The following is a 72089-nucleotide window of genomic DNA, read 5'->3' on the forward strand; positions in this document are numbered from 1 at the left end:
TGCTCTTTGAGACATCTGAGTATATCACTACAGACACAGAGACTCACCTCTGTCTGAGCAGGTAATATCCTTGCTGTCTCACAGCAAGGATATAAACCACTGCTCTGCGCAGTGGTTTTGCACAGAGCAGCCCGAATCCTCCACTTCTTGGGTCCCCTCCCTCCTGCCGAATGTGTCCCCAGAGCAAGCAGCTTACTGTGGGGCTACCCAAGCAGGCTTGCTCTCGAGCCGCTGCTCTGCATGTCCATTCACACACAGAGCCGCAGCTCAGCTCCGCCCCTCTATCACCTCATTGGCTCACTGGCTCTGATTAACAGCAGGCAATAGCTCCCTCTACTGCCTCAGCCAATAAGAGTCCCCGAAGACCCCAGTCTCTCATGCACATCACTGGATCGCGATGGGGCTCAGGTAAGGGGGGCTGGGGGGGGGGGCTGCTTCACAGAGAAGGTTTTTTACCTTCATGCACAAAATGCATGTAGGTAAAAAAACCTTGAGCCTTTAGAACCACTTTAACTATTATAAAATAGAAATACTTTCATAATCATTTCATCTGATCTGGTATTAGTAGCTTGGACAAGACATGTGGCTTAGACCTTCTCTCTCACCACTTCCTCTTTCCATGACTTTTTCCCAACACCCCCCAAGTCAGGAAGGGACGTACATAACTTTACATTACATTATGATACTAGCAGCTGACAGTAGAGGGTAGCAGATCTCTACACACTTATCCTGGTAAAATCTTTAGGTCCCATCAAAGGCAACTCAATGTGCATAATAACCATCGATTTAAGAAACAACTCTGTCCTTTCCCCATTACAATGGCTTGCTGACAAAAAACAAGTTAGTAGCAATACATGCCAGGTGAAGCAAGAACAGACAACATGTTGACTAAATTAGAGACTGCTCCTACCCAAGCATGGTACAATTGTGGCTGAGTGCTAAACCTAGGGTCCCACAAATTATTATAGAGCAAAACATGTGGAAGATATCTAACTCTTGCCCTCTTTGCACTTACCTCTGAGGTAATCCTGTGTTTTCAGGCAAAGAATTAGGACTATGAGTCATGGAAAAGGATGCCACTGGCTATGTAGACGGATTGGGTTCCTGACTAGGCATGCTCGCCAATTTAGCCACAAACTCTAGAGATTTAAGGTCTAATGGAGGCGAGGGTATTGTGCAAGAGACCTCAGGAACAGTACAGTACAATCACTCTCATTTGTATCAGGAAGATCAGATGAGAGGTCTGCCTGAGACTGGGGTGATTCACACTCTGAAGGGTTATTTGAGCCATCTTCGTCACTAACTTGAGAAATAGGCAGCAAATAATTTCTACGTCAAACTCTGATTCTGCCTTCTGGTCTCTTTATCTTATATACTGGGATCCTGGGCAATTTGTTCACTACTGTAAAGATCTTCTCCAGTCACCTGAGGGCCAGTTTATGCTTTGCAGATGTTCCCAACTTCAAAAGCAAGATTCACCTGATTTCAGATCTCTGTATCTCTCACAGAGATCAAATCATCTTTTGTTCCCTTCATTTATTTTAGCTGCATTTTGTTCAACTAAATAGTTAATTGGAGATTGGAGGGAATCTTTCAGAAGAACCACATATTGATAATGACTTTTATGACTAATACCGTCAGTGGAGACTCTTAGGTCAATGGAAAATCTAGGCTCCCTCCCAAACATCAGGAAATAGGAGGAGAATACTGTAATCTCATGCCTTGTGCTGTTATAAGCATGAACCGTGACTTCAAGCCTGCTCCTCTAGGTACACTTGTCATCAGCCTGTAGCGTACCTAGAATATGAAGCAAGGTCCCGTTAAATCTTTCAGGGAGAGCATTGCTTTCAGGGTGATAAGAGGTGGTTACACTTGTGTAATATTCAGCAGCTGAAGTAACTCTTTAATTAGTTTGCTATTAAAATCTCTGCCTCGATCCATGGTCTATGATGCAACCTGTGGGGTAGGCCATAATGGATGAAATACTTCTACCAAAGCACCCCTGTAACTTTAACTGATCTTTGATTTTTGGTAGAAAAAGCTTGGACAAATCTGGTAAAGTGGTCAGTCAGCACCAGTATATTTCCAGTTCCTCCTGAATCATTGTCAATGTAGTGAAAATCTATACAGACTAATTCCATAAGATCCCAAACTCTGTAAATGCCCCATTGAAGCAGCTCGAACTGTCAGGGTTTTCCACTGCAAACATATGAGGCAATGTCTACATAGACAAGTAACAGTATTTCTCATCCTGGGTCAATAGAAATGTTTTTGAACTAGGCCAAAAGTTTTCTCGGATCCTAGATGGTCATGGTGATCATGCAGACTTCTGAAGACCATCTTTACAGAACAATATGGGAGAACCAGTTGTCATCTCCCAGGGTGGTCATGATACAACACCACACAACAGAGCAGTCCTTTGTCTATCTTAAACTTCTCCCAATCTCTTAGGAACTGACCACACTTGGTAGGTAAAGTCTTCTTCAACATCTCTTGGTCATTGGCATTCATGGACCTATACAGAGGTCAAATTAAGAGGTCAGCCTTTTGATTCCTGATCATCCACTGTGGAGATATGGAACACTACTCAAAATACCCTAATGCTGCAGGGTAGGCAAACATGTCTGGCACAGCTTCTGGTTCACCTTCTATGCAGTCTATCAGCCACATTTCAGAAAAGGCCACTCAACCTTCAACTATTGCAGCCATAGCACACAGAGCCCCAAATATGCCCTGTGGCAATCAAATTGGCTGTGATTAGGACATATGTCAAAGGATTATTATCTGTTCTTCTTCAAACATATCTCCATATAGATAACAATGTAACTTATCAACAATGGCCCATTTAAGCACCAAGGACTCCAACTTGTGGAATGGGGGTAGTTGCACTCACTAGGAGTGAGGCTTCGGCTAATAAAGGCTATTGGTTGTTACCCAGCTGGATTCTCTTGGTGCAACACTCCACCCAATCCTTCAAAGCTTTCATCCACATGGAGTAAATGTGATTTCTAGGCATTAGCATATGCTAAAACATGTGGTTCTGTCAGCTTCTTCTTCAATTGAGTGGAAGCTTCTTCACATGCAGAAGTCCAGTGGTCCCAAAAGGAAGTTTTGGAAGACCTCTGTTGATGCTCTTGACTGCATACATCAGTATTCAACAGGTCATGAAGAGCTTTGGACACTTTTGAATACCTTTCTATAATTCTACAATAGTATCCACAAAAACAAAGGAAAGAACGTAACTCTGTAATATTCTGAGGCTGAGGCCAGTTCACCCTTGCTTCGAGTTTGGCTGGATCAGTGGCCACTCCTTCAGCAGAAATGATGTAACCCACATAGGTGAGTGATGGCCTGTAGAACTTGCACTTGTCTGCTGACAACTTCAGTCCCTCTTCCTTCGGGCATGTTTTTTATGCTCTTTTAGTGTAGCCCCAAACACAATAATGTCATTGAGGTACACACAGCATTTTCTGGGTACTAGATCTCTCAAAACTCTTTCCATTACCTTTTATATGTTGCAGGTGTGCCTCCTATACTTGTTGCAAACACGTAAATTGATAGAAGCCCAAAAGACATATGAAGGCTGTCTTCTCTTGATCTTCAGGTGCCATTGAAACTTGGTACTATCCAGATCATAGGTCCCGCAACCAACAATTTCCATTTAAAGCCATCAAAGCTTCTTCAATTCTTTCCAGTTCCTACTGATCAGGTATTGTGCTCCGATTCAAAGTTCTGTAATCTACACACAGGAGGTCTGGTGTAGTGACTGTCTTAGCTCATTCACATATTTTGGTGGTATCCTCAGCAGTCTCTCTCTAAAGGGAATAGTGTCAGTTAGTCTAAAAGAGTGTTGAGAGTGTATTTGTACAGCCTACATCCATATAATCTGTAGAGAACACCTCCAGCAAATCAGACAATTGCTGTGTGAGTTTCTTGGTAATAGACACTGCCAACTTCAGGTCACTCAATTTGAATTTGAGGGTAGAAACTGTATTTCTGATGTGGACGCTGCACGGTTCAGCATAGGGTTTAACATCCAGCACAGGGTAGCAGTTAGGTACAACTTGGTTATGACCAATCTTGACAGGATTGGGAGAACAATTTTTCACATTCACAACTGAAGATAACTCCACTCTCCAGCCCTTTCTCTCAGGAATCACCATCCACCCTTCCTGGTTCATCATCTATTCAGGAGTTTTCATGAGGACATAACTGCCATCTTCAAACAGCTTGGGAGCAATACTTGAAGCTTCTTTCAGCACTCTCTCGCCCCCTGGTGGAATTATTACTGGACACTCACCAATATGATACACCACTCCATGCTGATAGCTAACAGAGAGGACATCACAGAACTCTTGAAGTTCAGATGGGATATCAAATTGCGCAGAAGAAACTGTCCAGATTCCTTCAAGAAACTTCTGGAAGGCACTATGGAGTAGATTCACTAAAGCTGGAGAGTGAAAAATCTGGTGCAGCTGTACCTGTTAGCCAATCAGCTTATAACTTCAGCTTGTTCAATTAAGCTTTGACAAAAAAACCTGAAAGCTGATTGGTCTCTATGCAGAGCTGCGCCAGATTCTGCACTCTCCAGTTTCAGTAAATCAGCCCCTATGTGTTGCTATATGATTAGTGCACGGTATCACTGGAGCTGTGTGTGAATCACCTGTGCCAGGACAGACAAGAGCCATGATCTCAATAGGAAGAACACTCATGTTTTTTAAATCCAGAACAGTCATAATTACTTGCAAGCTTCCATCAATGGGATATGATTCAGTGTTCAGACCCCACAATTTGTTCTTCCAGTAGACTGAAGAGGTATGCTCTCAAGTACTTCTGGTAGAATGAACGGTAAAAAAGGGTAACCTGGGAACCTGTGTCAAACAGAGCTGGCATTGTATGCCCACTGACAGTGACTTTAACTATAGACTTAGAGCCAGAGGCGGCTCTAGACTTTGTGAGGCCTTAGGCAAAACTTAGACATGAGGCCCCACTGTATTATGAACTGTATTAGGAGGGTACAGTATAGGGGAGTGGATAGTACAGGGGGTAGGTGAGTGGGCATAATAAAGATATATTTTCCTCAAGCAGAGCTGCACAGGGAAGCTGCTCTCACAGATCCTACCTATTCTGGTAGGCTGTCACAAAGAGAGAAAGAAGGAAAGAAAGAAAGATGGAAAGAAAGAAAGATGGAAAGGAAAGAAAGAAAGAAAGATGGAAAGAAAGAGAAAGAAAGATGGAAGGAAAGAAAGAAAGGAAAGAAAGAAAGATGGAAAGGAAAGAAAGAGAAAGAAAGATGGAAGGAAAGAAAGAAAGAAAGATGGAAAAGAAAGAAAGAGAAAGAAAGAAGGAAAGAAGGAAAGAAAGAAAGAAAGAGAAAAAGAAAGATGGAAAGAAAGATGGAAAGGAAGATGGAAGGAAAGAAAGAGAAAGAAAGATGGAAGGAAAGAAAGAAAGATGGAAGGAAAGAAAGATGGAAAGGAAAGAAAGAGAAAGAAAGAAGGAAAGAAGGAAAGAAAGAAAGAAAGAAAGAGAAAAAGAAAGATGGAAAGAAAGATGGAAAGGAAGATGGAAGGAAAGAAAGAGAAAGAAAGATGGAAGGAAAGAAAGAAAGATGGAAGGAAAGAAAGAGAAAGAAAGAAAGAAAGAAAGAAAGAAAGAAAGAAAGAAAGAAAGAAAGAAAGAAAGAAAGAAAGAAAGAAAGAAAGATGGAAAAGAAAGACAGATGGAAGGAAAGAAAGAAAGATGGACAGGAAAGAAAGAGAAAGAAAGATGGAAGGAAAGAGAAAGAAAGAGACAAAAAGAATGGAAAGAAAGGAAGAAAGAAGGAAAGAAAAAGAAAAGAAAGAGAGGGGGGTGGAGAAAGAAGGAAGGAAGGAAAGAAAGAGAGAAAGAAGAGATGGAAGGAAAGAAAGAAAGGAGAAAGAAAGAGAGGGGGATGGAGGAAGAAGGAAGGAAAGAGAAAAAGAAAGAATGACAAAAAGAATGGAAAGGAAGAAAGAAAGAAAGAAAGAAAGAAAGAAAGAAAGAAAGAAAGAAAGAAAGAAAGAAAGAAAGAAAGAAAGAAAGTCGGAGAGGGGGATGGGGAAAGAATGAAGGAAAGAGAAAGAAAGAGACAAAAAGAATGGAAAGAAAGAGAGGGGGATGGAGGAAGAAGGGAAGGAAGAGCATCCCCTACATCAGTGTACTCACTGGGAGGCAGGAGGGAATGGATGGATGGATGGATCAGACTCCCCTTGTCCTTTTCCTGGGCTCCAGCTTAAATCTTCCCGCCCACACATCCCCTTCTCTGAGGCAGAACAGAGAACACTGCCGAGGAGAGTGGGCGGGGCAGACACAGGAGAAGAGGGCGGGAGGAGGAGGAGCAGAAGCTCTCTCTCCTCTTCTGTGTGGCTGTGCGGGCAGCAGGGGGAGGGGGGAGATCTGTCAGAACTCTACTGAGCGGCTCTCCCTCCCTGTCTGTGATCCGGAGATGTATGTGAGCTCCGATCACACATCTCACTCACAGCCTGTTATCTCTCCCTGTAGCAGGGCGAGGGGACTCAGGACAGAGATCTCTGCTGCTGAACGAGGCGGCTCTCTAATTAGGTAAATGAGCCAGCTGTGCGAGGCCCCTCTGACTGCGAGGCCTGAGGCCACCGCCTATTTCGCCTAATTAGAGAGCCGCCTCTGCTTAGAGCCTATGACGAGTCATCTTGTCATTGGCCAGAAACACCCACCTCTTCTTCTTTGTAGTATGGCCAGTGTGGCCACACCTAAAACACCTTAGAGGATCTCTCCCCTCTGTATAGTAACTGGGTAAACAACTGAAGATCTGGTTGGTGAGACTTAAAATGTTCACTTTGTGAGCATTCTGTCAGAATGGTGATCCTCTCTTGAAACACCTTTTACCTTCTTAGGAGTACAAACTGAATGTTAGCCTCCTGTTTCTTCACTAACTTTATTACCTCATGGAGAGAAGAAATTATGTCAGATAACATCATTTTGAAGAGCTGTGTAAGAAGCTAATGAGATAGTAAGCCTCTGACTAACTTACTGGTCCTCATAGAGTTCATTGCAGATGGAGGTACAGCAATATGATACACTAAAGGTGACACAAATAGTTGTAATCGAATAAAAAAGCAGAAACATCTTCCCCTTCTTTCTGACAAGACATAAGGTAGTCAGCAGCCATCTGCTTGTGATGATAGTATGTCTCAAAGTGATCAGACAGTACCTAAATATAGTCCATTGCACTTACTCCCTAATGAGTGTCTCGACTTTTAATAACATGCTTTTGCTTGCCTTCTTCTGAACAGGACCACTCCCTTAGACATTGTAGAGTATGCTCTTTTCAGACTTTAAAACTTTATTCTCCTTCTAGCACAGGGATATTACCAGAAAACACTTTTAACTTCCAGTAACATACTGCTTTTAAACCCTGTGATAACATTTCAGTTAGCGTGGCTACCACTTGCATTATCACTAGGGTGTTCATTGTCAATATCCATTCTGTGAGAATAGCTAACTGATATGGGTTATTTTTTAACATTAACTAGTAGAAAGGTATAGGGTAAGTCCGCCAATACATCTAGGAGCAGGTTACACCCTTTTTGAGCAGGTTGAGAGCACTTCTGAAGAATATTTTGCTCCTCCGTACTAGTGTTAAACATACTTTGGATCTCAGCAGTGTCTCCAATTGTAGCCCTCTTTTTGGAGGGGTGGTATGAGAAATGGCCTTCTCCAAACATGATATTGCGTTAAACCTGTAGGACAGTAGAGGGCAGCAAATCCCTACAGAAGCTTACAGTTAATCCCACCCCACCCCTGGACAGAGATTCTATGATTCTTTAAATCAGTGGTCTCCAAACTGTGGCCATGGGGCCCTTTGCTTGCTTTTATCCGGGCCTTGAGGCATTATTAATGCCACTGACATCTAACAATGGGGCACTATTCCTTCCAATGACTCCAACGATGGGGCATAATTCCTTTCACTGACAACACAAATGGGATACTATTCCTTCCACTGTCACCAACCTATTCTCCCTTTAATACCAAAGATCGGGCATTGTTTACTCTCACTGGGCACAGTCTGGCCCCCCTAAAGTCTGAAGGACAGCAAACTGGCCTTTTCTTTAGAAAGTTTGGAGACCTCTGCTTTAAAGGGTGGTTGCATGTGCAGGAATGATGAACAACCTCATGGCAAGCTGTTTTTACAAGGTGTATGGTGCTGTAATAAGATGTATTTAAACACAAGAACATACCTTTTTATATTTTTTGCTTACCAGTCCTTAGATGTAATGTGTTGGTTGTATTCTTTTTAAGCTTTTTCCCTTTATTTTCAACTAGTGATCCCTCCTGTAATGCACTTACTGATCTAGGGTGCCAACACTCACACATACTGTGCTGTATCTATAGAGAAGCAGCATTATCACCCTCAGACATAAAGTGAGTTGGCCTACAGCACACCCCTCTCCTCTATGATATGGAGGGAAGTTGTATGTAATCCTAACATAATTCCTGATAAAGTTTCTTTATACACCATTGCAGAGTGTTTAAGATAACACTGCATTTATATAATAATAAAGTGTGGCGCTAATAAATTGCTAGGCAAGTAATAGTGATCTCTGTGAAGGAGTATTTAAAACTTAAAGTGTATACCCATAGAGTGAATGTTACAACATCCCAAAGGATATATAAAAGTAAATAATAGCAGTGAATGCTTAGGTATGTGAAGGAGTAGATGCTTAGTAACAAGCAATGGGTTAATTAAGAAACAATTGTGCATAAGATACCATATTCAAAAAAATCTATATAATACAATAATAATACAAAGTGTCCCAGTATATTGAGTGTGTAGCTCAGTAGAAAGGTATTGTCCGTTTGTGCAAACGCTGAAAAGAAAGACGTCCAAAGCCCTAAGAAGGGTAAACATATATAGGTATTGGAAGTCTGTTATTGGAAAGATGCGGTACTTCAAGTGAACCCCACAGCCATCTGGGTGTAGGCCATCTTCATATGCAGTAATTTAAGGGCTGTTTTAAAAATCCTTAAATACAGGTGGATTCTTCACTTGTATAGATGTTTTCAACATAGAGAGAGAAAGACAAAAGGATGCCCTTACCAGATAAGGTGGACTCACAGGCCCTTGGCGGTGAGTCAAACGAGCTTGTACCGTCAAGCGGTATAGGGTGGCGATCTGTGAGAAGATTTTGTGTGGAATCCCGTCAGAAGTCCTCAAATGGTGTACCAATTTGGGATCAGGAACCTCCAAGGATCGGCTTCGGTCGCCGGTTGATCGTTTCCTCAATGGTCCATCCCATGAGCGAGTGAACAAGGAAAAGAAGAAAACTTCCACATAGTGTAAATCCTTATTTTTCAAAAAAGCGTAATAGCACTTTATTCAGGAATACACTCCGAAAAATTACAAGCGAGGGCAGTAAAAACTCGGTTAAAAATCCAAAATAATAAAAAGAGACATAAAAAATAGTATAAAAACAGCGCAGTGAGTAGTGGTGGGGTGTAAACATAGGAACCCGACGCGTTTCGCCCTCAAAGGCTTCTGCTGGGGTATGAATAAGCCCCCCACACAACTGCGCTTTCTATAATCTTTTTTAAATGGAGTGTAACAGCTGATTAGCGCTGTTACACGGGATGACTTCCGGGTTCGGCAGCGTCACAGGTGACCGACGGTCACATGATGCTTTTGTGGCCAATCGAATCTCAGAAGAGCTGGTCAGGGAGCCAAGCCTCACTTTCACTCTCCAATCAACAGGGCGTCACTCCTATTGGTCTCGGAGGTCACGTGTCAGTCACGTGATGTGCATCCTAGGGAGTGACGATATATATCCTTTGGGATGTTGTAACATTCACTCTATGGGTATACACTTTAAGTTTTAAATACTCCTTCACAGAGATCACTATTACTTGCCTAGCAATTTATTAGCGCCACACTTTATTATTATTTTTACACTTGCAACGGTCAGATTGTTGTGTTGGCTGCTTCATTTCAGTTTACTCCAGGAGTTGGCGCAATTTCTACACCTTCTTTTAACACTGCATTTATAGCAGGATCAATGGGTATTTTTTTGCACTTATGTAACATAGAGTGATATTTACCAGATACTATTTTTTGGAAAATCTTTATTTTTTCAATAAAAAAAAACATTTGTCATTAACATAATGTTAAACATAAGGCCGAGGTCAGCCCACAACATACTGGCATAACAATCTGCAGAAGGGTATTCAAGTGATAAAATCAAATGGACAATACCAGAAAGAATAGGGACTGATTTGGCACATATCCCAAAGGGGCTTTTGCAGTCCTGGTATATTTGGGTGTCATTCTTGTCCTAGTTTTTCAATATAACAAACAAACAGAACCTAGTAGACAGTAGTAGCAAGACACATAAGAGTAGGGAGAACAGTAAAGGTAGGAGGGAGATTTGTATGGGCAGAAGGTGGCGGAAGTTGGCTAAGAGCAACAGAAGGAGGGATAGGGAAAGAAGAGGGGGAGAGAGAAGGGGAAAGGGGAGGGTGTTCTTTAGTACACGCCCAGACCCCTGTGCAGAGGGGCTCTGGGGGTGTAATGAGTTCCCTTTCTGGTGTTCATCAAGGCATGAAGAGACTTATATTCTTGGGAATAGGTATACTGTAAACATTAGTACTACATATATCTAAAATTTTCATCCTGGTGTCTTAAGGATGCCATAAGACCTTTTATATGTTTGATTTAATTTATTTTACAGAACTAAAGACTGAGGGATGGGGGGGATTTATGTCTCCAGAGAATAAATATGTATTATTTTGCCTACATTGAGGACTTGGATCAGGAGGGACTTTTTGTATCTGTGCCTGGGGGACTCGAAAAGGTGGAGGAGGTAGACTGCAGGATTGTACGCAAGAGTAACACTCATTAGTTTTGTAAGGAGGGCACAGACCTCTTCCCAGAAGTCTTGTAGTTTGCAAAGGAGAAATGGCGTGAGAAATACATTATATCATTCCTTTGTTCAGATGTGAGTTCAAAGTCAACAATAATTTTTGTTCACATTTTGGGTTATTTTTGGGAAAAAAATATTAATAATATATAAAAAGTACACATATCAACATGAATATTGTCTGTTAGTAAAACCAAAGATTAATCACAGTACTGTTTATTAAAATAGATGGAGAGCAAAGAACAAATTTAATGATTGTCCCAATCTGACATTGAGTGAGGGTTAGACCATTTTATGGACCTTATTTAATACAGATAAAAAACAACATTTATGAATATCTAGAAAGTAGAATATATAAAGATGTGATGTTAGAGGTAGATGTATAACACATGAATTCTAGAGGAAATTTTTAAGAATATGAAAATTGAAAAGTATAAATAATGAACAAGAAATAAAGTTGGCAAAAAATAAAAAAGTAATAACAGGTTCTACAGAAGATTGGTTTGATGAGGAGTGTAAAAAGGAAATGGAGTTAGGAAAAAGGGCAAGGTTGAAAAAGAACAGAGAAAAAGCAGGAGCAGATATAGATGAATTTACTGAGCAATGAACAATGGTAAATTAAATATACAGGAGGACAAAAAGAGCAAAAAGTAAAAAAAAAAAAAAAAAAATCAGAGATAAGTGAAATAAGGAAAGAGTTTCAGCTGCGAATGATAATGCAAAGAGACAAAAAAGGAAACTTTATTTCAAATAAGAAGAAAATATTTAAAATGCTGTGCCAAATATTTTGAAGACCTATTAAACTAACCAATCTATTTAGAATCAGAGAATGGGAAAGAAGAAATTCTATTTTATGGTCCAGAAAAGAATTGGAAACAGTGTATTATGACAAATCAAATACAGTCATCAAATGAATTAAATAACTTTAAAGTATCAGTAGACAAAGGTACAAATTAATGTATGTATAGAGGTACCTTACAAAAATTAGATGTAACATTGCAGTATCCATTCTCCAATTTAAATAGCTTTCTAAGATTTTTTTTTTTTTTACAAAAATAGGTCAGCCAACAGGTCTACTTTTCTTCTCTTCTATACATGATTCTGAAAAACTATAGTGAATATAATACCGACTTACAACACTTAATTTTATTAATGATATACACAGCTATAACAGTGTTAGAAAAGTATTATTTTTTTAGGAATTTTGCATTACTAATAAGGTAATAAGATTACTGACGTTCACATAAATGTAAAAAGTATAGTAAGAGTGCAAGGATATAATCAAAAGAATTTTTAGTTAATAATGGACCAAGGCCGGGTATCCTGTCATGTAAGTCTGAAAAAAGAAAATTTGAGATTTAAAGAAGGTGGTACAATATATAACAGAACTTTACAATGCCTGAAGTTTGCAGATCATATACTGCCTGTTAAAATAATACAAGGATTCATTGAATTAGAAAAAAGAAGAACAGGGCTTGATGAAGGAAAACGGCAAAAGAAAACAGCAAATTATAAAAAATATTAAATACAATAATAATACATTTTAGTAAGTTAATGAGTTTCAAAATTTAGGACCCATTATTATTGAGAAAAACTAAGAAAGGGGTAAAATTAAGGTTAGGTATTAAATGTTATTTCGTAATGCACAGAATAATAAAACTAAATTAAACTTCCAAAACTATGAAAGTAAATCTTTATAAAGCTATATTAAAATCGCTATTAATATATGGATCAGGAACATTTTAACATAGGATGAGAAAATCATTTAAATATGAGAAAAAAGTATCAAAAAATTTGCAGAGCTTTGTAAAAGAATTGTCTATCGAGATTAAAAACAAAGGGAAAAATAGCAACTTTATCTGCTGAAACAGGCATTGTAGCATACACAAATAGTGATAAGCAAAAGGGACTGGGTTCAGTCTTTAACCCTTAAGGACCGGGCCTCCTTTTTAGATGTGTTGTTTACAAGTTAAAAACAGTTTTTTTTGCTAGAAAATTACTTAGCCCCCCAACATTATACATTTTTTTTCTAACACCCTAGAGATTAAACTGGCGGTCATTGCAATACTTTCTGTCACACCGTATTTGTACAGCGGTCTTACAAGCACACTTTAATTCAAAAAAGTGTATTTTTTTAATTAAAAAAAAAGACAACAGTAAAGTTAGCTCAATTTTTTTTTATATTGTGAAAGATAATTTTACGCCGAGTAAATTGATACCCAACATGTCACACTTCAAAATTGCGCCCGCTCGTGGAGTGGCGACAAACTTTTACCCTTAAAAATCTCCATAGACGGCGTTTAAAAAAATTCTACAGGTTGCATGTTTTGAGTTACAGAGGAGGCCTAGGACTAGAATTACTGCTCTTGCTTTACTGATCGCATTGATACAATGGTTTGAACACCGTTTTCATATGCGGGCGCTACTCACGTATGTGTTTGCTTCTGCACGTGAGACCGGCGGGACATGGCGTGTTTAAAATTTTTTTTTTTCTTATTTGTTTTACCTTTTATTTTTTTATTTTTACACTGTTAAAAAAAAAAAAAGTGTCACTTTTATTCCTATTACAAGGAAGGTAAAAATCCCTTGTAATAGAAAAAAAGCATGACAGGACCTCTTAAATATGAGATTTGGGGCCACAAAGACCTCAGATCTCATATTTACACTAAAATGCAATGCAAAAAAAAAAAAATTGTCATTTAAAAAAATGATTTTAAAAAATGGCCCTTTAAGAGCTATGGGCGGAAGTGACGTTTTGACATTGCTTCTGCCCTGCAATGTCATGGAGACAGGTGGGGGCCATCTTCCCCTCAGTCGTCTCCATGCACAGCCACCGAGAGGATCCGATCGCTTCCGCCGCTGCTGACGGCTCCGGTAAGAGGCAGAGGGCACCGGAGCGCAGTGGGAGGGGGGCCCTCTCCTGCCGCCGGGGTTATGGCAGCTAGCTGCTGCAATAACAACGATATCCGTCCTCAAAGTAAGGACGTATACTGGCGTTCGGCGGTCGGCAAGTGGATAGAATGCATCTTGATAATTAATTCAGCTATTTTTAAGGGGAATAGGCAAGGGATTTTCAAAGATGGGCATGGGGAACTTGGCAGTGTCATAGGAGAAAATGTAAAAAACATGTTTTAAATACAATACAGTGGGGTGATAGCACAATGGGAAAACACCAGTCCTTTCAGTTGTATGCTTGGATGATGCTTTAAGGGCTGGTTACACTGATGCAGTGCGGGAAACCCCATTCGGACAGGAATTTTCATTTTGTATGACTCAAATCGCTCCTCACCCACATCAAAAAAGTACATGCACCCTTTTTTGCTGCACCGGAAACAGATCACATGAGTGTTTACACCCATGCGATATGATTCAGCCAATTGCACTATATTTTGTGACCTGTTTTTGGGGTGTCATTAACTTAACATTGACTCCCACAGTGGTTCGCATGAATGGAGTGCGATTGTGATGCAGTGAAGGAAACGCACAGCAATTGCTGCAAATCCCGCACCGCATCAGTGTTAACTGAGACTTAAAGTAATATAAAACACAAATTCTTAAGCACTTTTAGCAGCTGATGTAATCACCTACTGATTATGCAGCTTCTTTGTCAGTTAATCATTGCCTATGTTCCATTTTAGGCTAGCTGCTTCTTGATCCTTCAGTGTCCTATGGAGCCAACCTGTTCTGCAAGGGCTAGAGTTATGTCTCCCTACACTGTGAGCATCAATAGAAGCAAACAGTCACATAGCCTAGGTAGGCAAAGTATTCCCCTGCTCCTCCCCCCTCCAAGCTTTCTTTCCTTTGAAAATCAGAAGTACAGGAAAGCAGCATTGAGAGAGCAAAAGCCAGCAGCATTGAAAGTTGTAAACTGCTTATGGTGGGGTAAGAATAAAGAGTTTGAAGTTTTAAAGTTCAACGTGTTAAGCTGAAAAGTCAAGGTGTTTAATGCTACTCTAAGTTGTATGTAGTGTTATGGAACAGTACATTCATGGACAGTGTCAGTGATACGTATTCTGGCACAATTGTATTTACAGTTAGCCTGGCCTAAATACAGCAGCATCATCCTATTCTGATACCTTACAAAGTCTTTTTTAATTAGTTTGGCTATGATTGAACAATGAAATTAGAAGCCATATCCATAGCAGATGTAAAAGCTATAGGAAAGTGTACTCTTAAAAAATAAATCTGAAGCCCTCAACCTCATTCTAATTGGCTAGTGGCAACATAGTTTCATAGTGTTGTTTGTGAGCTTCGGTTTTGCAGTACCACACTGCCTTGTCTTAAAAGTTTGTTGAGATGTCCAGCTGTGGACAAATAAGTTCTTGCACACAGACTTTGTTAAAACTTTATTAGAGCCTTGAGAGCTTAGCCTTTGTAGTTCTGCCCTGCATGGTTCTGCTTCCTGGTTGACCAGTGGAACCCAACCTACCCTCTTCATCTTTACTTATTCTTTTTTCTAGAGTGTCACTGGTTGACCAGTGGAACCCAACCTACCCTCTTCATCTTTACTTATTCTTTTTTCTAGATTCTCCTCCTGCTCTCCTCTAAGCCCACTGCCTCCCTTGGGTTTATCCAAGTGGTATTTATTGCCTTACTTTCCTGATACTGGATTACACTATTTGAAATGCAGTTGCTGGGTACTAATTCCCTGTACTCGATAAGCCAGAAGAATACTTTTTTTTTTTTAACAAAAAACATGTTCTCAAAACATAGCATTCTGTTGCATGTCACCCTTGATAAATATTGTCCCTCCCTGCATGGTGGCACGTGATAACTTCTGTTCACCATGTACATTTTCAGAATGTTCAGGATGTTTGTGTTAATCCTTTAATAATACAAATCGAGCAAGAAAAGTATATCAAAGTGCACAAAAAAAACGTAAAGGTGCTTCATAATGTTATAGGTGATAAACCTAGCTATAGGTTAGGAAATCATATGGCCAGGGGGAAGGGAAGGCAGCAGCAAAACATTAAGTATTAAATACTATGGTCATAGGCTGCCCACCCTTCCTCAAATCTTCTTTCAAGGTTGCATGTATCACCTAGATAGTCTGTAAAGTAGAGGCTCCGAGGAACTATTTTTATTTTATTTTCTTCACCTCACCAGTGGTGAATAACACAGGGGATAGTGAAGTAGCTCACAAGCCCTTTCTCTTTTTGTCCTAGACCAATACACCATCTTGTCCCTTAAAAAAATAACATGCAACACACTGAGAAGGTTGCAGCAAATAGTTGGGAGAAATTATAAGTGTAGCAAGGTCCCAGGCATTCTTGAGTCTAATGAGAACCTCCAGGACCAGAGATAGCTGACATCCTTCGGTATATGGTGGATTATGAGGCATGGTGTGTGTAATGCAAGTTGGAGTCATTGGGTGCCAGACACTTCTTAAATGCAAAGAGGTTTTTATTTCTCTTAACAGAACTTTGGGAGAGAGAGATAGGGCTATGACACCCTTAGCTAGTTGCAATGTTAATTGTCAGACTCCGAGACTTCAACAGGAGGACAGCCATGCAGGGAAAGGCCTCCAGCAAGACACCACATCTGCATGTGTAGGAATGCTGTCTCCTATGGCAACAGTCTTTAACAGTTTCTAACACAAGGTGTAACAGTTCCTTTACTTCCATTACAATCACGTTTAGTAGTTCTTCAGCCCACTGAGCTCCCAGTCTCTCTCACTGGACTAGATGATTCACTGCCACTGAATCCGTCAGCTCCTTCAATCTTCACTGTAGTATCTTCCTCAAGCACCACCCCTGCTTTTCTGCCGGATCCCTAGCTTGGCACTCAAGATACTTCTCAAGCTTCACCCTACTGGCCTGCTCGGTCCCTGGCTTGACAAACAAGGCTGCTGTGCAAGCGTCACCTCCGCTGGCTGAGTCCCTGGCTTAATGCCCACTGAATTTTCCTGATTCTGCACCGTCCCTGGTTGGTAAGAATTCTGCTCTGGTACTTGCTTCAGCTACTCACTGTGGTCCCTGGTAATAAGGTGGTTGGTCCTTTAGTGGCGACAGCTTCCCCTCTACCTCTGACCATGACAGGTTCTCTGGCTGGCAGAACCGTCACTTCTGCCCAGATAGGCCCAAACTCCGGCCTAGCAGCCCTGGAAATACAACACATGTCCACCCAGAAAGCTGTCCAGGTGGCTCAGAACACAGATCACCTGACTCCACCTAAATATATAGGTTCTCTCAGCAGGCAAAGGGATTTAAGAAAACCCCTGCCCATTGGCTGGGATACCCCATATACCCATAATCTGACCTTGCATTGCCCTTCTCGTATCTAATGCCACCAGGTACCTGGCCACCTAGAGGCAAAAGAGAGAAGTGCAGCAATTACAGACTTATGCCCCGTACACACGATCGGACATTGATCGGACATTCCGACAACAAAATCCTAGGATTTTTTCCGACGGATGTTGGCTCAAACTTGTTTTGCGTACACACGGTCGCACAAAGTTGTCGGAATTTCCGATCGCCAAGAACGCGGTGACGTCAACCAAGTACGACGAGACTAGAAAAGGCCATTTCAGAACCAAGCGCGGCACCCTTTGGGCTCCTTTTGCTAATCTCGTGTTAGTAAAAGTTTGGTGAGAGACGATTCGCGCTTTTTCAGACTCGTGGCTTTCAGATCGTTTTCTGCGGTTCAGTTTGTGCTTGTGGGTTTGTATCTGCTCTTAAGTGCATGCAGTCAGTTCGTATCTGAATTTTCTGTGCGATCTTGTCCGCTTGTTGCTGTTTTTCAGGTCGCTCTTCACAGGCCTTGCTGTTCTTCAGTGCGTTCTGTTACTTCGTTCTGAGCAGCCGACCGTTTTCTAGCCATGTTGCGTATACGTACTCCTCGTAGAGTTCGTACTGTGCGGGGGCTTGGTGTTGGGGTCCTGACCTTGACACAAGTCCAGTCCATGAACAGGGTGGGGAGGAGTTCATGGACCAAGAATTGGTTGCTTCAGCGTGACCAGTTCTCTCATATGCCTTTGCTCCGTGAGATCCGTGAGAATAATCCTGATGATTTCAGGAACTTTCTCAGGATGACGGATCCCGTATTTCACCGTTTGTTGGCTTCGCTGACCCCCTATATCAGCAGGCAAGATACCTGCATGAGGCAAGCCATCACTCCGGAGCAGAGGCTTGTCGCTACCTTGTGATACTTGACGACAGGGAGAAGCCTGCAGGACCTCAAGTTCTCGACAGGCATCTCCCCCAGGCTCTGGGTATCATTATCCCAGAGACCTGTTCTGCCATAATACAGGTCCTGCAGAAGGAGTATATGAAGGTAAGATTTGTATCCTTTAATATCACATTTTATTGTATTGAATGTTTGCTAATATATTGTATTTCTTTCCTCATTCCCTAATTACCATAATTGTAATATGCTGTGAATGTCCCCTTTCTCCTCATGCATGCTTGAATTTTATGTTTTTTTTGTTTTGTCCTTCATACATATTTGCCTTCACTTACCTCCCCAGCATGGTCTCCTGGCCCTATATTCACCTCATGTAGTCACTTAACAATGTATTTTATCAGCTTCATAGTAGTGCTTTACCCCAAACACCCCTAAAATTTTTGAAATGTGATTTGTGCTTTAAATTCAGGCAGAGTGCCAGAGGTTTTTTTTTGTAGTGTCCACAAATCATTTTTATTAACCCTCCCTCCCCCCAACTGCTAAGTCAGCTGATCCCAATTCTCTATCTATCCTCAATCATCTATCTGCTGACTTTGCCAAACCCATACACACTATACCCACCTCTTTTGTGGTCAGATGTATGGATGAATTCCCTAAATGTAGTGCAAGGGCCTGCCTGTATACTTTTAAATGGTACTGTTTAAAGTTTTTGGATACTATTATTATCTTGATAGGTAATAGCAGAATGTCCAGATGTGCTCAAATGTGTAGAGTGTGTATTTATATCTTTGTATTATGACACTTCTTACCTGTCCAGTGGGCTGCCAATAGTGTAACTAAGGAGGGGCTGTTCCAAGTAATACCCATTATTTAGGCATTCATCTCTCAATGAAGTGAAGAGGGTTACCTGTCCAAGATCCCCCCCCCTATAATGTTAGAAATGGCCCATGGGGGGGGGGATATGACAGATGTACCTTATACTTTGGTGTAGTAAAATTCCCCTTAATAAATGTTATCTGGATGTTGGCCAAGAATGTTTGTGTCTAATCTGCTTTCCATGTTTATGTGCAAAAATACTAAGTTTTTTTTGTTTTCCTCAACAGTTTCCTTCCACGCCACAGGAATGGCAGACCGTGGCCTCCCACTTTCCCCAGCGGTGGGACTTTCCTAACTGCGGAGGGGCAATTGATGGGAAACAAGTTCACATCGTCCCACCACCCAACCACCCCACCACCCAACTCGGGGTCGTACTATTATAATTACAAGGGGTTCAATAGTATTATAGTATAGATGTTGGCGGTGGTGTCGGCTAATTACGACTTCCTGTATGTGGACGTGGGGAAGAATGGCCAGATGTCCGATGGTGGAGTCATCGCCTAGACAGAGTTTTACTGGTGTCTCCAGAATGGCAGCTTGGACTTGCCACCTCCAGAAGAGAATGTGGAAGGACTCCCATTCGTCTTCGTTGCGGATGAAGCATTTGCGCTGGGGGACCATCTTATGCGGTCATTCCTGATGAGGACCCTCACCCCGGAACAGAGGGTTTTTAATTACCGGCTAGCCAGAGCCAGAAGAGTGGTGGAGAACACATTTGGAATAATGGCCAGCCAGTTCCGCCTATTTCTTACACCCATCCATATGGCGGAGTATAAACTTAATCATATAATCCTGGTGTGCTGTGTTCTACATAACTTTTTACGGCAACATTCGGCCAACTATGCTGGCTCAGTTGGGCCTGAGGCCAGAATTATAAATAAAACAACCCTGACGGCGCTTGAAAGTGGTCGTCCTGGCTTGCCCTCCCTGAGTGCCCGTGATGATAGGTTAAGATACCTTGAGTTCTTTGCGGGTAGGGGGGCCATCAATATGCCAGACAATTTGTGAAACCTTGATCAAATAAAAAAAAATTAAGCAAATCTTTGGTGACATTTACTGCTTGTGTTTGTTTTAGCTGTTCCTTACCGAATGCGGTGAGTCGTGAAAATGGCGTAATTGTGTAACCTTATACAAAGCACTGTTGGTTGTTATTTACTAAAGGCAAATACACTTTGCACTACAAGTGCACTTGAAAATGCACTGAAACTGCACTTGTAGTGCAAAGTGGATTTTCCCTTAGGAAATAACACCCATTGTCACAGAAAGCAGCAATTACATCACCACAAAAGTGTTGTAGCGTTGAGACAATAATCCACACATTCTTGATTAACAATCTTTTTAATACCTGCACAATCACATGTGCATTTAGAAAAGGTTTTTTAAAGAAACCAACATGTTTGTTGTATAACAATTTTTGGGGTGGCATTATCAAAAATAGAAATGTCCATTTAAGATAAAACAGGCATGTGTAAAACCAACAAGAAAGACACAAATCTTGAACTTACAAAGTTCACATATGGTAAAACTTGAAGGCAATATCAGACATTAGTATTTAGGAACTGTGTTTGATATTGCGTTCAGATGGGGTGAAGTCAGGAAAAGCCAAATTTTGAAGATGCACACCAATTTATGAATGTCAACATGTGTTAGCTGCCATCAGGGGGGATCAAGGGATGTGTTTTGGTGGAGCAACCCCTTCCTCTCAGCTAGTTTATTAAACTTCCGTGATGGCAGATAGCACATGTTGGCACACTGTGTGCATCCTCAAAATTTGGCTTTTCTAAAAATCGCTAAAACATTTTTAAGATTGTAGCGTACAAAAAAACAAAGGGATTTGGAGGGGTTTTAAACTCTCCCCAAAACATCAATCTCCCCAATCAGGATCTGTGCACTTTCAGAGGTGAAATGCCCTGGGTCCACAACATCACGATTACCTAAAAAGAGAGAAAACCAAAAAAGACAGGTATTATAAATATGCCGGCATCCATCTCTTACCTGAGTCTGTGGTCGCAGACACTCACCTGTTGTGGTGCCAATTTCCACCACGTCTTCTTCCTCCTCCTGCTCTGCTTGGGTTGGGGGTATTTCCCCTTCTTCCCGAGGTGGGGGGTCTGTGGTCTCCTCGGATGAGGGGTGTCCTCTGAGTCTTTTCTCCCCTATGTAAAACAAAAATGGTATAATTAGCACACAGATATTTGATGGCCGAAATATAAAGATGAAACATTGCTTGGAAGTGGGGTACAATTGTCTATTTTGGCAGAGTTCCAAGATGTAGCATTTTTATTGTCCGTTGTCAAGCTTCAAGACTTTACCTGTCTTGTACAAGCTTCACAGATGCAGACCCCCCTATAGTATACACTGGAGCACCTGTGTGGGCCCCCTAATAAAAAGGGTGTTCTGGTGTCCCACACTAGTGCTCCAGCGTCCAGATGTGAAAACAGCTGCTGAGTGTCCTCTCCTTACACAGAATCTAGTTTGCATTTCATTCTAGTCACAAACCCATCTACACAACCAAATATTTTTCATACAAGTAGGCCCTAAAAAATGTGGGCAAATGCGTATGGCCTAAACAATAGTGTTTTATAGGCCGAAAGAAAAATGTTTGATACGAACGAATAATGGGCCCATGAACATGAAACTAAAATTGACATTTTAAACTGTACAATTAAGAAAAGCACATGGAGCAGCACGAACGTAATAAAGACAAAAAGAATAGGAACACAGCACAACTACTTACTTTTTTGCAGCACTCTCCGGATCTTTCTGTACTGCTCGGGCTCTCTTAATTTCAGGTCCGACCACCGCTTCCTGAGCTGATCTTTCGATCGTCGTACCCCGAAATTCCGGTGCAGACTTTTGACCACTTTCGCCATGATCTTGGCCTGTCTGATATTGGGGTTGGGGTAAGGTCCATACTTTCCATCATAGTCGCCCTTCTTCAGGATGTCGATCATCTCCAACATCTCCCCAAAGGACATATTTGAGGCCTTAAATCAACTCCTTCTGGATCTCCTCCTCGTTGCTATAATTAGCACGCACCTGCTCTGACTCCGCCATGTGCTCTTCACCCACTGCGCCGAACGAAAAGAGGCGGGGAATAGACTAGAAAGAACGTCAGGGGCGGGCGGAGTTACACGCATGCGCAGTGTGTATAAAGCGTAACACGCGTGCGTAGTACGTACGATCTGTGAGCGGAGGAAGGAGTATCGGAGGCACCGATCGTGATAACGAAGGTAAGAGCCAAACTTGGGCCTATACTGCTTCTAGATTGAGGCCTATATTGTAACTAGATTAGGAGAGTTTTGGCTCACATTAGGGTTTGTCTTGTGTTGTGTCTTGCAGTGAAAATGTATATCTTGAATGATACCGACTTCATGGCAATATTCATTGACATGTTCAGGGAGCTGCCTTGTCTGTGGGAGATAAACCACCCACATTATAAGAACCAAACAAAGAGGAAGGCAGCGCTGGATTAATTGTTGGAAATTGTGAAGCAGGTGATCCCCACGGCAGACATCACCTATTTGAAGATCCTAATTGGTGGCCTGAGGAGCACATATGTAAGGGAGCGCAAGAAAGTCCAGGATTCACAGAGATCTGGAGCAGCAGATGACATCTATGTCCCCAGGATGTGGTACTATGACAGGCTGCATTTTCTGGCAGGTCAGACTGAACCCAGGTCATCACTCTCCAGTCTTCCTTCCACGCTTCCTTCCCCCCCAGCTGAGGCTTCTGACACCCAACCTGGGCCTTCCAGGCAGCAACATGTGGAGGAGCCCAGCTTGAGCCAGGTATAGCATTCTTCTAAATATTTCTGCTTGTCCAATCAATGATGTTAACTAGATGTTAGTTTGGAGTACTAATTTATTATTGTGATTGAAGATGCAAAACATTACAACCATGTCCCTTTTTCATACACAGGGAAGTCTCAGCCTCCTCAGCCGCCGGGCCGAGCAGGCTGCCTGATATGCAGGTCCCTCCCCTACACTCGCAAAGAGAAAGTGGCAGGAAGAGGAGTACCCTAGAGGAGGCTGCCATAGGCCTCTTTTGGAAGGCTACAGAGGCCCTGACAGCCCCCCACACTGTGGAGGAGGACTTTGCTGGCATAATTGCCTGTAAAATGCAGCGGATGGAGGAGGGCCAACAACTCATGTGTGAGTCATTAATGTTGGAAGCTCTCAATAAGGGGTTGAGTGCCCAAATAACATCTGCTACCCACATTTGTGACCTCACACATGGTCCTCCTCCTCCAGGTCCTACTACTCCTCCTCCTCCTCCTCCAGGTCCTACTAGTCCTCCTCCTCCTCCAGGTCCTACTCCTCCTCCTGCCACATCTCCAACAGCAGAGCCACAGCCAGGAAGGAAGCGTGGAAGGAAGACCAGAAAGTGATGACCCTGGGTCCAGTCTGGTCTGGCAAAAGATGCAGCCTCTTGTGGTACCACAGCCTGGGGACATAGATGTCATCTGCTGCTTTCCAGATCTCTGGGACTTCTGGACCAGGCTGCACTCCCTTACATATGGACTCCTCAGGCCACCAATTTTGATGTTCAAGAATTGATGTCTGCCCTGGGGGTCCAAGGCTTTGCTAATTTCTGCTGTTTCTCCAGCATTTCCTCCCGCTTTGTTTGTTTCTGAGCCCTTAATAAAGGATTTTTGGTTTCAATTATACTTGCCTATGTGTGTTTTCCTTCAAAAAGGACAGTTTGTTGGTGAGGATTCAGGTACATTTCAAATATACAATGTGAAATTAACAAGGGACACCAACACCAAGCAATCTCCTTGAGATTAAATAATATAAGATATCAATGGTGTTGTGGTAACTTGACTCACAAAACACACACAAAAATATTCTGGAGTAAAACTAAAAATAAAATAAAACAAAGATCAGCCTTGGAAAAAATACAAACCTAAAAAAATTAAAAAATTCTGCCTTTAAAAAAAAAAAAAAAAAACACAAAAATATTTGTCAGATGTGACAAATCAAAATATAAATAATAAAGAAATAAGTTTGTGAGAAGTCTGTGTGAATATGAGCAGCAAAACTACTTCATTCTTCTCACATTATAAAGAAGAAGAGATTAAACCATTTTTAACATTGCACTGTGACGAAAGTGTTGTATCCATTGCGAACGCTAAGTTTACCAGACCGAGCTGTTCCGTCTCGGAATTTCTTCTGAGCATGCGTGGCACTTTGTGCGTCGAAACAGGCCACACACTGTCGGAATTGACGCGATCGGATTTTGTTGTCGGAAAATTTTATAGCCTGCACTTTGTGTGTCGGAAAATCCGATGGAAAATGTCCGATGGAGCCCACACACGGTCGGAATGTCCGACAACACGCTCCGATCGAACATTTTCCAATCTGAAAATCTGACCGTGTGTACGGGGCATTAGTGTGAAATCAATTGATCACTAACAATGGGCCAAGGTAGCTATACTTGGCAGGTCAATTTAGGAGAAACCCTGCCTAAACACCAGGGTGCTACATAACGGCAGGAGAAAAGGCAGTCATCAGAAAAAAAAAGATAAGCATAGAATCCTATTGCCATAGGCTGCCTCAGATTTCCCTTCTGGGGATGAAACCAAATTAGAGAATTAGAGAGACAATTTAGATTATAACATCCATTGTCATAGACTGGAGGTTGTGGTCTGTTTGTGACTGATATACAGTATACAATCAAAATAAATGTATTACATTTTTTTAGACCTTTTATTTCAATGTTTATTATTTTCTTTTTTTTTGTAAGGTTGTTCCTGCCCTGATGATGTTTTGACATAGGCAGGGCTGGCAATGCAAGCTGGGCATTGCCTTTTAAAAAAGGAAGTTCTAGACTTTGTCCCTATGCAAAAATAAATATGGGTTCCTTGCAAGATAAGTCCATCAGCTCAGACACTGACCTTGCAAAGGTGATGACTACAAGGAATCCTACCTAGAAGAAAGGATTGTCTCTAGTAATTTTAAAAAAGTCATTTCTGAAGTGCAGATAGAATTAGACGAGGTCTTCCTAATCTAGGAGTGAATGACAGGTCACTGAAACAAGATAGAAAGGGAAGAAACATGACCTTTGAGAGTACCATATGCTGGTCCACATCCAGCCATTTTCCCACCCACTACTGCCTATTTTTACAGTTTTGTTTTACATTATTTACAAATTAAAGCAGTAGTAAACTGCAGTTGGTTAAAAAAAAAAAAAAAATACCTGTAAGGCAATCGCATAATGTGCTAGTATGCATCGCATACTAGCATATTGTAAAATACTTACCATGGAATGAAGACTTCCAGTGGCACGCTGTCACTATTGAAAGGGCTGACATCTTCCCCTGGTCTTTCTTCCAGGTTTGATCGTTCCGTCTATTTGAGTGGCCAGAGTATCGATGGTGTCACTCCCGCGCATGTGTGTGGGAGCCCTTGGTTCCAGACCTTCAAAGCACATGCTCCATTGACGTAACCGGCTGCATCCAGGGTGAATATTTCCTAAACGGTGCACTTTTAATAGATATTCATTTTACCTACAGGTAAGCCTTATTATAGGCTCACCTGTAGGTAAAAATCACCAAGCTGGCTTTACTACTTTATAATTTACAATATGTATTTATTTATTGACAGCCATGCTGTGCTGCTTGAGAAAATACCGCTGTCTTCCAGAGTGGACTGAGAAACAACAAGCCAGGTAAGAACTGTCTGACAGTGACAGGGTGCATAGGTGTTAATATTCTAGGAAGGCTCTCTGGGTCCAACAAAACACAGAAAGAAAAACAGAGAGCACAGGGTGGGGTCAATGGAGGAAAAGTGGCAAGAAATGTGCTTGTTTTATTGTATTGAAGATTACCATAGTAAAACAGCTTCAGCAAAGGTACATCTATGTAATTTTCTGTTTTATGTTTTTCTTAATTATTATTATTATTATTATTATTATTATTATTTAGGGTACTTATATAGTTTATATTTACACAGCGCTTTACATATACATTGTACATTCACATCAATAAACAAATTCTTTTCTGGAATCATTTATGGCTTGCTTCTGAATTTTTAGCTGCATGTAAACACAGTCCTCTGGTGCAGGGTTCACATCAGTTTTAAAAAGTAGTCCCTATTTTGCAAAAATTTGTAAAAGCACCAACATTGCTGTAATAAAAAAATGTGCATTTATTAATTATTATAATGAAGCCTGCAGAACATTGCACCTGCGATCAGTGTATAATGGTTACAGTGCACAAGCAATGTTTTCCCGCAGCCTCAGGTCCATTTGAAGATAACGACGTGCTGGTGGAAGTGTGGCTTGAACTACAGAGCAAGGAGTTGGAGAAAGGATTACCAGCATGCTCTGCACAGTCCTTATACTACAGTAACAGATAGAACATATACAGTGCCTTGCAAAAGTATTCACCCCCTTGGCTTTTTACCTTTTTTGTTACATTACAGCCTTTAGTTCAATGTTTTTTTTAAATCTGAATTACATGTGATGGATCAGAACACAAGAGTCTAAGTCGGTGAAGTAAAATTAGAAAAATATATACATAAAACAATTTTTTAGACATAAAAAAATGATAATTGGCATGTGCGTATTAGAGCTGTACAATTAATCATTACAAAAATTGTGATCTCGATTCACCCCCCCCCCTTCACGATCTCTCCTGCAGATTTTGCCAATTCTTTCATATAAACAAGTGGAGAGACTTTATCTGCTCACTCAGCTGTCAAAAGAAAACATCCAGGCAGTCTGCCAAGTCTTTAACTTGAATCATTGTAACTAAGCTTCCTTCTTAGATCAAAGGGATAGAACTTCTGTGTAAATAAATAATCTGGGCAGTCTGCCAAGTTTTCAACAACGTGTAAATGCAGGAAGTTTAACCACTTAAAGTCTAAATCTTTTTCTGACACTTCTTTCTTAAGTTAAAATCAATATTTTTTGCTAGAAAATTACTTGGAGGAGCTGCAGAGTTCCACAGCAAAAACTGGAGTATCTGTACATAGGACGACAATAAGCCATACACTCCATAGAGTTGGGCTTTGTGGCAGAGTGGCCAGAAGAAAGCCATTACTTTCAGCAAAAAACAAAATGGCACGTTTTGAGTTTGCAAAAAGGCACGTGGGAGACTCCCAAAATGTATGGAGGAAGGTGCTCTGGTCTGATGAGACTAAAATTTAACTTTTTGGCCATTAAAAAGAAAACGCTATGTCTGGACGCAAACCCAACACATCACATCACCCAAAGAACACCATCCCCACAGTGAAACATGGTGGTGGCAGCATCATGCTGTGGGGATGTTTTTCAGCAGGGACTGGGAAACTGGTCGGAGTTGAGGGAAAGATGGATGGTGCTAAATACAGGGATATTCTTGAGCAAAACCTTTACCATTCTGTGTGTGATTTGAGGCTATGACAGAGGTTCACCTTCCAGCAGGACAATGACCCCAAACACACTGCTAAAGCAACACTTGAGTGGTTTAAGGGGAAACATGTAAATGTGTTGGAATGGCCTAGTCAAAGCCCAGACCTCAATCCAATAGAAAATCTGTGGTCAGACTTAAAGATTGCTGTTCACAAGCACAAACCATCCAACTTGAGGGAGCTGGAGCAGTTTTGCAAGGAGGAATGGGCAAAATTCCCAGTGGTAAGCTCATAGAGACTTATCCAAAGCGACTTGGAGCTGTGATAGCCGCAAAAGGTGGTTCTACAAAGTATTGACTTTCGGGGGGTGAATAGTTATGCACATTGACTTTTCTGTTATTTTGTCCTATTTTTTTGTTTGCTTCACAATAAAAAAATATGTTTAAAGTTGTGGGCATGTTCTATAAATTAAATGATGCAAATCCTCAAACAATTCATGTTAATTCCAGGTTGTGATGCAACAAAACACAAAAAATGCCAAGGGGGGTGAATACTTTTGCAAGGCAATGTATACCTGAGTATACATGCACAATTCCACCAGGACTCCTATTAGGCACTTTGCTCATAATATCTGTTTGCACATTGAATGTACTATATGTATTATTATTAACCTTGTCTTTTATAAATTTTGTATTATTTCTATATGCTTATTATTATTATTATTATACAGGATTTATATAGCACCGACAGTTTACGCAGCGCTTTACAACATTAGGGCAGACAGTACAAGTACAATACAATTCAATACAGGAGGAATCAGAGGGCCCTGCTCGTTAGAGGAGGGAGGGTCAAGTTATACAAAAGGGTAATAGCTGTGGGGGGTGAGCTAATGGAGAAAATAGTGCAGTTGTTAGATGGAGGCAGGATAGGCTTCTCTGAAGAGGAAAGTTTTCAGGGATCGCCTAAAAATTGATAAATTTGGAGACAGTCTGACAGATTGGAGTAGGGAATTCCAGAGGATGGGCGAGGCTCGGGAGAAGTCCTGGAGGCGGATATGGGAGGAGGTGATGAGGGAGCTAGAGAGCAGGAGATCTTGGGAGGAACGGAGATGGCGTTTAGGTTGGTATTTTGAGACTAGGTTAGTGATGTAGCTGGGGGCAGAGTTGTGGATGGCTTTGTAACTTATTGTTAGTATTTTGAATTAAATTCGTTGGGCGAGTGGTAGCCAATAGAGGGATTGGCAGAGGGGGGTAGCAGACACTGAGCGGTTTGTAAGGTGGATGAGTCTGGCAGCAGCATTCATGATGGACTGAAGGGGGGATAGTCTATTTAAAGGTAAGCCAATGAGGAGTGAGTTGCAGTAGTCAAGGCGAGAGATAACCAGGGAGTGAATCAGGAGCTTTGTGGTTTCACTGGTTAGAAAGGGACGTCGTTTAGAGATGTTGCGGAGGTTGAGGCGGCAAGCTTTGGAAAGTGATTGGATGTGGGGCTGAAAGGAGAGTTCAGAATCTAGGATAACACCTAGCACCCTGACATGTGGGGACGGGTGGATGGTTTTGCCATTGCTCTTCACAGAGAAGTCAGGGGAAGAGGCACGTGGGGGAGGAAATATTATAAGCCCGGTTTTGGACAAGTTGAGTTTGAGGAAGTGGTGTGACATCCATACAGATATGTCGGTTAGTAAGTTAGTGATGCGTGAGGAGACTGATGGAGTGAGTTGAGGGGTGGAGAGATAGATTTGTGTGTCATCAGCATAGAAATGATATTGAAAGCCGTGAGAGGCTATTAGCTGACCCAGGGAAGAGGTGTACATTGAAAATAAAAGATGTCCAAGAACAGAACCTTGGGGGACCCCAACAGAGAAGGGAAGAGGAGTGGAGGAAGTAGAATTGTAAGTGACACTGAAGGTGCGTTGGGATAGGTAGGATGAGAGCCACTGAAGAGCACAGTCACGGAGACCGAGGGAGTAAAGTTTTTCGAGGAGGAGGGGGTGGTCAACTGTGTCAAAGGCAGCTGAAAGATCCAGAAGTAGGAGTACAGAATAGTGTCCGTTGGTTTTTGCAGTTAGTAGGTCATTTGTGAGTTTTAAAAGAGCAGTTTCTGTGGAGTGTTGAGGGCGAAATCCAGATTGAAGGGGATCAAGAAGGTTGCTTTTAATGAGGTGGTCACTCAGTTGGTTGTAAACCAGGCGTTCAAGGAGTTTAGAGGAAAAGGGGAGCAAGGAGATAGGGCGTAGGTTGTTAAGATTGGTAGGGTCCAAGGACAGCTTTTTTGAGTATGGGAGTGACCAGTGCATGTTTTAGAGCTTTGGAGAAGACGCCAGAGGTGAGGGAGAGATTGAAGATGTGGGTTAGAGAGTGTAGGATGGGGTCAGAGGGTGACCGTAGCATTTAAGAGGGAATAGGGTCCAGGGGACAGGTGGTTAGGTGGGCGATAGAAAGGAGTTTAGCAACTTCGTCTGGAGTAGCAGATTTGAATAGGGGGAGTGTCCGTTGTACCTGTTGACATGGGGTCTTAGCTGGGGGAGATACCTGTAGAGTGGAGATTTCATCACGGATTGTATCAATCTTGTTTTTGAAGTGATTAGCGATTTCCTGGGCAGTGAGTAAGTCAGTGGGGGGAGGCGGTGGAGGACAAAGTAGAGAGTAGAAGGTAGAGAAGAGTTTACGGGGATTGGATAAGAAGGTGTTAATAAGAGTTGTAAAATAGGTTTGCTTGGCAGTGTGGAGGAAAGAATAGTATTTTTGGAGGGCAGATTTGTATTGGTTGAAGTCTTTGAGAGACTTAGTCTTGTGCCACAGACGCTCAAGAGCGCGACTACGTTTTTTGAGAATTTTAGTGTCATCTGTTTGCCAGGGTTGTAGGGGTTGAGGCCTGATTCTGAGTGTAGTGAGGGGAGCGAGCTTGTCCAGGGTGGAGGACAAAGATTTATTGTAGATGGACAGGGCTTGGTTGGGGCAGGACAGGGGAGAGATTTTGTCATAGAGGTGGTCGGTAGCAGAATAGAGGAGAGAGGAGTTGAAGTTGCGAAAGTTTCTATGGGTGATGGTTAGGCGATTGGAGGGAAAGGTGGTGGAAGACAGGGGGAGAGAGAAACTAATAAGGTGGTGGTCGGAGAGAGGAAAAGGATTGTTTGAGAAGTTGCATGGAGTGCATAGGTAAGAGAATACAAGGTCAAGGGTGTTGCCATCAGAGTGAATAGAAGCCTGTACCCATTGCTTCAGGTCAAATGAAGAGGTTAGACTAAGAAGTTTAGAAGTAGCAGGAGTGTATGTATTAGCAGGGATGTTGAAATTATGGTTAATGTTAAATGCTCGTTGCAGTAGTTCATCTGCATCCAATTACTTTGATTAGATTATTGGTGAATTTCCCAGGAAGGGAATCCTCTCTGTGCACAGAGGTCCTGTCCTGGGTGAAGGCACTGCCAACTTTATCAATTCCACTCTTCATTTAGTGAATGTTCTGGTTCTCTCGTTTACCTACAAGTTTTGAGCAATAGCCTGTTTGTGGAGGGCCATTTCTCATAACCCCTCCCAAAAGAGGGCTACACTTTACATGCCCCTTGTGAAGAAGAGACGACATAGCAGAATTAGGCTATCATTGTATTGAAAGAATGATTCCAATCATGGGTATTTTTACATACTGTAGTTACATTGGTCCAACTTGCATACACCACACCTGATGGATCCCTCTAGAATATGGAAATCACTTTAGTAGGCACTGGTACTCCAGTGATCTCCAATGGCTTCTGGGTTCCAGGCTGAGCAGCCACCCTTCTGGTTTGTGAATACAGGATGTCGCCCCCTCAGCACAGGTACCATTCAGAGTTTGCTTTGCATTTTCTCAATGGATCCTCAAACAATCCATGTTAATTCCAGGTTGTGATAACGCAAATAATATCACAGACGTTAATAATATAAGTATCAATATTATGAATCCACTCCCAATGAAACACAACACAAACTGTAGGTGTTAAAAAGAATACCTCACAAGAATTATTCATGTGGTCATTGGTGGATTTTAAAGGCACAACATGAGACACATAATTTTAATTGAAATATACATTTTATTTAACACATGTTAAAAATTAGTGTATTAAAAGGCCTAAAAAATAGCCAAAAACATGGGGGACATCCCTGCAAGTTTCTCCCTCAAAGAAAAAACAGGACATAAATGACCATAAAGATCAGATAGTGATATCAATTATCCATATCATCCAAGTGGTCATGTCCAGTTTTGCTTAATCTGTAGCTTCTTCATGACCATGTGTTTTCAGGGAACAACACTATTATCATCAAACAAATAGACAAAAGCTAAATTATTAGTTATTTTTGTTAACATGATCTTTAGTAAGTACGGAATGACTGCACAGCTTGCATTAATGGCAGTAGTCGGTGAAATTCCAAAAAAACAGTCTGGGGGGGTGGACAAAGGGGACCGAGATTTAACCAGCCCAAAGGGAGAGGAGAAAGCAAAAAGATATAGTAAATCAAAAGTAGCTTACACAAATACTTCACCAGTGTCCTAACCAACACACAATCTGCATTGCAGAATAAGAATCAGGATGAACAAGGAAGGAAAAACATCCTCCTTCCGCCTCCGTGGAACGCATGCCATACAGCGGCGAATTCGGGTGTTTTTTTACTGATGCCTGTCTTTGCCAAATATCCTGTAAGTGGCACCTGATAATTTATGTTAAGCGGTAATTCACTGAGTTTTTTCTCTATTTTCTCATCTATGGAGTGTGGCATATCCTTTCTGTCGTAAAGCACCCTCTTGGAAGAGTTTGTTGAGGAACCATCCTACATATCCCCAGATCAATAGATCACTGGCTTTTTGACCCCAGACTGCGAAGCTGAGGGTCTATTGTTTCTGGTGAGTGGGGTCACCGAAGAGGGAGTCACCTCACATTTTGCAAAGTTTTGGAGCACCATTGCACTTTTTTTATAGAAGCACCAAGCACTTTACAGATTTGTGCATATTATATTATATATAATTTTGTTGTATTTTGATTTTGTATGTCACAAACACATTGATATATATGGCACTAATCACCAGGCTGTGTAATGTATAATATAGGCTTCCAACGCTGTCTTATACTTTCTATCACTTTTAAGGTTGCAGCCCCTTTGCACAGCGGCTGCAGTCTTATTTTCATTTTCATTTTTGTTTTTATTTAGTACTTCAGCACGAGTTTTGAATAGATTTATAAGAATCACCTATTATCCACTATAGCTAGACAGCTTTTATTATGCGCAAACAATAAATCAATTATCCATTCAAAAATGTAAAAAATTGAAATATACATAAACGGATATGGTGTATACGTCACAGCAGGGAAAATGGATATAATTGCATATCCCAATACTCAAATCTAAAGTTAAGGGAAACAATTCAATCTGCATTGAGCTAATTATCATGGAATTGTGATCAACATTTCATAACCTACAAAAATGGTTTATAACTAAGTGCCTCATTTAAACCAGGAGCCAATGTGAAAATGGGCTTCCTGTTGTAAAATGTTTTTATCAAAATCCCCCCCCCCCCGGGGTTCTCCATGATATGTTCTAATGGGGTAAACCCAATGAGCTCAGCATTATTTTTGTGGTGCAGACCCATGTAAACTGTAGGTGCCAGAGGGTTTTTCTACCTGCTGAAGTGGAATTACTTCCAACTATTGCCTCAGATTTTCTTATTTATTTTTTATTTTTTGACTATCCAGAGTTAAACATGAACAGCTTAGCTACTGACAAGGAATTTTTGCATACAACAATGATAGCGATTTACAAATATCTTAATGGTGACTGCAGCATAGGGAGGAAACGATTCAGTCTCAGGTCACTCAAGAAGACACGTGGCCACTCAATGAAGATGGACAAGAAGTGGTTTAACCTTAACCCCTTTGGAGCTGGCCTCCCCTGTCCATTTAAGGGGTTTGCGATGCAAGGAGGCGGGGTTTATGATCATGTGACCGCTATGATTGGCTGTCAAGGCGGTCACATGATCACTAAGCTCCGCATAGCAAGCAGCGATTAGGAGCTTTCCGTTAGCTGCTGATAACTGTTTCGGGAGCGCACACAGCGCACACTCTCGGCTCAGCTGTATTTGCACTAATGCACGCATATATGCGGCACCAAGGCCTGCACTCTGAGAGGTCGCATATTTGTGTGTGGCCAGCACTAAGAGGTTAAACTGTGCAAGGGTTTTTTTTACTGTTAGAGCAGTAAGGATGTGGAACTCCCTTCCACAATAGGTGGTTTTAGTGGGTAACTTCGCCAGTTTAAAAAAAAATCTTAGATGGGCATCTTATTGAACACAATATACAGGGATATGGGAAGTTGTAGAAACATAAATACATAAACACCCACACAGGTTGAACTAAATGGACTGGTGTCTTTATTCAACTTTACCAACTACTGTATGTAACTACTGTATGTAACAATACTCTAGAGACATAAAAAATGCAGGGAAGTACATTTTTAAGGGTCATGTATGGAGATTTTTAAGTACCAGTCCATGAGCGTGCGCAATTTTAAAGAGTGACATGTTAGGTGTCTATTTACTCAGCGTAACATCTTTCATATTTTACAAAAAATTGGGGTATATATTGTGTTTTTTTTTTTTTTATTATTCATTCACATGTATTTATTCCAAAAAAATTGAGTGTGACATAAAATACTGTGTGACATAAAAAACTCCATTGAAGTCTATGGGAGTCAAACATGAAAAAGCAAAAATGCCCATTTTGAAAGCTTATATGCAAGTAATTGGCCATAAAAGGGGTATGGGGGCCCAGGTACTGCCCTGGGGGAAATGTATCAATGCAATTTTTTTTAGAAGCAGTGATTTTAATGATGCATACAGTGAAGCAATAATTCCTTTACCACTTCAGCCCCGGAAGATTTGGCTGCTCAATGACCAGGCCATTTTTTGCGATACGGCACTGCGTCCCTTTAACTGACAATTGCATGATCATGCGATGCTGTACCCAAACAAAATTGACGACCTTTTTTCCCACAAATAGAGCTTTCTTTTGGTGGTATTTGATCACCTCTGCAGTTTTTATTTTTTGTGCTATAAACAAAAGAAGAGCGACAATTTTGAAGAAAACACAATATCTTTTACTTTTTGCTATAATAAATACCCCACATTTTTTTTTAAAAAAAGCACATTTTTCTCTCAGTTTAGGCCGATATGTATTCCTCCACATGTTTTTGGTAAAAAAAAAAAAAAAAAAGTTATAGAGTCTACAAAGTGGGGGATAGATTTATGGCCATTTTATTATTATTAATTTTTTTTTACTAGTAATGGCGGCGATCTGCGATTTTTATTGGGATTGCGATATTGCGACTGACAAATCGGACACTTTTGACACATTTTTGGGACCATTGACAATTATACAACGATCAGTGCTAAAAAAAATGCACTGATTACTGTATAAATGTCACTGGCAAGGAAGGGGTTAACACTAGGGGGCGATGAAGGGGTTAACTGTGTTCCCTAGTGTGTGTTCTAACTGTAGGGGGAGGGGATTGACTATAGGAGATGACAGATCATGGTTTCTAGCTATTAGGAACTCACAATCTGCATCTCCTCTCCTCACAGAACAGTGATTGGTGTGTTTACACACATACGTCCCTGTTCTGCCTCTCGTGCCCAGTGTAACCTGCTGAACGTACTGCAAATTCGGGTGTTCCCGAGCGGGGTGAACAGGCAGTGTTTGGCACAAACTCATGCTCAGGATGAGCTGTTTTCCCAGCACTAATGCTCAATATTAAAGCATAACTAAACCCAAAAACTAAAATGTTATATATTTCAGCTTACAAGACTTGTTTTAAAGCTTTTCATTCACTTAGTGAGTCTACCAGTTAACACACTTTCAGTCCTAAGATGACAATACTTAAGCCAGCCATAGACAGTTTGAATCTCAAAATGGCTTTCCTCACCTGCAGTCAAGGCGTTCCTGTAAAAGAAAACTGTGAATACTCACCTTTTCATGTTGCCTGAAATACCAAAGGCTACTCTGATCCTGAGAGACCGTCCCAGAAGTCTGCTGGGAAACAGACACTTCTATTAGGAGAGACCTAAGGCATACCTCCCAACTTTCTGAGATGGGAACAAGGGACACCTATTAGCAAAAGTATGTAGGCTTGGCACCCCCCCCCCCCTGCCATGCCCCCTTAAAGGAGAATTATTCAAAAAAGGATTAGTTAAACCCACACGTGCTTTTTTTACCACTACTATTCCTTTATACTGGTTTTTAAAATTTACAAATGCAGTTATTTAGAAAATAGATGAAAGGTTTAGCACTTGGAAACATTTGCATTTAAATACAACTATATAGATGAGACCAACATGAGGGAAAATGAGAAGGAATGAGGGACAGAGGGACTTCGTCCCAAATCAGGGACAGTCCCTCGAAAACAGGAACAGTTGGGAGTTATGCTCTTAGGTCCCCCACAGCTCTCACTGTTTCTTCAAAGTCTTCTTTTCCAGGTAATCCTTGACTGCAAATGTTTAATTTAGTGACCGGGGCACTTTAAATTCTACAAGTGCTCACAAGGAAATTAATATTATATATTAGAATGGTGGGGAAAGATATAATTGATTGTGAGTGAGTTTATACAGCGGGTAAAATAAGGAATGAACACGAACATTTTTCTAGGTAAATATATTTCTAAAGGTGCTATTGACACCACATGTTGGTAACAACCCATGCAATCCATACATACAAAGAAACCAAAACAAATAAGTTCAGAAAATAAGTTATGTGTAATAAAATGGAATGACACAGGGAAAAGGTATTGAACACATTAAGAAAGGGAGTTGCAAAAAGGCATGGAAAGCCAAGACACCAGCTGAAATCTATCAGTAATTAGAAAGCAATCACGTCCCTTGTCAGTGCAAATAAATACCAGTTGGTTCAGTCTCAACTGATGACCTATAAAAAGGTGTTTCATTACCAAGGTGTCACAAGAAACATCTCATGATGGGTAAAAGCAAAGGGCTCTCTCAAGACCTTTGCAACCTTTTAGTTTCAAAATGTACTGATGGCATTGGTTACAGAAGATAATAGTGTAGAGTAAGGTTAGACAGTCTAAATCCAATATGTGAAAATCAATAAAATATCAAAAAAAAATTAACAGCATATGTGCAAATATCAATTCTTCATAAAGGTCCAATATAAAGTGCAAGTGCTAATAGTGACTATAGTGAGGTCATATACAGTATGGGTTAAAATAAAGTCTATACTCACAGCGTGCTGTATCTCAACCACCTTCTTCTGCTTAGACGGTATTCATATGTAACATAAACAAACAATAGTGAGCTTCCACCTCTGTGTATTGTTGGTTACAAAAGGATTTCTAAACTTCTGAATGTTCCAGTGAGCACTGTTGGGGCCATAGTTCAGAAGTGGAAAGAACATCATTTCACCATAAACTGGCCAAAACCAGGTGCTCCTCGCAAGATTTCTGACAGAGGAGTGAAAAAGAATTATCAGACAAATTTGGGGTCTCTGACCTCAGGTTGCTGAGCTACAACCCTCGAAGCTTAATTTTTTTATTTATTTTTTTTAATGTTCATGGCAGGTGAGACTCTGCCTCACCTGCCTCCCTGACTGCACGTCCCTGGTGTGCAATAGTCAAAGCAAGTGTAGCACTACCTTCACTCTCGACACCTCTGTTTCACCGGCACCGGGTCTAGGGTTCCGTTGAGTTTACCTCTGGACGATATAAGCACCAAACACTTGAGTAGGTTTTCCAATGCTTTAATAAAATGAACAAGGGAAGTAGCAGGAAAGAGGTAGTAGGAAAGCTGCATGGAAGCTCAAATACCTTTCTGGGGTATTTCTTCAGAACATTCTTGGTAATTGAACACTTGCAATTGAATAGTCCCTCTTTTTGTAGGATTTAATCTTTGCCCGCCTGGATAGACATCTCTCACTTGCCTAGCAGCCAGTACGTAGCAGGAACAAAAGTCTCTGCCACAGACTTATCTGGAATGAAACCCGTACGATCCTCTGCCACAGGATGTATTGGTTTGTGATGAATGTCAGATACAGTACTTGAACCTTTAAGCCAACCCAGCAGTACTATACTGTAAGATTATTTCAGAATGCGTCCTCCAACCGAGTCACCGGTTGTCCAGCTTCTTCACTCAGGATAGACAGCTCAGGACCATTCCTCCGCTGCAGTGGTAGGCCCCAGACAGGCTTCTGGGCCCACCTACACGCCACAGCGGCGCAGGCCTCTGGAACGGAGGACCGCGAGGTGGTATTCCTAGTGCATACCTTTCGGCCAGGAGGGCCAGCAGGTGGCTAAAAACGAACCCTAAAACATGGCGTCTGTCCCATAAATACCCTCTCCCAGAATGCAACTCGGAGGACCACCTCCACCGAGTTATCTCCGGGAAAGAGGAGCACTCATTCGCTTCAACACGTTGCTTTTCCAACACCTGCCGATGGTGACAACGACACCCACCGACACAATGTGGAACTGCATGCAACGTCAGCCAAGCTGGAACAGAGGCGAATCTAACTTCCTATAACAAGCGACCCACTAAATCTACCTATCAGCGGTAGATAAAAATCTACCAGTGCTACACAAGAAATACATGTACCTAGGGAGTGAGTAGATAGCTTGGTGGTTTCATTTATTAAAAAGGGCATATTTGAGAGATGTTCCAGAGGTGAAGTTTACAAAATTTGGATAATGATTGGATTTTGGCCTGAGAGTCCAGGATTACGAGTTCAGTTTTAGAAAGATTTCTTTTTGAGGAAGTGGTGTGGCATCCATGTTGATATTTCAGCTTTCTAGTATAGAGATAGATTTTGTTGTCATCAGAATAGAGATGGTATTGAAAGTCATGGGAGGTTATCAAGATGTTAAAATGTAACAGGGCTTACCCACCACTACTCTATTCAAAATGAAAAAACAAAAAACCTTTGGCTTTAGTTATACTTAAAAGTGTTACTAAACCCACAACAGTAAAATCAGTCTGTATCTGCAGCATAGCATGCTTGTTATACTCACTGTGAAACTTAAGGGGTTAATCCTCTGCATTGTGTAAAAAGGCTGTTTTATCCTGTATGCATAGATCCTTCCCTCCCTGCACTGTCTATCTGGGGAAGGCCATCTAACATAGGCAGAGTAGCCAACCTGCACACGCTCAGGTGTGTCTTTTATGCTGGAGAGCACATTTACTTGTTGATCAGAGCTAGCTAGGTCACATGATATTGACATCACACATATGGGCATGTATTCAGGCTGCAGTGGAAATCTCCTCCTTCCTGAAGTCTCAGCACTGGAAAAACTCTGCAGTTTATCATGTAACCGTTGTATACAGATCATCCAAAAAGGTATATAGTGGCAGTATTTTAAAGTAAAAAGATGATATATAAGCTGACCAGTCATGGCAGTTTTACTGCAGCAGAATGGCATGGCTGGGCGAAACAACGTTACCATATGTCGCTTCGCCTTTTGGTCACTAGGGGCGTGTGTGCACGCCGCTGGAGGTATGCACGGACCTAATGCGAGCGCCTGGTGGGCGCGATGACTGCTGGGCTCCTGCTATCGCTTGTGACAGAGCGAGAACCGGGATCTGTGTGTGTAAACACACAGATCCCGGTTCTCTCAGGGGAGTAGAGACAGATTGTGTGTTCATACTATGTATGAACACCGATCTCTCTCTCTCTCTCCTCCTAGACAGTCCCATCCCCCCTTCAGTTAGAACACACCTAGGGAACACAGTTAACCCCTTGATCGCCCCCTAGTGTTAACCCCTTCCCTGCCAGTGACATTTATACAGTAAGCAGTGCATTTTTATAGCACTGATCGCTGTATAATTGTCAATGGTCCCAAAAATGTGTTAAAAGTGTCCGATGTGTCCGCCGCCGCAGTCCCAATAAAAAATCCCAGATCGCCGCCATTACTAGTAAAAAAAATTTTAATAATAAAAATGCCATAAATCTATCCCCTATTTTGTGGACGCTATAACTTTTGCGCAAACCAATCAATATACGCTTATTGCGATTTTTTTACCAAAAATATGTAGAAGAATACATATCGGCTTAAACTAAGGAAAACATTTTTTTTTTTTTTTGATTAAAAAATGTGGGATATTTATTATAGCAAAAAGTTAAAGATATTGTGTTTTTTTCAAAATTGTCGCTACTCTTTTGTTTATAGCGCAAAAAATAAAAACCACAGAGGCAATCAAATACCACCAAAATAAAGTTCTATTTATGGGGGGGGGGGGGGACATAAATTTTGTTTGGGTACAACGTCGCACAACCGTGCAATTGTCAGTTAAAGCGACGCAGTGCCATATTGCCATATTGAGCAGCCAAATCTTGCCTGGGCTGAAGTGGTAAAGCTTGAAATGTAAACACTAGATTGACTAGACCAAATTTTTCAGGTTTTTCAATACAAACAATTCATATACTGTATAGATTTTAAGTGGTCACAAGTGGAATACATTTCTTGGTGTAAAAGGCTTTTGCTTTTACTGCAATCCTGAGTGTCCTGTTTGGAGGAGAGCTGACAGAGTACTGTAAGGTGACAGGTCAGCGCTGTCATGCACCTCATTTGTCTGTCAGACAACATTAAGAGAGACACAAGAAAAAGATCTGGTCGCAAAGCGCTCATTAAATGTCCTGCGTGTGCCAGGCAGGCATGACTGCTGTAGATGCAGACTGATTGAAAGAGAAATAAGGGCAGAAAACAGCTTGATGAAAAAGAGAGAGAGGTCAGCAGGGGAGAGACAGACAGGCAGAGGGAGTGACAGCAGACTGCATAGAAAATGGCAAAAGAACAAAGACAGCAAGAAGGGGCTTAAGACATATTCAGATTTAGTCATTATTTGGTCTTGATTCCTGGCTTACCTTGTGAAGATTTGAAAGAGAATGCCTAGGTAGAAGCAAAAGAAATATCAGTGAATAACAAATGAATTAAACATTTCGTCCAATACTTCTTCACATGTCCTATATTTAGAAAACTCAAGAAAGTCTTGAGAAAATATGGATCTAGGACAATCACTGAATAACAAATGGCATTATTACTAAAACTAGCAATAATATGTTTATGAAATCTTAACATTTTGGTAAAGTTGATATTTTTTGGAAAATGGGAAAACACTTTTGTGGGGGAAAAAATAGCAAACAATGAAAAAATAATATAATGCATATGATTGCGACACTAATCATCTTGTTATTGAATGTTATTAAAAATGACCTTTCTTTCCAATGTCATTTTCTGAGAATACATTGCAATATGGCTACCTGGAGTGTGTACTGACCATTCCCCAGAAAAATAATTTCCTGCTTGTGTGATTGGCTCACCAATTTTCCCAGAAGTCTGTCTAATATACAATTCAGATTTCAGGCATCCCTTGAAACAAAAATGTCATTTTTTGAGAGATACTTTCAATAGGAACCCGTCTAAGATCCCTTTCACACTTTTGCAACTTCAAAGTCGCGCGATTTTACTGAGATTTCGCAGCCACGATTTTGCCGCGATTTTACCACGATTTTGCGCGATTTTGCTGAGATTTGGGATCAGTACTACTTTGTACGACTTTACAGGGTTGGGGTTTAAAAAAGCTGCTTGTGCTTACAAAGTCATACTGAAATTGTGTCTATATTATTCAGGCATGATTTGCATGCTACTTGAGGGTTTAACATTGAGGTCTATGGACATCAACTCGCATGGAAGTTGGACCAAAGTAGTGCAGGGACTACTTTGAAGTCGGCACGACTTAAAGTTGTGCCAATATGAATGGTAGTCATTCAAAATCATGGAGAATGACTTGTCATGCGATTTTGCAGTACAAAATCGTGGGACAAGTCATATAAGTGTGAAAGGGGCCTAAAGCAGATTTCCTCATTAGTGGCCTGTAGCTTCACACCTGACAGTTAATTATGAAACCACACCCATTAGACCTACTTGGAACAGAGGCACAGAGAAACATACAGGGATTTATTCAGAATAACAAAAGGTAGGAATCTGCAACAAAGGTTGTTATTATCCTTGCAATGTACATCGATCACCCAGAGGGGAATGTTTTTTTCTCAACAAAAGCGGAGTTACGCTTTAACTAAATCTGTGGCCATGCTATGGACATCCACATTATTATTTATATTTAAAATGTGCATTTATGAGCCTAAAAACAAGCTTTCACAAACCTCACAGACAGTTACAGATGCTGTCAAACAATTCATCCTCAAAATTCACAGTAGATGACTTCAGTATTTCGGCTTTGATCTTAGAGGATCGACTGCTCAACATATGGTTACAGAGGTCAATTAGAACTTGTTTTAGAGCTCATTTAATGCTTGTTATGCATATGTAAATACTTGAATGTCTATAGCTGCCCAAGAATAACTTTTAATGGTAGATCCTTGTCAAAACTGAAACTAATGTAAACCTTCATATCTTTAACCGCTTCTGGACTGCCCCACGTACATTCATTGCGGCAGGGCGGCCCGGGTGCGCAAAATCACCTGCCTGTATGGCGTGCCGCTCCCGCTGTGATTGGACACAGCAGGAGCCAATGTCCACGGCCACCACAACCCGCCGATCGTTCACAGGAGTGACGGATCAGTCGTCTGCCTGTGTAATCAAGGCAAACGGCGGATCTGTCAGAAAGGGAAAGAGAGATTTTGTGATTCAGCTGAATCACGGATCTCTCTTTTCCTTCAGTGTGACACTGCCCCACACAGTTAGTAAGCACCTCCCTAGGGAACATTTAACCCTTTGATTGCCCCTGGTGTTAACCCCTACCCTGCCAGTGTAATTTATACAGTAATCAGTTAATTTTTATAACACTGATCACTGTATTGGTGTCACTGGTGCCCAAAAAGTGTTACTAAGTGTCAGATTTGTCTGCCACAATGTTGCAGTCCTGCTAAAAATCGCAGATCACCACCATTACTAGTAAAAACAATAAAAAAAAATAAAAGTCCCTAAATCTATCCCCTATTTTGTAGACGTTATAACCTTTGCGCAAACCAATCAATATACGCTTATTGGGATTTTTTTTTTTTACAAAAAATATGTAGCAGAATACATATTGGCCTAAATTTATGAAGAAATTTGATCTTTACATGTTTTTATTAGGAATCTTTTATAGCAGAAAGTAAAAAATATTGTTTTTTATTTAAAATTGTCACTCCTTTTTTGTTTATAGCACAAAAAAGAAAAGGCGCAGAAGCGATCAAATACCACCAAAAGAAAGCTCTATTTGTGGGAAAAAAAAGAACATCAATTTCATTTGGGTACAGCGTCGCACAACCGCGCAATTGTCAGTTAAGGCGACGCAGTGCCGTTTTGCAAAAAAAGGCTTGGTCGGGAAGTGGGTAAATCCTTCCAGAACTGAAGTGGTTAAAAATGGCTTACTGTATATATTTGCTACCTGAGCCATTTGGTATTTTTAAAAAAAATCCATTTGCATTATAGCTGTTAAAAATGCTTCTGCCATAAATGTAAATACCCTCATAAAGGGAAGATGAAATTGTAGCATTTCTTATAACAAAACTGAACAGGTGATAACAATGAAGGCAAACTGTGCCATTAAAAATTCAGTCAGAAAAATTCTTGCATGGCATACATTAGCACTAGCAGAACACAAAATGTTTTCTAAAATTCTTGTAATACAGTATAAGATACATTTCAATGTAGGTAATTTTTTTCTGAAATACTAGAGACTCACATTTGGATTTGGAATTAATATACATTTCCTATCAGAGCTTAGCATTTCTGTTAGGCATCCAGGCTTTTCTATAGAACATCAGAGGAAATCTACATAACATAAAAGAATAGAGGACACCACAGCAAAGTTCATATGAAAAATTAGCTACCGACTCACTTAAATTACGATCAGGTGGTGTTCTCAGAACCTATAGACAATAATATACAAGCTAGGGCGATGTTAGCTCAAGAAAGGTTCACATCAAAAAGAGGTTCCAAACGAGAACTATCGTGGTAATGATGTGAGCTCACATTGCCCTAGCTTGTATATTATTTCACAGATTAAACCTCCCTTTTAGCTGGTGTCCTGTTTTTCTAAGGACTTGCTTCATGAGCCCATGAATATGCAGGTAAAGCATTCCTGACCCTGCCTCTTGAATTCAAACCAGAGTTTTTATACAACTAAAGCCTCGTACACATGGTACGATTGTTGGCCAACCGAGCGCCTACATTTTTTGTCTTAAGGGCATGTGCCAGGATCTTGTCTTGCATACTAATGGTACACAAATTGTCTGTCAGGGATGCCATACACAGACATCCAATACAGGTGATCAGATCGTTGGGCTGCACCAAGGAATTAGGAACAAACGAGTAAATGAAAAAAGTAAGTTTATGACACACATCCAAACCAAACAGCAAACCATAAACAAGTAATAAGTGCAAGACATAGCAAAATCCCAAAACACCTAACTAACTATCTAACTAATAATTATATGTTCATAAGCACAGGAAACAAACATAAATAACCCAGGCAGGGACAAAAGCAAAAGGGGAACAGAAGCCAGGTATGAGGAAACATACCGTAATGGGAGCAAGGAGCAAGTACAGGGAACAGGTCTCAAGGACAGGGTACATGGAATGGAATCCAGGACAAAAGCAGGAGCAAGCAGGTTCAGGCAGGGACAAGGGTAGCAGATGGAATTCTGAAGCATTTGAGCCTTGGTTAAGGGCAGGCTTATATAGTCCAGCAGACTCCAACAGCTGTGCTTGATAGCTGGTTGGTAGTAGCTGGTAGGCAGGGTGACACCCGCTGGTAGCCACTAGCACTACACCTTTTGGTGCTGAGTGTAACAGTGCCACCAGCAGGTGAAACCCGTAATGACACCGTTCCTGACATTTTTGGTCGACAATACGAACGTAGAGATGTACTAGACGTATTATGAGATTATAAAGAGGAAGTTCATTTCTCAAGAGCCACCCTTTGGGCTCCTTCTGCTAATTTTGTGTTAGTAGAAGTTGAATGTTGATTCGCGCATTTCAATTCGTTTCTGAATGGCTGTTCGTCAACCAGCCATGTTGCATAATCGGAGGAGAGATCTTGTGATTATTGGGCTAGAAGTTATTGCTTTGACCCAAGTCCAGTCCAGTCCAGGAACAGGAGGAGTTCTTAGACCAAAATTTGGTTGCTTAATCGTGACTAATTATGTCATATACCATTGCTGCCGGGAGCTCCAGGAGAAAAATCTGGATGATTTTCAGAATTATCTCCGGATGATGGACCCCTGCTTTCACCAACTCTTGGCATTGGTGTGCCCCTATATTAAGAAGCAGGACACATATATAAGGCTTTCCATTGTTCCAGAGCAAAGTCTCATAGCCACCTTGCGGTACTTGGCGACGGGGAGAAGTCTCCACGACCTCAAGTTTACGACTGGGATCTCCCCCAGGCTCTGGGAGTCATTATTCCAGAGACCTGCTCAGTTATCATTCAAGTCCTGCAGAAGGAGTATATTAGGGTAAGTTTTTACCTTTAAGATCACATTCTATGTATTTATGTTTGCTAATGTATTTTATTAATTTGTTGATTACATAATTATCAATATGTAATATGCTGTGAATGTCCTATTTGTCCTCATGCATGCTGTAAGCTTTTCCTGCTCCTTTTTTGGCCTACATGCATATTTTCCTTCACTAACCTCCCCAGCATGCTGTCCTGGGCCCATACACACCTAGCCTGGTAACTTAGCAATGTTTTTTGTCAGCTACATTTTGGGGCTTACCCTAAACAACCCCTAAAATGTGTACAAATGTTATTGTTGTCCTCAAATTCAGGCAGAGTGCAAGAAGCCATTTTTTTGAGCCCAAACTCATTTGGAACAATACCCCCCCCCCCAAAAAAAAATGTGAAGTCAACAGATCCAAATACTCTATCTGCTGACTTTGCAAAACCCATACACACTACCCTCTTTTGTGTGCGAATTTCTGTAGAAATTCACCAAACCATGTAGTGCAAGGGCCTGCCTGATTACCTACAAATTCAAATGTCTTAAGTTTTTGTCTCCTATTATATTTATTGGTTAAATAAAAATGTTAACTATAAGGGCTTTTGCAGCATAGTCATGCTAGCTATAGTGTCTGCCAACGATGAGTTCTTGTATTTGGATGTTGGGAAGAACGGGCGCAACTCTGACGGAGGAGTGATTATGCGGCTCCAGAATGACACCTTAAACTTGCCACCTGCTGAGGAGAATGTTGAGGGCTTCAATTTTGTTTTGGCAGCTGAGGCCTTTGCTCTGGGGGAACATCTGATGAAGCCATTTCCTATGAGGAACCTCACCCCAGAGCAGAGAATCTTCAATTACAGACTCTCTCGTGCCAGAAGGGTGGTCAAAAATGCATTTGGCATCCTATTGAATCGTTTAAGGCTGTTTTTGACTCCAATCAACCTGGCACTCTACGAGATAAACCATGTGGTTCTGTGCTGCTGTATTCTACATAAGTTTTTAAGGAGGAATGCTACCAGCTACTTAGCCTCACTGCCAAGTGACGTGGACCCTGCAGTGGCAGGCCCAGCTGAAAAGGCTGCAGCTCGTCTGTCTGTGGGCGTGTTGACGGCTATTGAAAATGCCTGTGCTGGATTGCCCTCACAAATTGCCAGAGATTTACATCAGAAATACCTAGAATATTTTGTGGGTAGAGGGGCAGTGGCTTGACAGCATATTGTAGCTCATCATTTCTAATATTTTTTGGAAATCATAAACTCCTATTGTTGTCTATGTTTCTTATATGTCTAATATGTTCCCAAATGGGCTTTATTTTGACCACTTGCTACAATAGTGCAAATGTACCTTAATTGCTACATGAGGTGACAATATCTTCTTCAGCTAACTATTATGGTGTGCTGGGGGTCTGCTACACACACATACACACAATGTTTTTGTTCTTAATGGATCTAATGCATGACGTTCAAAAGCATTATGCCTTTACAACTCCTTTCATTTTTAGGAGGCCTAAGAGTTGTCCACATTTAAGAGCACATTGTCACTGTAACTACAACAATTTACAAAGTACACTGGTATTGAGCAATGAAATAATAAGCCACACATTGTTTAGTAAAAAAGATTTTACTCAAAGCACATTCACATGTGCATTTTAAGGTTTTAAAACAAACCAACATCTTGGTGTATAACATATATGTTTTGCATTTTTTTCTCCTTTTTGTGGCTAAACAGGCATGTTCTAAAACATTGGATACACATCCCAAACTCAGTAACTTACAAAGTTTGAGTTTAGTAAAGTAAAGACCAAACAAGACATTGGTATCCCAAGACTGTGTGGATGTTGCCTTCCTCAGATGGGGTGATCTCACCTCTCTAAAATCCAAAATTTGAAGCCACGTACACGTAGATGCCTACCAATTAAATGTCTCCCATGCCTAAAATGTGTGTAGTTACAAACATCTATTTTTCTAAACCCCCAAAACACACATGTGATATCTCCCATCACGGGGTATCAATGGACGCGTTTCGGGGTGTCCAACCCCTTCCCTGAGCTACTTTAGTCATGGGATCTTGGGATACTTTTAGGCATGGGATCATGGGGGAAATAAGAATGTTAAGGCCCAATTTGGGGGCACCTTAAAATTTTTGGTTTTAGATTCTAAAAAAACACATAAACATTACAATTCACATTAGTTAGGGCAGTGTTTCTCAACTCTCCTCCCCAAGATGCAAACCCGGGTCATGTTTTCGAGCTTCCTTGAATTTGGCACAGGTAATGTTGTCATTTTCACTGTTAAGCCCCATACACACTATTAGATTTTCTGCATATTTTTGCCTTCAGATTTACCAAAACCATGTAGTGCAAGGGCCTGCCTGATTGCATACAAATTTAAACTCTTAAGGTTTGACCTCATATTATATGGTTTTGGTAAATCTGAAGACATAAATCTGCAGAAAATCTAATAGTGTGTATGGGGTCTTAGTAATTCGCACAGTCGTTTATAGACTGAGGAAAATCTAGAAAACAGGACCTGGTGGTGCACCTAGAGGAGTGGAGTGTAGAAACATTGAGTTCAGTACCTAAACTTTCACATTTAAAAGTCATAAAAACATGGTAATTAGTAATGGCAAACAGGAGCCAACATGTAGAACAATAAACTGCAGACCAGGCAAGAGGAAATTAGAATTAGAAATTAGAATCTCTTTTTCTTCGCTGTAAAGCAGTGGCAGCCTCCTTGATTTGCTCCAGTTCCTTCAAACTATGCAACTTATCTGCACTCATTCTGCCAATAGTACATCGTGGAAGATCATGACCTAGTAAGAAGAGTAAAAAGTATTAAGAGAACGATGGTCAAGTGGCTGAGGCCCTACATAGTGAGTTATGGTCAAGTTAGTAGTCAAATTCAGGAAATACTTACCTACCCAGTCTATTGTTTGCAATCTGCTTGCCCCCCAGACACCTACACTACTAGGAATGTACACACTGCAACTACTCTGTAATCTTGGCCCTGGTGCCTGGGTCTCCCAAACTCAGGTACCTAGCAATACTGCCAGCTCCTTTCACTTCTTCCTTCTCCATGCTAATGTCAAGGCACTACATACTTTGCTAATGTGTAGAGTGGGTGTTTAGTTTGGATATCTAAACACTCGACATGTGTACACATTTGAAGCAAGATTCTAAGAATACTTACTTGCGCAAACAAGAGGCTCCCAAATACTTTCTTCCTCTTCTGATTCGCTTTGGCCCTCACTGTGACTTTCATCAGGGGATTTGACGTCCACAATGGCAATGTCTGTGCTGGGTCCAGGAGTCAGATCCCATGGCTCCAAAGAAACATCCTGGGTGAGCTGACCACACTAACTTTCTTCTAAAAACAAACAATACACCATTCATTAAGCCACCCAAAGTCACATCTGTTTCTAGCATTCCTTTTGCTACATTAGTTGACTAACCTTGCACTTGGTCTGATGGCAATGTTTGCTCCTGACTAGTGAACTCCACCATGCTGCACTCTGGGTTTTTTTCTGTGAAAAATGCATAGAAAAAGGAAGGTGGTGGCATTTTCCAGAGGGCAAACACCTGACAAGTGCCAACATTGAAAAAGTCCTGCAGTTGCCCCCAACCCCTCTTGTCTCCTATGGGATACGGTATATATGATGTTCATCCCAGCAGGCATGACTCTGTGTGACTGGGAGCCCCGGGGCCTCTCCTCTACCCATGTCTTCACTGGCAAGGCTGCATTAATGGGCACTGATGAGCCAGGCAGCAAAAAGAAAGTGTTCTTTACCCCCTTAAGTTCTGCCCTAAGCCCATGGCCTTTGTCCCACCTAGAAACACCCCTGTAGGTGGCTAAATGAGTGTGTTTGAAGTTGGCACTTATGTGTTTGGGGGGAAGATAGCCTTGTTGCCTCCCCTATTGGGGTCTGAGCGAGGGCAGCCTCCCTTCATCCCTTGTGGTGGCTTGGCTGCAGCCTCCTTTTTTGGTGCCTCCCTGTTGAAAGAAGAAAAAACAAGTTCCAAAAAAAGGAATGGCCAAAAAGATGACCAAATTATTATTATTATTATTATTATTATTCAGGATTTATATAGCGCCAACAGTTTACGCAGAGCTTTACAATATAAAAAGGAGACAAATAAGAATGTTCATATATGCTTTATATTTACCTTCATCTTTGGAATCCCAAGTCATACAAAGATATTAGAAAAGCTTATATAGAATTCTCTAGAGCTAATTTACACATATACATATAGTTTAGTTATATGTATATATGTGATATATGTCATATCGTTCCACCAAAAATTTGCAGTGCAAAACGGCGATGGCCTTCAAAATGATGTCCTTTCGGCTGTTGGGCATTTCATAATTGCACAGCTTGCAGTCATAATCATGTTTCTTTAGGATGCGCACCATCTCCACCATCTCACCCTTGCTCATGGGGGTTGCTTTGTGCCTCCTATGAGCTCCACCATCGTGGGGCTAGCTGTAATCCTCCGAATCTGCCATGTTGTCCCTCCCGAATGTTCTGCCATGTGTGTCGCATGCAGAAGAGAGATCGTCAAGCCCCAGCGTCATTACACACTGAGAGCGGAGTTTGACACATGCGCAATGTGAATAAAGCCAGAATGCACGGTCGATGAAACGGCCGTAGGAACGATCTGGGAGTGAGTGGAGGACGAATGATCGCCAATGCACGAAAGGAGGCATAAAATGAAGGTACAATTGGAAATTGGGGCATAGGTGGGTAGTGGCCTATACTGCTTAGATTGAGGCCTATATTGAGACCAGCTTATGGGTTAAGCCAGACATTATGGTTTGTCTTGTGTTCTGTCTTGCAGGCATCATATCACCGACAGATAAATTTACTTCCCCAGAATTTCTCCCCCAATTCATTGACCTGTACCGGGAGCTCTCCTGTCTCTGGAAGGTCAAGAGTAGAGACTACTCCAATAAAATATTGATGAAGGCAGCCCCAGGCCTGCCATCCAAGGTATTTTTTAGTTGTGGGGAGTCCAAAATAGAAATGGTGCTGGAGGCATGGTCCAACCAAGTCGTGGTGTGGATTACAGATGCGCTAAGTTTTTGAAGTAACCATTTGTCTGTAAGAAAAAGGTCAATTCTAGAGTAGGTTTTATGGAGAGGAGAGAGGTACGTGTAGTCTCTCTCTGATCCATGGTGGCAGCGCCATACATCAAATAATTCTTGTGGTCAGTGAATCAGAAAGCTGATAGCTGGGGAGAGGTTCAACTGTATAGTGATATGGGCCCAATGGAATTCAGAATTGTGGTTCTGATCAGGTGTTTTGCTTCCCTTGGGTGCGGCATGATGTGTGAGGTCCACGTTGCTCCAACGGTGGGTTGGAATCTTGCAGTGGGTCAGGAATGATTTCCCAAGTATGCAGTAATTGCATGCCGCTTCTAAGGGTGTTGATCACGTGTGGCGTACCATTTCTTATAACAAGCAGTGTTGCTGGGTAGCGCCATTTAAATAGCATTATGGTTATGGACCTTTAGTGACTGGATTGAGTTATCTCCTTAATTGCAGGGTGTATTTAGAAAGGTCTGGAAATAGCAGGATACCCTTGTATGGTGGCGGTAGCTGTGAGCTAAAGCCTGGGTCTCAATTTGTGTAGGCGGCAGCCTGGGTCTCAATTTGTGTAGGCGGCAGCCTGGGTCTGTTTATAGCGCAAAAAATAAAAAACGCAGAGGTGATCAAATAGCACCAAAAGAAAGCTCTATTTGTGGGAAAAAAAGGACTTCAATTTTATTTGGGAGCCACGTTGCACGACCGTGCAATTGTCAGTTAAAACAACGCAGTGCCAAATCGCAAAAAGTGCTCTGGTCTTTGGCCAGCCAAATGGTCCGGGGCTTAAGTGGTTAAGTACATCTTTTTTTTTTTTTTTTTTTTGAAAAGTTTTGTTTATTGCTTTTATAACATAACAATTACAATTAAACACAAGACCCAATGGGCCACACACAAAAAAAAAGAAAAGAACTATTAACATCCTTCAGCATTGACTCTCTCCTCCTCCTTCCAGACCTTCACTCAATGATCGGATCGGAACAATGATAGTAAGGCCCCCTTCCCCTAATAGCAATTAACAATACATTTCAATATGTCAGTTGGTTATATACATGTTGAATCTCACAACATGTGCATTTCATTATATGCCACTTAATCTGCCACCGTAGTTTTGCTATTCATCCAACTGCCCCACACTTTGTCAAATTTCTATGGTATGCCCCTGCTAATATATGTAGCCTTGTAAAAAGGTGCAGCTCTATTTACCACACCCTTCCATGTTGATACAGATGGAGGATTGGGCTTTTTCCATGATAACACTATTGTTTTCCTAGCGTAATAGATTAGTATTGTCAGTAAGGTACGTGTTACTCTCTTTGGGGCTAGATTGTCTACCAAACCCAAAAGACACACCTCTATCGTAGGCTGTATATTAATGGTGGTTACTTCAGCTATACATTCTGTGACTCCCTTCCAAAAAGCTTGGATGCTCGAGCAATTCCAAAAGATATGCATGAAATCAGCAGTGAGGGAACTGCACCACCAGCAACTGGGCGACTGGGTAGGGAAGATCTTAGCCAATCTAGCTGGAGTAAGATAAATAAGATGTAGGAATTTAAATTGGATGAGTTGGTCCCTGGCGGAGACCAATCTAGCAAAATTAATGTCCTATATATCGTCCCAGTCATCAAGTACATCCTTTTTGATGCGCTTATATTTTCCTGATTTAAACAGAAGCTTCAGTTGGGTTTTAACCCTTTCGCTGCCAGAGCCATTTTTGCAACTATTTATTTTTTGCACACACGTTTCAAAAATATTTTAAGTCTGAAGATTACATAAAACTCCCAAACAGGATAAACTTTCTGAAAGCAGGCACCCTAGAGAATAAAATAGTGGTAGTTCCAATTTTTTATGTCACTTGATATTACTGCAAAGGTCTAGGAAATGCATAATTTCAGTAAAAAACACACTAAAGTGAATTTTAGGGCGCAATAAACTTAAATATAAAAGACGAGGTTGCACCAAGTAAAATGATACTCAAAACTTAAATTTGTGTGTGCTCGTGAAATGATGACAAACTTCAGTACCCTATATTTTCTATAGGCGACACTTCAAAAGCCCCCTATAGGTCATTAGTTTAATGTAACGGAGGAGGTCTTGTGCTAGAATCGTTGGTCTTACTCGGACGTGCGCAGCAATATGTAACATGCGTATTGCAGCATTTTTACGCATAGGCTCCCCTGACATGTGCGTTTACATTCGTACGTGCATATATGTGAGGGGGGGATTTTATGTGCTTGAGTGTGACTTTATTTTTTTGCAAAAAAAAAAATATTTTTTGCTTTACTTTTTTTTTTATTACATAGAGGACATAAGGTCCCCAATGTGATGATTTTTAGGTGACAGGTTCTCTTTAATGAGACATGCAGGGTCTCCTCTGGGCTCCACTGAATGTATTGCAATGCAGATCACATTGCAATACATGCCTTCACGGCTAGCCGGGGACACTGAGAGACTGACCCAGAAGTGACGTCATACACGTCGATTTCCGGATCACAGCAAGAAGAGAAGAAGGGCGGGCGTGTGTCCGCTCTTCTCCCTTCCCTCCACCCGCTGGGCACCCACTATGATCGCCCCGGGCCCGACATGCAGATTGCATATAGGCAAGCAGAGCCCGGAATACATGGCGAGGGGGCACCGGAATCGGGGGTGTGTGGAGGCAATCAGGCGTTGGGAGCGTTTTCCTAGCAGGAAAAAAACACTAAACGCTCCTAAGCGCTTATAAACACTACTAAAATGCTACTAACAGCTTTTTTCAAACAGTTTTTTTTTTTTAATGTACTGTAAAAATGCTAACAAAACACTAATGCTCCTGAAAGCTTCTAAAGCGCTACTAGAAGCCAGCCCAAAACACAATTATCAGCGTTTTTCATCAGTTTTTTTTTCTTTTTTATATAGGCTCAAAAAATGCTAGTGTGCATGGAGCCTAAATGTCTCCTGAAAAATAACAGTTCACTTCCTGGTATGTGAAGGTGCCTAGGTACTCCTGTACCTTCAGTCGTATAGCTGTATTATCTGAGGCCAATATGGCAGCAAACTTATGATATAGCCCCGCCCCTATATCCACCCACAGTATCTGTTTAAATCTATAAAAGTCTGACTGAGAGCAACCTCCCCCATTCTCCTTTTTGTCCTCAAGATCTGCACCCGCAAGACCGTGATGTTGCGATAAGTCCCTACCTACCTACTGTGTCAGTGTCCGTCTGGGTTCAGCCTCTCGCAGGTGCAGTCCCACATCTTAGGTTGCTAAATGCATCAACAAGGTGGGGAGCCCCTTCTGGTGGTCTTTTGGGGCTGAGGCATTCTCTAGCTAGGGATGTCAGAACATCATGTGGTGCACCTGAGTTGGTTTTTGCTTGCTGGAGTCCATAATGCAAGTATTTCTCTGCAGACCTGAGCTGGTGTTTGGTTGCTGGAGTCCATGATGCATGTGTTTCTCTCCACACTTGTGCTGAATCCTGGTGCTGGTGTTAGTGCTGCATTTTCTTTTCTCCCACAGGTATGTGCTATCCCTTTTTGTTTTTCCTCCCTTGCCTCTACCATCATTAGGCTTTGTCATTTTTCCTTCATGGGAGCAAAACTTTTTTTTTTCTTTTGTCTGCACTTGTTTCCTTTCATCTGGGGCTTTTTTCTGTGACCAGTGTGCGTGCACAATCCGGTCCAGGTTTTATGCCTGTTGCTGGTCTCACGGCTGGCTATAGCGTCCATGCCCACACTGTGCAGAGGGCCTTGTGTGGCTGCCATCTTTGCTATGGCATGTCCAGACTTTGCATTCATGAGGTGGATTTTGCACTGGAAACATCTTCTGTTTTCCCTTGCTTATGCTGCAGGAGAATGGGGGAGGGAGGTGACTGAAGCACACGTCTATGATCTGTTTCCTTCTTTTTTCTTTCTGCGCAGTGCTGACATCCTTGCGCCAATGAACTTTTCAAGGAACTTTCTGCCACATAGCCAAGACCTCCATGTTCTCAGGTAGGGACCATCAGTCTGGTAAGTAAGAAGAGGAAAAAGAGTGCCTTTCCATGAGCGTGGTCTTTGCCTTTTAGTGCAACCTAGCCCACTCTAGTTCCACCCATTTAACAGTCAGCAGCTACAAAAATTGAAGCTGCTGACTTTTAATAAACAGACAGTCACCTGTCCCACAGTCCAGCGATGCGGGCGCACGAAGACTCGCTCCACTCCCCCTCCTCTTCGCAGCTCTGGCATTGTAACTGAGGGCGCCCGGCTGTGGCTTCACAGCCGGGCGTGCACTGCGCGTGCCCAAGCCGCACTGCGCGTTGTGAATGGCCCGGCAATCTTCTGGAACCTGTGATATTTCCCAGAAGATTGTAGGGAGGGAGCGGGGAGAGGTGAACTTCCATCTAAGGACACAGGAAGGAGGAGGCAAACATAAATATAGAGACTATAGGGCCCTTGAAAGGGAACCAACATGATATAGTGTACCTAATGCGGTTACTAATACTAAAAAACCAGGAAGCATAATAGTATGTACTATAGCGTCAATTGACACTGTTAGCAAAAGACAGTACTTACTGAATAATGTGGGATTAATGGAAACATGTAGTTTAAAAATAACAAGTTAAAGCATGAATGGAGATGCACAAAGCTGCTGGGTTGGGGGTACAAAAAATCGTATTCCTATCACAAGGAAAGACAACAGGGTCAGGATTACCTAGAATGAAGCACAGCAAAGAGTTAATCAGCTGAAAATACTAGAATAAGAACCTTATTATATTAATATAACAGAATAAGCATGACTAGCAAGTTTAATGATGATAAAACTCACCAAGCAGGTAGAACGTCAATATAAATGGTTGTAAGAGCAAAGGGGGCCGGGGGACATTTCTAATAGTGAGATGAATCACTTATTGATAAAATCTATCCCAGGTAAGGTGATAGATAAATAATCTCAATTAAGCCCAATAAACTCATTAATTTCAAAGGAACCAAAAGAGAACGCTGGTCAATCCTGAGATGTATGTCTAGGTAGTAAACCTAAAAAAAGATATCGAAAATATCAAAAAAGAATGTATATTAAAGGAGCCTGGCGAAAACGCAACAAGCATTAGCCAGGGGAATCTAGCGTAAATAACTTGGTAGAAAAGACCCCTCGCAGACAGCAGCCTCCGTAGGGCTAGTGACCGTAATAAGTAGTAGCTAAGTAGGGCACTTGAATTGCCGTGCTTTTGTATGCACGCGCTGCCCGTAGTCAGCGAATTGGCAGCACCAATGTGACATCATTCGGACTGGCAGCGAAGCAGTCACTACGCATGTGCCCAACATCAACGCCTGCGTGAATAGATGGAGTAAAAATGCTCGGCAAAGGGAAGAAGGGCGCTGGGAGTGACATGCACAGACCAGGAGGAGAGAAACACCCCCTCCAGCTGATCCTCCATGCGTCACACTTAGCACACTAGGGTGCCAGGTGTGCCTGGTGTGACGCTGGGCGGCCACATAGTAGTGGAACATGTCCTTACTCTGCCAGTAAGGTGCAAGGGGAGAGGCAACAATAGGGACTAGCGGACAGCTCACAACAACCAAATACATAACAATAGATAAATAGAAAAATATATACTAGTAAACACAAAATCTACTAACACATTAGGTATCCAATATTATGATGCTGACGGCTAACTAAATGACGCTAAAAAGAGTCAGATGGATATAGTAATATTCAGCGGTAATAAATAGTAATTGAAAATATGAGAAATCTAGAGACAATGACTTTGTCTCATTTTAAGGACATGGGAAATGGACAGGCATAGAAGAATGAAGTAACTGAAAAACTGCAATGAAGCCAAACAATTCTGTATAGGTACAAACTTGTTTAAATTAGAGAAAAGGTTTGTATGTGTGGGCTTCATTAATGCCGGGGGCATGAGTTTCGTTCAGGCGTTCAATCCAGATCGTCTTCCTACGGAGAATCTGTTTGTCCAATTCACCACCTCGTGGGTCTCTAGGGACCACAGCTAAGGCAATGAATGAAATTAGAGAAACATCAAATTTGTGATATAGGTCAAGATGTCTGCTAACGGCAGTAACCATTTAGCCATTTGCCGAATAATAAACATGGTCCGTAATTCTAGAACAAAAATGTCTGGCTGTTTTACTGACATAAAAGGCGTTGCATTGGCATAACATCAAATGGGTGTCGCAATCTGCATGAAATGCAGGGACAAACAGTTCGCCATTCAGGAGCATAAATCTGGTGCCTGCAGTAATCCAGGGGCAAAACACACATTTACCACATCTGGTAATACCATTCTGGAGGCATCTAGAATGCGAGCTACTAGTGTAATGACTGGATTCTTGTTCTTGTTGTTCTTGTTTCGCAATGATCTTGACCTTCTGAAAGTAATTTCGGGGTGTGGGCTAACGTATTTAGTAAGAATAGGATCATTCTGCAACAGTGGCCAGTGATTTTCCAGAATACTATGCAGTTCTTGATGATGTTGGGAGTATCTAGTAATATACTTAACTGTTTGTTTGGGTTTAACTGTCTTTGTTGTAAATAATAATTACGTGATTGATGCAGTGCTTTATTGTACGCACTGTGTAGTAACGATTTGCTATAGCCTCTTGCCTTTAAGCGATCACAAAGTGAATTTGCTTGTATTTTAAATTCGTCAAGGTGTGTGCAATTGCGACGTAGCCTCAAATACTAGGCATAGGGAATACTGTGGATAAGTGCCACCTATCAGCGTGTAGTAATGTATTTCCTGCTGTTTCCTTTCTGAAAAGAGTAGAGGCAAGACAGCTATCATCATCTTTAAAGATAGTAAGATCCAAAAATGTAATTTTATGTAAATCACTGGCAACTGTAAATTTTAGATTGAACTGGATCTGGTTCAGAATATCAATGAAGGTGTTAAGAAGGGCTAAGGTGCCTGTCCAAATAATGAACACGTCATCAAAATAGCGCAACCAGCATAACGCATGGTTGGTATATGCTGATAGAGATTCATCAGAAAATGAGGTCCGTTCCCACCCTCTTAGGTACAGGTTGACGTAGGCAGGTGCACAAGAAGTGCCCATAGCCACGCCCTACACCTGGAGGAAGTGGGACTCCTTAAATCTGAAACAGTTACGGGTCAGTATGAACCGCAAAAAAGATCCAGAATAAGCTCACAATAGTTCCAGCGATGATGGTCCTGTTCATGTAGATAGGTACCAACTGTCCCAATGCCCTACTTGTGAGGAATGCTAGAGTACAATGCCTCGACATCCAATGTCACGAGCAGGGCATCGGGAGGGACGACCATGCCCTCAATATTTTTAAGAATATCAAGTGTGTCTCTGATGCAGGATGGAAGTCCCAAAACATGGGGCATAAGGATGGAATCAACTAGACTGCTAGCATTCTCGGTAAGAGAGCCAATACCCAAGACTATGGGTCTACCAGGAGGCGATAACGCGTGTTTATGTATTTTGGGTAAGGCGTAGAATGTTGCCTCCCTAGGATTACTTATGTTTAAATAATTGTAAAAATCTTGATCAATGAGGCCTTTCTGGTGGGCAGAGCCAATGATAGATAGAAATTCAGTTTTAAACTTAGTAGTATGGGTCGCATTAATACATGCGTACCAGTCTTTATTCCGTAGTATGTTCATAACCATTTTTTCATAATTAGTTTTTGTCATTAAGACAATGTTTCCACCTTTATCCGCTGCCTTGATCTCAAGGTCAGGGTGGTTCTACAATTGCAGAATCGCCTGTAATTGTGAGAGAGTGAGGTTACTAGGTTTAGAAGTGACGGCCATACGTTTAATTTCATTGACTGTTCCTAGTAGAAAAGCCAAAATATTAGGGTTTGTCATCAAGTCAGGAAACTGTTGGAATTTTGGTTTGAGTTTGACTGGAAGTACAGGAGGAGGTAAATGGCGATCTGAAATGGTCTGACTCACAATGTCATTAGTAGGAACATTTTTGTCTAGTAACAGCATCAAGTCGCGGAGAGCTCAAAGGTGCTTGACCTGTTCTGATATGTGTTTATCCTTTAGAGAACAAAGGCGATCTCCATCAAATACAAATTTGTATGTGAGATTACGTGAGAAAAGATATATATCCTTAATGGCTTCGTATTTGTCAATCTTCATAGATGGACAAAAACTTAAGCCAAATTTAAGGACATAAAGCTCCTGATTACTGAATTGATATGGGGTCAAATTGATGACATCAAGACATGGCCCTATGTTAGAAGTGGGGTAGTCAGGGGTATCTGAAAATTTGGCTGTGGAGTAGTGGGTTGGGTAATATGTGAATCAAGTGTACTTTGTCTCGTAAACATTTGTAATTGTGTCACTGGTGGTATGTGCAACAGTGAATTGTGAGAAAGCGATTGTGAATTATCAAGAGTAGTCACACAAGAAGGGGCAGATGTATTACTGATGGCCAATGTCGTCGTAGAGATAGATGGTGTTTGAGACAGAGTCTGCGATTGTGATTGAGGATTAAGCATCTGTATAGCTTGTAAAGCCATAGCACCCATATAATTAGTTTGTGAGTAACCACCAACACCACTAATCTGAGAGTTACCATGTGCAGAGTTGTGATGAGTCAAAGTGATATCTTGCGTAAGTGGGCGTTTTTTAGACTTGGGTGTAAAAGAACCACCACCATAATCCCGCTTACGTGCTCCTTGGTGAGTATGAGGGAATACCGTATTTCCTTTCCTAGGAAGTGACTGTGAAGGAAAAAGAGAAGAATCAGATTCTGTGTCATCATCAGTTGTAAATTGATTATTACCCTTGTTTTTCAATATACAATAATTAGGCCTAGGGCCTCCTTTTTGAGTGGGAAGTTGCCAACGATAGGCAAAGCCCTCCAAAAAGGCCAGCTTGTCTTTAGAAAGTTTATTTTGTTTTTTGTATATAATGTCCTTGGTAATTCTCATTTTTGATTTCTTGCCAGCGTTTGGTATATTGAGTATGGTTCTTTAAGCTTTCATTTGTAGATTGCAGCATAAGAATGTCTTGATCTAGGGTATTTAATTCAGATTGATATTGAATAATTAATAACTTCATTAGGTCTGTGCTGCAATTAGTAAGTATGTTCGCCCAAGCTACTTTGAATTCAGGAGTAGAGTTTTTAAAAGAGGGATAGACCTGCACTTTCAAACTAAGTGGGCTATATATGCCAATGGAGATTGGATTTCTTTTTTAGTAAACGTTTCATTTTTGCCATATATTGATTTATACCAATTTCCTGCTCTGTATCAACATTGCAGTTGGTCTGTATTTCAGTCATGTAACCTGTCCAAGCTAAGCCCACAAAGTCCATATTTTAGAAGCTATTAATATCCAAAACTAAAATAAATATTGAATAATTAATAATACCAATTTGAAAAATGGAAAATATGTAAACACTTGGAAATCAAATAAGGAAATTTGCCCGGGTGCTTCCACCCAAAATTATTAAGATTATTAGTTGTATCATACACTTGTTGTGCACCTGTACCTGGGGGGGTGGGAACGGACCTTATTTTCTGATGAATCTCTATCAGCATATACCAACCATGCGTTATGCTGGTTGCGCTATATTGATGACAAGTTCATCATTTGGACGGGCACCTTAGCCCTTCTTAACACCTTCATTGATATTCTGAACCAGAACCAGTTCAATCTAAAACTTACAGTTGCCAGTGATTTACATAAAATTACATTTTTGGATCTTACTATCTTTAAAGATGATGATAGCTATCTTGCCTCTACACTTTTAGGAAATACATTACTACACGCTGATAGTGCCCATCCGGTGGAACTTATCCGCAGTATTCCCTATGCCCAGTATTTGAGGCTACATCACAATTGCACACACCTTGACGAATTCAAAATACAAACGAATTCACTTTGTGATCGCTCAAAGGCAAGAGGCTATAGCAAATCGTTATTACGCAGTGCCTACAATAAAGCACTGCGTCAATCACGTAATTCATTATTATTTAAAACGAAGACTGTTAAACCCAAACAAACAGTTAAGTAGATACTAGATACTCCCAACATCATCAAGAACTGCGTAGTATTCTGGAAAATCACTGGCCACTGTTGCAAAATGATCCTATTCTTACTAATTACGTTAGCCCAAACCCCAAAATAACTTTCAGAAGGTCAAGATCATTGCGAGACAAGTTGACATCCAGTCATTACACTAGTAGCTCACATTCTAGATGCCTCCAGAATGGTATTACTAGATGTTGTAAATGTGCTTTTTGCCCCTGGATTATTACAGGCACCAGATTTATGCTCCCAATGGCGAACTGTTTGTCCCTGCATTTCATGCAGATTGCGACACCCAAGGCGTTGTGTATTTGATGTTATGCCAATGCAACGCCTTTTATGTTAGAAAAACAGCCAGACATTTTCGTTCTAGAATTAAGGACCATGTTTATTATTCGGCAAATGGCTAAATGGTTACTGCCGTTAGCAGACATCTTGACCTATATCACAAATTTGATGTTTCTCTAATTTCATTCATTGCCTTAGCTGTGGTCCCTAGAGACCCACAAGGTGGTGAATGGGACAAACAGATTCTCCGTAGGGAGACGATCTGGATTGATCACCTGAACGCAATTCACGCCCCCAGCATTAATGAAGCCCAGACATACAAACCTTTTCTCTAATTTACTCAAGTTTTATAACATGTTTGTACCTATACAGAATTGTTTGTTTGGCTTCATTGCAGTTTTTCAGTTACTTCATTCTTCTATGCCTGTCCATTTCCCATGTCCTTGCAATGAGACTTGTTATGTATTGTTTTGTTATGTATTTTGTTGTTGTGAGCTGTCCGCTAGTCCCTATTGTTACCTCTCCCCTTGCATCTTACTGGCAGAGTAAGGACATGTTCCAGTACTATGTGGCCGCCCAGCGTCACACCTGGCACACTAGTGTGTGACACATGGAGGATCAGCTGGAGGGGGTGTTTCCCTCTTCCTGGTCTGTGCATATCACTCCCAGCGCCCTTCTTCCCTTCGCCGAGCATTTGTACTCCATCTATTCACGCAGGCGCAGTTGATCTCTTCGTGGCCGATCCGAATGATGTCATATCGGCGCTGCCGATTTGCTGACTACGGGCGGGACGTGCATACAAAAGCACGTCATTTCAAGTGCCCTACTTAGCTGCTACTTATTACGGTCACTAGCCCTATGGAGGCTGCTGTCTAAGAGGGGTCTTTTCTACCAAGGTATTTACTCCAGATTCCCCTGGCTAATGTTTGTTGTGCTTTTGCCAGGCTCTTTTAATATACATTCTTATTTTATATTTTTGATATCTTTTTTAGGTCTACTACCTAGACATACATCTCAGGATTGACCAGGATTCTCTTTTGGTTCCTTTGAAATTAATGAGTTTATTGGGCTTAATTGAGATTATTTATCTATCACCTTACCTGGGATAGATTTTATCAATAAGTGATTCATCTCACTATTAGAAATGTCCCCCGGCCCCCTTTGCTCTTAGAACCATTTATATTGACGTTCTACCTGCTTGGTGAGTTTTATCATCATTAAACTTGCTAGTCATGCTTATTCTGTTATATTAATATAATAAGGTTCTTATTCTAGTATTTTCAGCTGATTACCTCTTTGCTGTGCTCCAGTCTAGGTAATCCTGACCCTGTTGTCTCTCCTTGTGATAGGATTACGATTTATTGTACCCCCCTACCCAGCGGCTTTGTGCATCTCCATTTGTGCTTTACCTTGTTATTTTTAAACTACATGTTTCCATTTATCCCACATTATTCAGTAAGTAGTAGTACTGTCTTTTGCTAACAGTGTCAGTTGACGCTATAGTACATACTATTATGCTTCCTGTTTTTTTAGTATTAGTAACCGCATTAGGTATACTATATCATGTTGGTTCCCTTTCAAGGGCCCTATAGTCTCTATATTTATGTTTGCCTCCTTTCTCCTGTGTCCTTAGATGGATTCTTATATCGCTAATACTATATAAATGATTCTGTCATTAGGGACCATTGCCTCCATCCTCTATAGACATGTTTTATTATGTTATGCACGTTCCCATAGTATTCTGGTTTGTCTCCCTCTGTCCGTACTATAGATGCTTGGGTCCGGCCATTATAGCTTTATATGGCACAGCTCGCTATGTATATATTATGTTGTTTACATGTTTTTCAGTACTATGTATTACATTTATTTATGTTTCTCTTTTCTATTTTTTGATAGTCAATGTAAATGCTCCTGAAGAAGCGCTTAAGAGAGTGCAACATGTAGAGCGAATTCTCCTTTTTGAACATCTCTCTACCGCTTCTCTGCAATTAAACCTCACTCCTGGATTCTTTCATACTATGGAATGACTTTGAATCATCTCCTAGTCTCCTTGCAGTTATGTTATGGTTTTGTACAGTAGCGGTATTGCATATTATGTATTGATCTATTAATGTGGGTTTTTTAGAGATCATGCAAATTTTATGTGTTTATAATAAAAACTATATTTTATATTATTGTTTGGTTGTGCCTAAAAAGTCCAAGTCCCGTTTTCTCTTGCTATTCTTTAGGGTTGTTAAGCAGGCCCGGAATAGGATGACCCAGATGACTGCCTTTGAAGTCAAAACATACTTCACGTTTTCAAGAAATGGCCTTCCATTCATCCACAATGAATGGAAAGGTGAAGAGGTAAATTCAAGAGGAGTGGCAGTAGTGGTATAAAGTTTTACATATGTAAGCAGCAGCAAAAGTATACCCTACTCAGGAGGAAAGTGCAGATTCTCTAGTCAAAAGAATGGCACTGCATTGAGCTATCACACTTAACATGCGTTGCAGTAACACACGCTTTACAGCAATGCACCCTACTGCAAAGGTATGGACACTACCATTACGCATTTTGTCTGGAGTGTTATTCTTCCCAGGGAAGATTCCGTTTCCATTGGCTGTATCCATGATCAATGAATTGACAGATATCTGAGAGATTCATGTCAAGAGGCAGGGGGCGCTTGTAAGTCAGTGATCGCAGGACTTCATGGCAAGCCCAATACAGTTTGGACCCAGAATCTGGAGGTCACATCACCTATGAATCACTGAAAGAGCAGCTTATTAGTGCTCTTGGTGAGCTTAAGTGCTTGGCGGATTTTGTGGATAAAGTTGCAATGTACCCCTAAGGCAGTGCTGCATTCAGTGACAATGAAGGGGGCTTTAAAGCCCAGTCCTTGGTCAACAAACCTATCCTCAGGCAGGGCAGTCGTAAATGCCTGTATGATGACAAGTTTTTTTCCCTCTGACCAGAAGTTTTGAGACTCACCGCTGCTCAACCCTGAATGTCCTCAGTTTGCTGTGCAGATGGATGGTGCTCGCAGTCGGCTCTTGGTGGTTAGTCTGGCCTTCCTTCTCATAGGAGGTCCAGGCTTCGGTGAGTTTCTCTATGCTAGTTTGGTCCACTCTACATTCTAGAACTCAATAATCTTTTGCCAGAATGGAAAACTTCAAGAGTGAATGGAAGGGTGTGCAAGGGCACCTTTCTGAAGGATGCACAGCCATAGTCCTTTTCAATCTCTTCATCCTCTACAGGAGTCCTCTCTGATTACATCAATATTATACAACTGCAATGGGGAATGATTCAAAGTCCTCCCTCAGAGAGGGAGGACTGTCCGCTTATCTCCTACTCTATTAGCTTTTAGACGATCCCTGAAAACCCTTCTCTTCAGAGAAGCCTACCCTACCCACACCTAACAACCACTGTTTTTTCATTTTCTCCATCAGCTCACCCCCCCACAGTTATTACCTTTTGTTTCCACTTGACCCTCCCTTCTAGATTATAAGCTCTAAGGAGCAGGGCCTCTGATCCCTTCTGCATTGATTTGTATTGTAAGTGTACTGTCTGCCCTCATGTTGTAAAGCGCTGAGCAAACTGTTGGCGCTATATAAATCCTGTATAATAATAATGATAATAATTTACAGGCGTTTTTCTCCTCTGTGTCTGTGTCTTGTGCAAAGAAGATCAGTGTTGAATTTAAAGAAACTGAGTCTCGGTGGTGGATCGACATTTTCAGTTTATGTGTCTTCCTTTCGGGACTCTCCACCTCACCGATGAACTTTATGGAAGTCCTAATCTCTGTGTAGACCCTCCAAGGAAACGGGGTGCTTCAAATCCATCATTACTTAGATGGTATTCTACTGTTGGCTCAGAGTCCAGATGACCTACTAGTTCAAAAGGGGATTCCTCTGGCCAGCCTGAGAAATTTTGACTGGATAGGAGGTGTCAGTTGGAGCAGACCTGGCTAGTTATCGATATGGAGGCCCAGTTCAGTGCTCAAGTGAGTTCTTTTCTCCTCCTTCTTTGAATGGGCCAAGCAGTTGTCAGCTTCCCAAGGCAGGGGTCTCCTGGAAACGATGATGTCTTGCATCCCTATGCTACCCTGGGCACACTGGATTCTCTGGATGTTCCAAAGAATTTCCTTTCACAGATGTGCTTCTCTTCACATGCACAGGAGCCTCTGGTGATGTCAGGGGACCCTCACTTGATCCCATCCGGTAGGTTCATTATAAGGAACGATAGTCACCACTGATGCCAGTACTTGGTTCCCATTGAATGGGTCTTTAATTAGGAGATCTTGCCCATATCACTCAAGTATGGGGCATCCTCAGCTGAGTCTGTTTGCATCACCATCACAAGATGTCTCTCTTCCTCCCCTCACCTATTGGTGGAGGAAGTGGACAACCTCACTCACCCAAGGAATAGTCACCTAGCAGGTGCCTTTCTTCTACTGACTTTGATCATGAAGTTCCACGGAAGACTGTTGTATGAGGGTCTCACTGTGAAAGCAAGCATGGGTTTACCCTAGCCATGCAACCGTCAGGGCCAAGCACTTCATCTACCAGTGTTTCCACAACACCTGTCCCATGATGGACTGGAAATTAAAGAGGAAGGATTGGAGGACTTGGGCCATCTTCTGGAACTGGTTCAGTTCTGGCAAGGTTCCAGAAAGGACGTCAACAAATGCTATTTACTCTGGAACAGGTTCACAGCCTTCGCAGCCTGAGCAGAATTTTGATCCCCACAACCTGGAGATTGCCGAATTGCTATCATTTGTTCACATTGATCTGGATTTGGGGATCAGCCTAGTTCCATAAGGGCTCAAATTTCAGCTTTCACCAGGGAAAATGGGCATGCGAGCTGCCAGGGGAATGCTTCACAAGGTCGGTCCTGAGACTTTTCCCTGAGGATGAATAACGTTCCCCAGTAGGTTTTTGTTCTGGTCCTGGATTTCCTTGCCAGGACTCTGTTTGCATCAGAAAGCAGTCATGAGTGGGACATCACTTGAGAGGCAGTGTCCCTCGATAACTTCAGCCGATAACTTGAAGGGGCAGAGTATTGGATCTGCAAGCACTTGGAGGTACAGAGCCCTACATCTTATTACTTCCGGACAGGTTGGGGCCTATGCCCCTTGAGCACCCTTGTTCCCAAGGTGGCTTCTATTTTCATCTTACAAACAAAGTGGCGGTTCCATCCTTTCTGGCAGAGACAGTACCTAACCCACACTGGATGTACCAAGTGTCTAAAATACCTACCGTCAAGCAGCTTTCTAGTTAAAATCCTTCGGAAGGCTGTTTGTGTTTCCACCAGGCAAATTCTGGGGAGGAACCTACAGCAAAACCTTGTCATCTTGGAGAATCAAGTTCATCCAGAAAACCTACAGTGTGACCAGGCAAGAGCCTGCAGAAGTAATACAGGCTCATTCAGCTAGGTCCATTTTTACATCTTTAAATTCAGCATTCTCCTAAGGAGACATTTGCAAAGAAGCAGGTTGGTTGGTACAGTGCACCTGCCTCAGGCGCTACAGGGAAGATCCAGGGGCTCGTACATCAATGCACTTCAACGGAATGACAGTCCAGGCTTCCATGTCCATTGTAATAAAGTTTGACTATACATTTTAGCCCTCTCTGTTTTGCTCATTGTTTATCATATGTATACTGCCATGTTGGCATCAGGAAAACGGAAAATTGTATCAAATACTTGCCGTAATTTTCCTTTCCTGACACCAATCCATGGCAGAATACAAACCCTCCCTATTTTGATCTTGTTATTTTTTATGGAGACTGGGAGAGCTTGCTCTCAGTAAGACTTTTTTAGATGTAAACAGGTCCTGTGGGTAATATATAGGGAAGGAGCTATATCATATGTACACTGTCATGAATTGGCGTCAGGAAGGAAAAATTACAGCATTTGATACAATTTTCCATTATCTGTAATGAGAGAAAATTTGACACTGTATGCACCTGACTGCTGGAGTTATGAGATTTGAAATGAGATTTAGTTGTGTCACTACTGTGCTGCTCACCGCTCTCCTTGCCGCCACAGCCAGATCTGAAAGCAGCCCCCCCCATGCACATTCATCCTGCGGTTGCTTAATTTTAGAGACCGGGATGAACTATTGCAAGCAGCAAGATTGGCGGGCGAGCTGCATTACAAGAATAATCGGGTTTGAGTTTTTTTTCCCCACTTGTTTTCTGTTTGCTTTTGGGACCTGATTGTTACCCTGTTCTGCCATATGTTATTTAGAGGACTCACTTCCCAACTACAACTCCTCATTATACTGATGAGAGATGGAGCCATTGTTGCTGCAACACTATCTTAAGATTTGTGCCTCTGGCAAATGTCAGGTGAATGCCCTGACTCAGGTATTATGTTATCCTTGATCCAGGACCTCCTGTTGGGAACTTTATGCATCGATATCTGCTACTTAGCTCCAGGAGAAGGGTGCAACTGCATACTGTTATGGTTTGACTGTTGCTTCACGTTTTGTTACACGTCTCCTGTGCTACGGGCAGGTTATAGGGGACTAAAGCGGTCTCGCACTATGTGGGATCTGCGGGGTGAAGGTTGGCCGTTGCTGACCAAGGTTGGACATTTCAATTTTATAGGCTTTGTTACATGTTTTTGTATGATTTAACTTTGAATCATTGTTTTAATGTTCCTTTATGGCATGGACTACCTTTCTTTAATTGGATGTCAAGACAGGGGGACACGGACAGAGTTGATGCGTGCCTGATTGGGACTCCATCTCTGCCTGTTGAGTGGAGTGCTGGGGTGCGGGTGTACCTATTTACCATATGTTGCATTTATTTAGTGCTAACAACATGTCTACACCTACTAAATTATTGTGGCATGTGCGGGGTCTTTACTCTGCCATAAAAAGATCCTTGGTATTTAATTACCTTAAAAAATACACTCCCCAGATAGTTATACTTCAGGAGACCCATCTTGTCGGATCCCGTGTTTTAGGTCTTAAGCGGGCGTGGATCGGCACACACTATCATGCCACGCACTCCAGCTACTCCAGGGGGGTCAGTATACTAGGGCATAGATCACTTCCCTTTCAGCTTTTCGATCTTAAGATAGACCCAGAGGGTCAATTTATAATGATGCATGCTGTTGTGTCCAATGCTCTCTGGGTGTTGGTGGGCCTTTATTTGCCCCCCCAACTGACGTTTCTGTGCTTAGCACTGTTATGCAGAAAGTGATGATGTACAATGTTGATGTGTTGATTATGGGGATTTCAGCATGACTCCCTCTCCCAATTTGGATAGGCTCTCTTCTACCTCCCGGTGGTCCCCTGGATTGGCCCAGTGGATGGGCACGTTTGATCTGGTGGATGTCTGGCGACACTATCATCCTACTCTTAAGGAGTTTTCCTGTCACTCGGCAACCTTCCGGACATTCTTGCGCATTGACTTGGTCGTGGCTTCCTGCTCCATGCTGCGCAGGGTGTCTGAGGCCACTATGCTCCCAAGGGGATCCAAGGGACCACGCTCCATTGCCGATTAAATTGGAGTTGGGGACACTGGGCGAACGGATGTGGAAGCTGTCCAGATTCTGGATAGAGGACCCTGCCATACAAGAGCATATTCAGGAGGGAGTGTGTCAATACTGGCTTGCCAATGTAGACTCTGCTGCCCCTATGACTACTTAGGATGCCTTCAAGGCCTGGTCCCGTGGAGCTTATATTTTCCGCATAGCAGCAGCACGCAAAGCACCCCCCTGGATGAGTTGGAAAGGGAGGTTAGCAAGAAGGAGGCCTCCTATGTTGCAGACCCAAATCCTACCACGTATGGGGCTTGGCAGTTTGCCCTACAACTGGTGTCCCTGTTGAGGGTGGATATGACCCATAATTCCTGGCGCATACTGCTCAGAGAATATTCGAGTATGGAAATAAGAATGGCAGATTATTAGCTTGGCTAGCTAAGGGGCAGTTTGAGGTGACAACCATTAGTGGGGTTAGAGATATCACCGGATCTATGCTGCGATTGCCCACTGAGATTAATGACCAGTTCCTTCTCTACTATCGACAGCTATACTCTTCTCGGATATCCTATACTACCTCTGACTTACATTCCTACCTGGACAGAATTATCTTTCCTAGGCTTGACGATAAGACTTGTGCCAATCTAGAACAGGAGATAACATTATAGGAGGTGCAGCTGGCCATGACTCAACTTAAGCCAGGGAAAACCCCAGGAGTCGACAGACTCCCTGTGGAGTTTTACACACGACATCTGGATTTACTTGCCCCTAGACTTACCTTTTTGTTCAAACAGTTTTTTCTCTTAGGGGAGTTGCCGGATTCTATGTCGGAGGCAGTGGTGGTGCTGTGCCTAAGCCGGGCAAGAACCTTGAGGAATGCTCCTCGTACAGGCCAATATCCCTCCTTAATGTGGATGCAAAAATTTTGGCGAAGGTGTTGGCTATCCGTCTATCCGGTTCTGGAAGATATAATTCATGTTGATCAAACTGGCCTCATGCCGGGCAAGGGCACCGACATTAACCTCCGTCGCCTTTTTTCTGAACCTCTCCGACCCTCATGTTAATAGTGGGAGCGGAGTCATAGCCTCCCTCGATGCCGAGAAGGCTTTCGACTCGGTAGAGTGGGAGTTTCTCTGGGAGGTGATGGATAAGTTCGGCTTCGGACATCATTTCCTTTAATGGCTCAAGATGCTGTATGGCTCCCCCAGGGCTAGGATCTGCACCAATGATAGGCTATCCTAGTCTTTCCCACTGCAGAGGGGTACCCGACAGGAATATCCACTGGCTCCCTCCCTATTTGCTCTGGCTTTAGAGCCTTTGGCGATCCTTATTTGGTAATCTAGCTCGGTTAAGGGACTGCAGGTGGGGTCAGGAGAAGATATCCCTGTACGCTGATGATGCGCTTCTCTATCTGCAAGATGTGGATAGCTCTCTGAAGGCGGCCCTGAACTTTTTAAATGAATTTAGCCATTATTCAGGGGTTCATATAAACTGGGACAAGTCCACACTATTTCCCCTTGACTCTCAAGTAAGAACTAGTGCCCGAGATACTCAGCTGGTATGGGTTGATCAGTTCAAATACTTGGGCATCCAGGTTCGTAGGGAACCGGCTAGATACTTCGAACTCAATATACTTCCGCTGCTTTCCCAACTTTGGGAGAAGTGTGCAGCATGGTCTTCGTTACCTTTGAATCTTATGGGACGAATCAACCTCCTGAAGATGATGTTCCTCCCTAAGTTTCTTTATGTCTTCCACAATTGCCCAACTTGGATGCCCAACTTATTTTTTAGGGAGGTAGAGCGATGTATGGGAAGCTTTATATGGGGGGAACTCTCCCCAGATTGGCAAGATCTACTTTGATTCTGCACTGGTGCACTGTGGAGGGCTGGCACTACCTGACCTCTGAGTTTATTTCTGGGCCGCTGTTTTAGTTACCATCCAATGGTGGTTCTTGCACTCGCGGACGAATGCAGAGGAATGCCTTGAGCCTGCTAGTTTGGGATCTCTCACGGAACGAGGGAATCTGATCCACCAGGGTCTCTGAGCCTACCCTGCCCTACCTTATCCCACTAGGACCATGCTTAGGGTTTGGGCTGCAGCTAGGAAGAGATTTGCTCAACATAACCGATGGTCTCCTTTTACCCCACTATGGGGAAACCCCAACCTCACACATCTTCACTCCATCCCTTATCCCCAGCTTTGGGCCAGGTATGGGATTAAGATCCTGCAAGATATTCTGGAAGCCGGCAGACTACTTTCACTGGTGGAGCTCAGGGCCAAATTTCATCTGCCGGGCTGGATGGTTTTCCGGTACTTCCAGTTGCGCCATGCAATTTCCTTTTTGTTATACTATGCTAGAAGAGAGATCATACTAAGGTGGAATTCCTGATCCCCTCCCTCCGTAGTCTCTTGGGAAAAATCAATTAATTCTGCTCTTCCTGTGTACAAATTTACGTATGTTAATAGAAATTGCCCCAAGAAATATGAGAGTTTGGCAGCCCTGGACCAAGTAGAAAGGGGTTCTCCCCTGTGGTTTCTCTTATTGACAGGATGGGGGCCACGATCTTGCACGTTAATTTCAACCTGTGATTGCTACGGGGGGTTTTTAATGTAGGACTCCATATGTCATAAATTGTTAATACACACTATTGTTATGCTGACTATGCCTCTCACTCAATGTAAGAAGATTTTCATGTAACTTTGTTTATTTCCATGCTGTTCTTGAAAGTTCCAGTACCATGCCTCTGTTTCAATAAAGGAACATTCTGTTCTTGTCAAAAGTAGAAGTATGGGTTTTACTTTTTTCCCATAATCATACTTACCTCAGACCGCTCTCTGCTGAAAATGGGTCACAGGAGTGCAAAACTAATTGTACTCCTGTGACCCATAGGAGAAGCCCAGCCAAACGAGCCCAGGCTGGACTTCTCCTTTAAAGCCCAACTATGGGCAAAAAAAAAATTGCCCTTGCAATGGGGCCCCCGCACTGTTAATTCTAGGGGCTTGTTAAATCTAGGGGCTACAGAAGAAGCAGTATTACCATAATAATAATAATAATAATAATAATAATAATTATAAATAATATAATAATTATTAATATTGAAGTACCTGACTTACTTGACTACCTACTCCAGCAGGCTTCTTCAATTTCTGCAACTTCCTCTGAAAGCTGCTCCTGGCTGTGGATGCACTCTGACCCCTGCCACATACAAGAGCCCTGCACTATACATATGGCAAGGCTCTGCAGACAGACCAGAGTTCGAGGGAGTGGAGGAGGGCGCTGGAGCTTGCTGGAGCTGAGAGTCAGGTCAGTAATAATGTCTCTTCTGAAACCCCTTAGTCTTAAAGCTCAATCGAGGATAAGGAAATAGTATCCAAATACATGAGGCATGTGTATTCTCACTTTTATTGGTGTGTTTTGTTTATTTCTTTCAGATCTGTGCAAAAATCCAGTGGAAGCTATGCTCAGGATTTTCTTAAAATAAAGACTGCTTACTGCTGCTATCTTTCCTTGTGCAGGGTGACTGGTCTTGTCTCCACCCCTTCCTGTGACATTCTGCAGGCAGCCTGTAGTGGGTGGGGCCTGTTAGGCCCTTTCTGCAGCTGTGCTCTCAGTACAGGCTATGTACAGCACAGTGATGATTTCACTGCTACTTTTACAAAGTAATGCCTGGGTTTGCAAATGGTACACAACAGGTTAATTTATATCCTTTGTGGCTATTGAGGAATATATTTAAAGTGTTATTAAACCCACATAATTAAAAACTATCAGTAAATACTGTATAACATGCTGTTCATACTCACTTAGTCACTATAGGATCCATTTTCTGTATTCTGCAAAAAAAACTGGTTGACCCTATCTCTTTCTTCTGTTCATGTCCCCACTGCAGTTGGGGATTTTTCAGAGCAGTGTTGGCAGCTAGTGCACATGCTCAGTTTTCAGTGTGTTTCTACCCTGAGCACTTCTGCCCTATCACATCTGAGCCACCCATGTGACTATAGAGTCACACATATGGGTGTATACACAGTGGTAAATGACAGCCCACTCCCTCCCTCCCTCCTTCTCCATGTCCACTAACTAGCTAAACACAATGGGGGGTTGGATATTACATGTAGATTGGTGGAGGCTTCACCCCCTTGTTATTCTAAGACACAGGCTGGAGGGGCGTGACACAGCCTGCGGCTGGCAGATATCCACTCACACATGTTATTGCCAAAAAATAATAACGGTTTGCTTTCAAATATATATTTGTATGACAACTTAAAACCGTTTATTAATATTATTTATTTCTTTTTACTCTGTATCCCAAAGGCTGCTTTTTTTTTATTTTGAAGATGTGATCAGCAGCCGAGAACTTGAAGTTTCTCCTGCCACTGTATCCCTGCAAATAGGCTGGGAAAGAGCTGGGTGTATATAGTTTAGGCTTTTTTTTTATTAAAATAATTCCAGCGCCATCATTCACATACAGAAAGAGAGTGGATAAAGTAAATTACCAGTGTGCTTTTAGTATCACTTTAAATGATAGTTTTTGTGCCCGGAGATTA

This window comes from Aquarana catesbeiana, linkage group LG02, assembly GCF_042186555.1.
Source record: "Aquarana catesbeiana isolate 2022-GZ linkage group LG02, ASM4218655v1, whole genome shotgun sequence".
Taxonomy (NCBI): domain Eukaryota; kingdom Metazoa; phylum Chordata; class Amphibia; order Anura; family Ranidae; genus Aquarana; species Aquarana catesbeiana.